This window comes from Anser cygnoides, chromosome 3, assembly GCF_040182565.1.
Source record: "Anser cygnoides isolate HZ-2024a breed goose chromosome 3, Taihu_goose_T2T_genome, whole genome shotgun sequence".
NCBI classification, from domain to species: Eukaryota; Metazoa; Chordata; class Aves; order Anseriformes; family Anatidae; genus Anser; species Anser cygnoides.
In genome coordinates this window covers 34,137,137-34,209,032 of record NC_089875.1, presented here as the reverse complement: position 1 = coordinate 34,209,032, position 71,896 = coordinate 34,137,137, and the positions used below count along the sequence as shown (strand labels likewise).

The 71,896-nt window shown below is 45.8% G+C and overlaps 2 long non-coding RNA genes across 2 annotated transcripts; one reads left to right on the top strand and one right to left on the bottom strand.

The window, feature by feature from the left end:
- Positions 1-15,888: 15,888 nt before the first annotated feature.
- LOC125184894 (uncharacterized) lies at positions 15,889-24,351 on the bottom strand. The gene is made up of 2 exons (XR_007169513.2): positions 20,369-24,351; positions 15,889-17,736 (listed from the first exon to the last, which is right to left on the bottom strand). It is a non-coding gene; the product is annotated as an uncharacterized lncRNA (long non-coding RNA).
- A 5,613-nt stretch (positions 24,352-29,964) lies between these two features.
- LOC106029742 (uncharacterized) lies at positions 29,965-60,578 on the top strand. The gene is made up of 5 exons (XR_010830209.1): positions 29,965-30,221; positions 31,056-31,360; positions 40,729-40,793; positions 49,601-57,155; positions 58,894-60,578. It is a non-coding gene; the product is annotated as an uncharacterized lncRNA (long non-coding RNA).
- The last annotated feature ends 11,318 nt before the right edge of the window (positions 60,579-71,896 follow it).

Genomic DNA, 71,896 nt, shown 5'->3' with positions numbered 1-71,896 from the left:
CAGGTCTCCCTTTTCTGTTCCCGAGAGATTTTGTCCTGCAGACAAAACATTAATTAGAGGCTGTGTTGATCCTATCACACTCACTTTGTGTCCTTGCAGAGGCTGTTAGTGAAACAGCCTCCCTGGCTGAGCAGTCCCCAGAGGGCTGCCGAGCCCCTCTTCACATTCCACCTGGCGCAGGAAAACACCGGGGCACTAAAAAGATACCCATCACCTTTGTATGTGTGTCTATGTTGCTCATGGTTCTGCCTCTGCAGTGGGTTTTTCTGCTGATTCTGGTGAGCAGAGGCTGAAGTTGTCATGAAATCTTCCTCCTCACTCCAGGTTCAATGACAAACAAGGGAAGGTACCAGGACTAGCGAGCACTCGGCACTGAGGTTTGCTTGACCTTCTGGTTCTTCACGGGCTGCAAATAGGAATTAGGATCTCTTCCCCTGGGGACCCACCATACTGACATGTTGGATGAGGGGAGCAGTTCCCTGGGTTCTTCTTGCTGCACGCATCGGCTTTTCTGGTCACTGCTGCCAGGTATAATCCCCACTTGGGATTCTCTGAAGGATGCTTCAAAGCAACTGAGCTTGTTTTGAAGCACCAAGGAGGCATTTTAGCTTGCAGTTCTCGCATGAAGAGATGCTGGAGACATGAGTTTCAAAGCCTTTTGGGCATGTTGAAAATTTCAGTCCCTGACATTTAGATTGAAGACACAATGAAAAGGTAACAAATGGGTTGTTCAGGGAAGTCAGCACTTCCTTCCAGGTAGCAGTTTCCCACAGACAGGACGTGTCTGCCACACAGAAAAAGGACAAACGGTAAAATCTGCCCATGCCCATTGGCCAGGGCTGTGTTTTGGAAGAGGCAGGAAAAACTGTCATGCTGATGCAGCTGCCCGATGAGAGCAGGTGATCAGAGCACAATAGGCAGCCCTGCAAAACCACCGGGCTGATGCCAGCATACTGCAGTCGCTGTGGACCATGTCTGAGTCCTGTGCAGGGTCCAGGGACTTCCCTTGTGGTGCAGAAAATGAGCAAGGCTTTCCTTTAAGTGCTCCATTCTTCCTGGTACAAATTGCTATTGTGACCTCCAGGTGCAGGCACATCAATTATGAAACCACACAAATTAATGCCTGACCCTTCTTACAAAGTACCAGCAGAGGGAACACACAGGAAACATCCTGAGCTGTGAAAGAAGCTCAAAGTCACTCAACCAAGCAAAACCCAGGCAGAGCAGGTAGACCTAGCAGCTGCATTGGAGATGCAAACTGCACTGTACCATGCCCCCAAGTGAGCACGTCTAAAAGCGTGGACAATTTCTAAAGCATCTGCTGGGCTTGTACCTACTCTCTTTGAACACTATGCATGTCCCTTTCTGTAGCTACTCCATGTTATGTCTTCACTTGATCTCAAGTGGTTGCTAAAAGGTTTTGGGCATACTCTGTTCCTGAAAAGGGCCAGTGGGACATCCCAGCTACGCCATGTGTTGCTAGGGCCAGAGACAAAGGGATGGAGCTCACAGCCAGAATCCAGAAGCAAACGTGGCACTGAGTACACCGACAGACCAGCCACTTTGCAGTAGTGGTGAAATATCACCACTCAGGTGCAAATGCCAGACTTTGCTTTTCTCTCTGCTGACGTGAAAAAAATACCTATTCCAGAGCCTTGTGGGAGTCCTTCCTGGTCTTGCCTAAAGAGAAATTAGAATTTGTTCTGAAAGTTGTATCTAGTCAGGGTGAGATGTGCTCAGGACTCCTCTCTGGAGATTTTTATCCCACCCTTAACAACATAACTTTTGAGACCTTTCCAACAGGGCATTGGGCAATGTGGTTGCCTGAAGGCTGCAGGACAAAGGCTTCTCTAAGTCCATCTGGCTGTGTATGGGCAACCGCTCCCCTTGTGCGTAAATTCACGCACCGAGCACAGAACATACCAATAAGTATGTTCTCAAAAACTGTGTACTTCCCAAATCCTACCCAGAGGTTTGGCTTTTCCTGAGAAGCATTTGACATGAGCTTATGTGAGTCTTACACCTTTCAGGCTCTGAGGGTAAAGCCGGGCTGAGCTGCCTTCTTGCAGAGTGCAGATGCGAGGAGCAGAGATGCCCATGATGGATCTTCACTTTAGGGACGTGGGAGACCTGGGTGCGTTCCTCAGAGGCTGTGCACACCACTCTCCTGGCTGCTGACCTACACAGTGTGCAACCAGCTGCAGCTTGCTGATAGAGGGCACCCACATCACCCGAGCGCTGACTCAGGCTGATAAGCGAGGAGGATGGTCCGTCCTTCCATCCTGGAGTGATTCTTGCTGGCAGTCAGTCTGGCAGAGGGCTGGCTGACAGCTGCAGAGCTGTACTTCCCAGGTGTGGCTTCCTGCACCACCTCCACCAGAGCAGGCTTCCCACACAAAGTCCATAGGCCTGGGTGTGGGGCTCCTCGCACCTTTTCCGTGGTGCCACGGACACGCTGGCAAGAAGGGGGGCATGCCGCTCTGCTTATCTGCCCTCCAGTGTTGGTGGTGCTAGTGGGGCGAGGAGCCTAACTGCTGTGGATGCTTTGTCACCCTCCTGAATGAGACTGACTGACTAACGCTCGGGGATATTCCTCATGATGAAGTCATGGTGCCACATGTGATCTTGACAAACATAAGATCCGGGGCCAGGCTGTGCTAGCTGTTAGTGCATCAGGCATTTCATCTTGGGAAATCTGTCATCGCTTGACAAGTGAGAGGTATTTGAGTTTCTAGTGACCTTATGTTTGTGTAGGAGAATAAAAAAGATGTATTGAATTGCATGTGGCACGTAAGAAAACATATCAGTGGCCTCGCCGGCTCAGACCAAACGTTCACCGAGGTGTTCTTGCTCCAAAATGGCCAAGAGAAGGAAGTCTTGCATGACCAGGGCAAGGCGTGGGGACTCAGGGCTGAAACAGTTGGGCAGGCTGGTGTGGAGGGCATGAGATGCAGAAGGGGCAAGGCTGGGAAGGGATCAGAGCATGGAGTCACCAGGGGATTTATGCCCTGGCCATCGAGTGCAAGGATGCCTGAAGATGCCTGGTGTGGGTGGAGCGTGGATGAGGAGTCCACATGTGGCCATGTGCCTTCTTCACAGGCTGCAGCCTCCATGAACACGCACACATCTCAGAGCACTGCCCAGCCACAGGCACAGGCAGGAAAGGGTGATCTGTCAGGAGGCCAGGAACCTGGGGTAACTCAGAAGCACGCACGTTTCGTTATTACTGGGATGGCTTGGCACAAGGAAGAAATTTATAACTGACAGCAGGTTTGCCAGGGCAGTTAAGCAGAGCAGTGTAACAATAGGAAAAGGCATTTCAAATATTTGATTTTGCCTTGTAATTCCTTGCAGGCTGCTCCCAATTAACAAGGGGAATTTTGTCAAGCCTACAGTGACTTCGATATGGTAGATAATTTCTGAGCTCTAGAGGTTTAATGTTCTCCCCCCACCTCCCTCATAAAAAAAAAGAAAAGACTTTTTTTTTAATTTTTATTTTTTTTAAAGTGGTACCTGTGGGCAGTAGAGAGCTTGAGCAAGACAATGGTTCTTATCTCTTCTGCAAGTAGCACATAAGGGTAGGTCATGAAAGATTAACAAGGATAAAAGTTCCTCATGCTTTTCAAGGTACGATTTTATATAAACAATTCGTCAATGGTAAAGTCAGTCCCAACATGATGCTTCTGATATTTTATAGAGACAGTTACCAGGAGCAGTGCTGATCCCACAAATCCACGTTGGTTGCTGGAGCTGACTGCAGTCTGGTATGCCCTGCCACCGGGTCATGGCTGCCATCTAGGTGGCGTGCAGAGTTCCCACTCCAGTAGGGTGTTTTGATAGACTGCAGCTGTCAGCCTGATTTACAAAGGTGCTTTTGAGCACATTCATGAGACATGGTTGTCTGTCATAACAGAGTACTGGATGCAAAAGGGTCTTTCCACTGCTCTGCTCTGATCTCCAATGTCCAGACTTCCAGGTGAGATTGCTGTGGCTGATTTGAGCATCCCAGCTCATCTGGGCTTGTTGTGTCTTGTAATACAGCCTTCTGGGAAACTCCTTGTCTCCACATGGATATATACCTTAAAGAAATACCCGGGACCTTTCTCTGTAGAGGTCAGTAGTCCCTAAACCCTAGCTACAAAGAAAACAACAATGGCAACATCTTCCACAGGTGCAGAGCCCACAAGGGAAATCAAACACACTTTCAGAAGATCAGCCCTATTCTCTTCTGGCAGAAGAACCCATGCGGATGTCAATCAGAAGGACATAAAGACAAAGGTTGCTTCTCAAGGCAGCCAGGACTTCTCCTCAGGGCCCTGCAACTAGCAGCTAGGATCTCCTTTTGGAGACAAGCTGTGTGGGGAGGAGTTGGTTGGGTAAGGAGCTGGGAGGACAACACCTTTGCATCGCCTTTCATGTCAGAGCCAAAGGTAGAGGGAGTCCTGGAGGTGGCAGAGGCCTGATGAATCTGCTGGTGCTTGTCCCTGAGAAGCTGCAGGTTGCAGCGGTGCCGGGTCCCTCACCACTGCCCACCAGAATGGCTCCACTGGCTGGCTGGCTCCTAACCTTCCACCCTGCTTGAGGTTTGTGTCAAGGGTAGAATTAGCAGGATAATCTATCATGACCGTAGCTGAGATGGTGAAAGGCAAAAGGCTGTTCTCCTTGCCATTGTTGTCAATTACAGCCTGACTGCTCTCACTGTTGTCATTTATACAGCACTGCATGTCTCCTAACTTCAGTGACACCCTGGGTCAGAACAGCCTACTTGTCAGCACAGAACAGCCGTTTAGCTTGTGAACGTACCAGGGGGAGCGTGTTGTGGTTTTACCAGCAAAACAGTCAGGGATGGTGTCCCCATGTCATGGATGTTCTCCAGACACTGCGTGATCACGACAGCCTCTTTGCTGAGTGGAAGGACATCCTCACCCTTGCTTTATTTTCCATTTTCTGCAGGATTTTCCTAGTTCATCTTCCACTATCAGGATTCTGCCCTTGCTTTTACTGAGTTGCGTGAAAGGGCAACAGATCTCCCACAGAGGAGAAGCAAGGAGGGAGTGGAACAGAGAAGTCTTCACTGATGTTTGAAATTCCCAGGATGCCAGCTCAGTCTCCTGAGGCTGCAACAGAGCAAACACAAGTGCACTGCCTGAAGCATGAGATGTCACCGTCCACCTTGCAACCAGCTCATCCTCCGGACAAAGAGATGGGAAACAGAAAGGTGTGCTCAGCTCTCAGCAGCACTGTTGACAGGCTGGAATAAGCCCTGAGGAATGATTCTGGATCTCTACCAGGGACCTGAGATTTGGGACCCATATAGCAGAAGGGGCAAAGAGAGAGATGGGTTGCTGGTGTAATGGCTTCAATATGTGGTAGGGGCAACAGAGCACAGGTCATCACATCAAGACCTGCCTCAGATCTGTCAGGGAAGATTTCTGAAGAAAAGACTCACAGGGAGGCAGGAGGTCTGGGAAACTCTCCCCATAGCAATGTGCTGTCTGGGTGTCCACCTGAGCCTGTTGTAGGGGAGCCCTACAGCACTAACGTGGGGCAGCACACTAACAGCTGTCAGACAACAAGGTAAGGCATGGGAAGGACGGGGGTCATAGCTGGGTGATTCAGAGTGACGGGCTAGTCGCAGGCTCCAGTGGATAGTGTCACTTTTACAGGCTTTCTAGGTTTAGGATTTGCTTTTATGAGGGATGCATGCAACTGAAGATGCATGGCATGACAGGCATATGAACCTTTCCCTGCCAGTTATTCGCTTGATACCAGCTTGTGCTATATACTGCTGTTATCCTTGACTCTTCTGCCTGTGCTATGTGTTTCCATGGCAGGATTTCAAAGCTTGACAGAGTAGAGGCTACCCTGGTTAATTTTCCATCAAAACCTTGTTAGGAAACACCTCTCAGGAGTATGATGATCATGTCTGTTTTTATCAACAGCAACAGCACTGAGGACCAGGACCACTAATTTGAGGGTCCCTGCAAATTCACCATTTCATTCACAAGTCCAAAACCATCTTTGCTTAACTCAAGCCCTATGCTGCTTTCCAGCCCTGCTGGGTTTCATTCTGCAGCTTCTAATACTGCCTTCCTGCTGGAGGTCAAGGCAGCTGAAGGAGTTAAAACAACCAGCTGTCCAGGAGAATTCAGACATGCAAGAGCTGCCTAAACACACGTAGAGAGGCGGCTGGCTGGCACATGACCCGCTGAACAGATCAAACAATGCTGCTAGGAGCCAAGAACAATTTCCAGTACCTGCTGCAGTGTCCACCCCCCTCCTTCCTTTTATAGCTAAGTCAGGGTAATATCCTCCAGTGCTACTGAAGTGACACGCACCTGGTTCTGAGCACATGTGCCTCACAAGGTGGCACTTGTTCGCGATCAGGCAACGTTTATGCCATTTATGCCCATGACAGCATTTGAGTCAACACATCACTCGGTGTATGTGCATCTGCTGAAACTAAAGTGCCGGAGCCACAGGGTTGTGTATCAGTGCTTCATCCGGCACTAGTTATAGATCCTGCTTCTCTTCTCCTCTCCTCTCCTCTCCTCTCCTCTCCTCTCCTCTCCTCTCCTCTCCTCTCCTCTCCTCTCCTCTCCTCTCCTCTCCTCTCCTCTCCTCTCCTCTCCTCTCCTCTCCTCTCCTCTCCTCTCCTCTCCTCTCCTCTCCTCTCCTCTCCTCTCCTCTCCTCTCCTCTCCTCTCCTCTCCTCTCCTCTCCTCTCCTCTCCTCTCCTCTCCTCTCCTCTCCCTCTCCTCTCCCTCTCCTCTCCCTCTCCTCTCCCTCTTCCTCTCCTCTTCCTCTCCTCTTCCTTCTCCATTGAAGATGTGACTCACACTAAACACTGACAAAGTAGAAAATGCTTAGTGTAGCTGCTTTGCAGAGTCAGCAAAATGGCCATAAACTACTGCCTGTCTTGCTAATGCCACAGCACATAACCCCAAGATGTTACTGGTGCTGAGGTTAAAGCAGGGGTGCTGGGGTGTGCAGTTATTGAGAAGAATTGGGGAGCATGTTTTCTCCTCACTCCAGATGCAGAAATATCATCAAGGTGGACTCCTCCCACCTATTTGACCCAGCAGCGTGTCCTAGGGAACCAAAATTCAGTTTTTCCTACCATAATGAGAATTGCTGAGCTGGTTCTGTGCAGAAATCCTTACAACCCTTTCGTCACCCATTTTCTGAACACCTGAGCAGCATGAGGAACGTGTATGTTTGCTGTCAGAATGAGGGTGGAATGCTTTGCTATGCTGAAGTTTTGACATTCATTTTTCCTTTCACTTTTGGTTTTTATCTCTGAAGGATAAAAGAAGGATTTGACGAAATGCCCTCACACTTGGCATAGAAAGGCATGTCGTGTCTTCTTGCAGAAGATCACTCCATCAGTGAGCCTGGGTCTGTTCCAGCCATCTGGAAGAAGGTTCATCTTGCAGCTGAGATTTCCCGAATGCTGGAGAAGTCGAGCTGTCAGTCACGATGTTCATCTCAAGTGCTAGCTGGTCCTTCGGTTACCTGGGCCTTTGCAGTGGGACACCTTGAAGTTACGACTGTGACCTTGAGCTTAACTCGGGATAGAGTGGGAAGCCAGGGAAGAAAGGCAGAAAACTCAGTTGTCCCCGGGACAGCCAGTCCTGTGGTGGCTCTGCATTGCAAGGAGTTCTTTCTGCTTTGCAGGTTTTAAGCCCTGCCACATTGCATAGCTATGATCACTGTGTAATCAAATCACAGTGAGAAATAAGACAGAGCAAGCTCTCAGAGTCCACCCTGTTGTGAGAGCTGGCTCTGCTGGCTGCAGTGCTTCTGCCACTTTGCATCAGTTTGATGTCAGTGCACGCTTTGCTCTCTGAAAGCAGTGGAAATCTTTCCAGTTATTTTGGATAAAGCTCCCAGCGAGCTGAAGCTGGTTAGCCACCCTTTGTAGTAATTAGGAGTCATTCTTTTTCCCTAGGCAGAAACAAGGTGCAGTGACATTGAGAAGGAAATCCTGCTGGGCCTGAAGGCCTTTCTGAAGGGTGATGGGCTGCAGGTGTTAAATTCTGCTCTTAGCTGCTCGCTTTGTCACCATACATAGAAAAGGGTGAAAACACAAATTGGCCATTTATGCAGTTTTTCCCTGCTTGCCCCTTTGGGCCTGGTTCTGGCAGTGTGATGGGTGAAACTGGAGAAGCAGCATCAGGTTGCAGGAGTGATTTTGGCAGGTTGAAGGGCCAGAGCTGGTGCTGGGAGACACAGGGCAGCTTCATTTGTCTTGGCATTACTGAAGTCAATGGGATTTTGGCCATAGTCTTCAACAGGGCTAGGATTTCACTGTGCATAGCTAAGAAAGCACTGTATCATACAGTTGTGTTGTCTGCCATGACATTTACTGCTAGTGGAACAAGTATGTCCCCTGTGTCCCTTGTCTCCTTGTCTCTATCTTCACAGGTCTTCACCCGTGTTTTTATTTTTCTCACCTACAGTCTTGTCTGTTTCTATCTATCTATCTATTCATCCATCCATCTACCTATGTATTTTTTTTTTATTCTATTTCACTGCTTGCTGCCCTCCCTTGCTGTCTCCTCAGCTCTCCCTCTCACGTACTCTCCAAGGAATGTGCCTACAAGAGGTATTTTTATTTGGCAGCCTGAGTAAGCTTTCTGTTTTGGCTGCAGGTACTGAGATAAGCAGCCAATGGAGCTGAGATCGCCTGTGTCACGTTTTAGCTCTTTCCATCTGATAGAGATGACCTCACTGGCTGTGTTGGGGAGGTCTGGTTGCAAGGGCAAAGAAATTAGAGTTAACCTTGAAAGAAGAAGAAGAAGCACAGTGACACACATATGTTTTTGATCTGATTTGCTGCATAATGCAGAGGTGTAACATAGGATTCAGACATTATTTCAGTACAGAAGGTGAGCAAAGACAAAGAGGAATCCAGATACTGGGGTAGTTAAAGATTTTTGCCTTGTGACTTCAGCAGTAAGACAGGCTGCCAAAGGGGTTTGGTTTGCTCCTGAAGAATATCCTCCTTGAAGCAAATTATTCTCTGACCTAAAGGTGATATAAGGTGTATATGGCCTTGGTCTCTTTGATTAAAGAAAGGGAAGCTGTTGTGCGTCAGGGGTATAGCTGATCTGCTGTTTTGTGGCACCATATCAGGCCACGGGTGCCCAGTATAAATCAGGATAACCTGCTTCCGGATTGCCATGGAGGGGCTGATCCCTCAGCACAGTACACCATTACAAGACACCAGGATGAGTCCTCCAGCACAGAAACGTAGAAAAACACTCCAGGAGCAGATGTTAAAGCTTCCTTGTGCACTGAGATTTGAAAGGGTCTGGGATGACACTGACAGTCTGTTTGGGAGAACATTTTTGGGACAGACTGTTTAATCCTGCAAAACCAGTGAAGAACTGAGGGGAAGTTGTGGTTTGAGCTGTTATGAAACTGGGATCCAGGCAGGCCTGGAGAAAGGACTGGTCTGTATTGCTTCAGTGGACGAAGTCTGTGAAAGTCTACCCTATTATCACACAGCACCAGATGGTATCAAAGCTCTTGTTCCAGAGCATTAAAGCACCTGGTTCTGTCACCCTTCCCAGATTTGCAACATCTGTTGCTGGGAAGAAACAGTCCTCTTCTGAGCAGAACTGTGATGGTCAAGTTATTTCAGTGGCATGATTGGGGGGAGTGATGTGTATGTGGCTTGGGTCACAAGGGTCCATCTCACTTTTTGTCAGGTCACCCATCACGCCTTGGACGCATGCATCTGGAGACATTAACTCACCCTTCCTCTTTGGTGTGACATGAAGGAAACCGTGACGCTTTTCCAGTAAGACGTGTGCTTGTGCATACACAAATGAGGCTAATTCTGGTCTATGCGGGTGCTAGCTCAGGCTGTGCATCCTTGCACGTAGTAGCGATGGGGCAGATGGGGGTGTGTGCTAAGGCAGCCAAACTGCTACGCTTTGACAGCTCTGTTGCACGTGTTAAAATAACATCATCCTGGCTTGTTGTCTCTCCTCTTCCACCCTCTCCCCTCACTCAACAAAGTGTAAAGGGAACAAGCTCCAGGTATTAAAATAGCTCCCGTCTAGCTTGTTAAGTCTATTTCAGGAGGTTGGTTCCATCTTGACACAGATAGAATACAGAGATGTTGTGGAAACCACAGCCACAAGAGGCCATCGGCCAAAACTAAACGATTTCCCAGCTTACGCAGAGCAGTTTGTTCTACCCCCGCCTCCCCCCATCCCCTCTCCTGGCTTAAAATAACAGCAGGAAGCTGTTTGGCTTTGTTTTGCTGGATTCTTCTGCTTGCTGTGCTCGGTCTGGTGGCGATGGGAGAGAAAACCGGAGGGACTTCTGTGGTGTCAGAGATTTGTTGCCTTCTGGATTTAGGTGAGACCTCCAGAAGCAGCAGGAAAATGAGAACCCCGTGGGTATTTCTGGAATGTGTTTTCAAGGAGTAAACAAGCAATGGGTGTAAATCACTGCTACTGCATGGATTTACCAGCTTAGACCATGGATTTGGTCTCCTGGCTTGTCTTAGATTGACCAGAAGGGCAGTGGAAATCTAGAAAGAGATTAGGGCAAATGTCACTCAGGGATAGCTAAAGTCTGATTAAGCCAGTCACAGGGAAGGAGTCGTTTTCTGGTTCCTGTGATTCTTCTGTTGGTAAGCCAGGGCTTATCCCTGCAGCTGCACTGCTTCACACCTGCTGAAGGTTTGGCCCAAAATATCCCTCAGCTGAGGATCTAGCTGATAAGACTGATCTGAAAACACCATGAATAAGACACAAATATTAACTTCCTCCCATCTTCCACCTGTCTGCTTGGAGTGTCAATGCTTTCTGTATTTTCTCACCCTCAGGTCCATAGGTCTTATTCCAGCTCCTGCTTCTACCTGGGGTTATCTGTTTCTTCTTAAAGGACAACAAGCAGCACCAGGCCTATTCCACACTTGCCTCAAAATTAGTGGGTTAGTAAAAACCTCCATCTTTCACTCTAAACTGCATCAGAACCAGGGAATGTTTCCAAGCACCTCTGCTGGATAGGTAAGTGCTCTTAACCCTTAAGATGAAAAATATCAGTAAAAATATGAACTCTCAAATCTTTACAAAAATACTACCTATGTTTTTGTCAAGAGTTGTCAAATTGTGGGTGTGCAAATTACAGTGGGAAACTGCAAACATGAACTGAGCCTTGGGACCAGATGGCTCAGCACCAGAAGGGCTTGCAGGCAGCTTGGCCTCAGGGGTGAACCTTTCTGCTTTGCAAGCAAGCTCCTAGGGCTTGCTCTAGATGATATTAAATGCCAGAATTTAATATTAAAGTGTCATGCAACAAGCCTTATGACCTGAGGGCTTGTGTGTCTCATCCCAGGTGTTTCATTCACGGTAAACAGAAAATCAGTGTTAGCAGAGTACAGTGGGTGCTTTACCTCTGTAAGCGGAAATAGTGCACAGATGCAATATCCAAGCTCAAGCAGCAAAAGTTTCCAAGGCTCACTTAAGGGTAGTCAACCCTGTGTGAATATGCAAATTATGAGATTTACATCACTTGCTCAATATTTTCTTTTATCATTATCATTATTATGATTTCCCACTCATTTTCTGTTCTATCAAAATATCTTTGTCTCAACCCATGAGTTTTTACCTTTTTTTTTTTCCTCTTTCCCATCCCACTAGGTGTGGGAGCGAATGAGCAAACAGCTGTGTGGTACTCAGCTGCCTGCTGGCTTAAATCACAATATGAGGTCTCCAGGTTAGAGAGAGATTTTTTTAAATATATATATTTTTTTATTTTTAAATAACAGCATATCAAGCCCCATAACTTGAGCTAGGAAAATACATTTTTTTTCCTTTGTGTGTGTGTATGCTATGCAGCAGGAAAACAGAACAAAATCAGAATTTCTATTTCATGAAATAGATGTTTCAACATTTGTTTTATGACGAGTGGGATGTACATTTGAAATACAGAGATTTTTGAATAAAACTTCTAAAATATTTACATGTGGAAACTGCTCTTGTTGACAAGTCTGAGGGGAATGATCTATTTAACTGTTCCAGATTGTAATGTTCTGAGCCAGTTTGTTCACTTTTCCAGAGTGCTTCTTTTAGAGTCAGTTCAGCATTACAAAGGATTTTTGTAAGGAAACACATGGCCCAGGTTGAGTGGTTGCCCCATTTCCTCATATGAACCAGAAGAGTTTTGTATTATGGGAAAGAAATGCAAATGCCTAGGAGACAGTGCATCACAGTATGCAAATGTACTTGAAAGAGGGTATTTTGAGCCAGGTCAACGACATAACATATCGTCATTCACACTGAATTATCTGATCTAAAATACATGGGTCTGATTTTCCTACTGGAAAAATTAAAAACAAATCTCTTGGGAACCAAAAACTGCTGATGTTGGTAGAAAGTCTGTTTCCCTCAGAAATAAATTATAGCAGAAATTTCCTGACTAGATCTATTTTAACATATGTAGTCTGTCTGTCTGTCTATCTATCCATCTATCTTTCTATCTTTCTATATCTTTCCATTTAATTAAGGTTTAATCATTCTGCACTTCAGGACACTTTGTACTTAGACTTTGGATCAAGTCTAGAGTCATCTGCATGTGTCAAACTATAAAGTATTTATCATACCCCTCTGTATAGGCTAATCCACAGACGTAACCCAGCAGATTATTGTCAGTAGCTGAGTAATTACCTTAATTTGAGCAAAAAGGTCAATGGGACCAAACGTTGCTGTAGCCATGTGGTTGGAGTATTACACACCCACACATGTTATTATTTGCTCAGTGTTCTTTTTCTTTTTCATTTTTTTTCCTGCCTTTTTTTTTTCCCCCCACAAACCATAAAAATAAAGACGCCGTCTCTGGCTAGAAATGTGAATGGAATAAATTGTAAGTTCCTGAAATGCTACATGTCAAATTAGCTCATGTAAAAATGCTTTCCACTTACATAGCTTCTAAACACTGCTAGGACAGCCTGCTCTCATCGAGCCAGACATGTGGATCCCTATTTCAGGAAACATGGCACAGGAGGCATAACCCAGCTGGGGCAGGGCAAAGTCAATGAGGCCACCTAGATGTGCTGTAGCGGAGGATCTGCTCCAGTGATCATTCTCACAGCACCTCTGGGCTTCCCAGGCTCTCTGTGGGGTCTCCCCTCGTGTCCCCACTCCACAGTGCACCGAGCAGCAGCAGCACTCGCTCCCCTGTGCATGCCCATGGCTTTGCAAATATTTCTCTTTGTTTGCTGTAAATGAGGGAAGGACTGCCTGGGTGCTGAGGAGGAGGAGATGCCCCGCTGAATGCATCTTTGTAATAATGTGCACTTTGGCATCTGAGTGGGTGTTTAGGCAAACCTGCAGGAGAAAAGTAGGGTGTCCTGGGGACCCTGCTGCTCATTGCTGTTGATGAAGTGGCGTTCTTCAATGAGCCTCTGAGAAAGAGGGGCTACACTGCAAAATGTTTGAGAAAGAACAAATCTTTCTGGAGACTTTTTTGATCTGGCTGGCATTGAGGCACCACCCAGCATTCCCCAGGGGAAAGAAGTGTCAGGTTGGCAGGCTGCTCGTCTGCACCATCAGAAGTGAAAAGGGGGATGGGAGTCCCACCTGCATCAGATAACACCTCTCGCTGCTGGGGTAACAACCGTGACAGGACCCCTGCACACCGCCATCAGAAGCACCAGCCCACCCATCCCTTCCCCACCATACCCATTGCTTTCCTCAGGCTGGTCCCAGGAAAATGGGACATGGCAGGCTCAGTTTTCATCGAGTTGAGGCTTCTGCAACACAGCCTGTTTTCTCAATAGACACCAGCTGCCGGAGCGTTCTGTGATGTCCCCCTCTTGAGACATCAACAGTTGGTCCCCATGCCGAAAGCACCTGGGCAAGCAGCCGAACGCTGGTGGGACCGATCCATGCGGGAGATGAGTGGAACGGAGAGCATCAGATTCTTCCTTTTCCAGAGGGGGAGTTGCGGCGTGGGCAGCTGAAATTGTTTCCGATGTGTCACAGGGGAAATGTGTGTCTCAGTGTCATGAAGGGCCTCTGCAATGGGAACTAAACACCTACCTTCCCAGTACCGGTCTGCTGATTTCTCCAGAAGGTGTTTCTCCAGCCCCTGCCCAGGCCATGACACATCTCTCTTCCTTTCCTCTCTTTGTTCCCTCAACACCTGAGGTACTGATGTGGGAGACCTTTCCAATGGCTTGGTTGGGCTGGGTTACCTTCGCGTTCTGTCTCAGAAACACACACATGCCCAGGAGGTTTCTCAGACCATACAATGATTAAAGTACTCACGCCACTCGATCCAGGCAGCTGTTTACTGGTTGCTTCTAAGGTTTGTGTGCATTCTCTTAGCACTAATGACTAGAAAGGTGAGAGCATACCATTGCTCTAATCCCTTCGTCCACTGGACCTAGAACCCCAGCCTCAGGCAGAAGGGAATTATAATAAAGCCATAGGTGATGCATTCTGATATCCTAAAGATATATTGTTGCTGTCCTGAAAAATCTAGTTGTGCTCAGTGAGGCGTGTGAATTGCTGCTGTTATCCTGGATTCTTGACAGACTTTATGACCAGAAGAGAACTATTGGATTTACAATATAAAAATAAGGTAACGATAACACCAGGAAAAAGCATTTGCAAAATAACCTGCATTCTACATCTCACAAATAAGTAAATAAATAACTCTTGGAATTATGATTGGGAATAGTAGTTCTTGAGACTTGTGGAAAGGATGGAAAGAGAAGCCAGATGAGTCAAAACTCAAGGTGGGACCATGCTGTTCTCCTCACTGAGGGAAAGCCAAAAAAATCAACTTTCAAGAACCAAATTTTTGCACTGTCCATTGGACATTCTGCAAAATGTGATATGTGCAATATTTGTGAATGATGCTTCTCCTTTTTATTTTTTATTTTTTATTTTTTTGTAAAAATATTTCTTTAAACAGTAATTTAGTGCCTCAGAGACCTCAACTCTATATAATGCAAGGAACCAAAGGAGACTTATAGTCCTGAGGGTTTCTGGAAGCCATATGAATGTATAGCATCTCAGAAATAGCTCAGCTTTCTGACAGACAACATGCTACCCTTGGATGTGTGTCTTCAGCTGTGCAAAATAAAAAAGTAGAGAGTCATCATCTACTACTACTAGGATCCTTTTCTAAAGGACTCTCTTTAGAAAGCCCGTTATGGGATATCAAAAGGGGTTCCCACATGGTTTTAGATGCTCATGACACCTGGAAGGCTCCAGCACAAGTGGGTTTAGCAGACTGTGTCTGGATGTTCTTGTTTTTTTCAGGGGCTCAAGTGACAGCAGCAATAAAGACACAACCTTTTTCATGCCCAAATTGTCTGGCCTAAAGCTGGCTGTGGGCTGCTGCTCTCAGACCTCCTGCTGCAGTATAGCTACAACCTAAGCCTACGCTCTCTTTGCCACCCCTAGGTCTGGCTGTACTGCCCCAGCTCATGTAGATGTTTACCAACTGCTGATCTCTGCTGAAGTCATTGCTCAAATACCTGGACAGATGTTGGGTTGGGGTGAGACACTCCCTGAACATATGTGGGTTATAGGTGAAAAGTGTGTCTTGCATGGCCTTGCTTGTTACCATCTTATTGTCAACAGTGAATCCTTTGTTATCTTTTAAAATAAATATTTCTCTTGGATTTAAATCTACTCTGGAAAGTCTGTGCCTTTCCCAGTCAGAGGAAGCATCTGACAGCCTCCCATGTGTTGTGAAACTAGCTCTTTTCCTATGGCTGCTTCCATGGTTTGGAGTGGCTAAATCTTCTCCGTTCCTCAGCCATGGTGGCTGTGTCTGGCACCGAACAACTATTTAGACTTATTTTGCCCAGTAAAACTGAGGTTGCAAAGCAGGATGGGAAATAGGACTCTAGTCCAGAAATAAATCAGTTTATGTCAACAGACTTAACTCTTCGTGGTCACTTCTTTGTTCATCTGAGTCTGCCTGAACTAGGATTTTAATCACAAAAAAACTTGGAATATAGAGGGGGAAATGCTGGAAGAGCTAAGGATCTCAAAAGATTCCCACTGCGTGCACCTTACCCCAGGAAAGAAAAACCCACAGTAAGGCACTTTACTCTGTTTAGCTACAACTATTTAAATGTTGGGTGCAGGACCTTTGTACAAACACTGTGCAAGCTTGCAGGAAAGTGCATAGCTTTTCTTTGCAAAGCTGACAGTCTAAATGCAAAGAGGCAGAAGCAGTGGGAAGGGATTTTCATGTAGCCAGTCTGTGCCTGAGTTCCTCTTTTCCAGACCCCCTTATGCCTAATTGCTCCCTCTTGATCATCATGGAGGGGAGAACTCTGATTAAGCTAGGGAACTGGCAAAGTCTGAGGTTAAATTGAGAAATGAGATGATGGGAACAGTGATTTTGGTTAGAGAATCATAGACCCACTTCTTGAATTATCATTGCCTATTTATGTGCCATTATTTCTAACAAACTCTTGTTTCAGCCAAATATTTTCTCTTTGTATGCTCCAGACAACACTTTCTAATCCATGTTTGTTTTATTGTGTGGCTTCAGTTTTTTGTTTTTGTTTTTGTTTTTGTTTTTTTCTTCCCTGCGCATGATTACACTTATAATCACCTGGTATAAAGATATGGTCAAGGACAAAGGGAAAGCAGAGAAACATTCCCCATGGACAGTCTCAGAAGCTGCTCAGGGGTGAGTGCTGAGGTTCTGCAAAATCACACTGTGGCAACAGCGAGCAGAGCAGTCGCTATTTTGCAATATACTGACGTGACAGTGATCACTAACTGGCATTCACTTAGGCTCTTCACGCTGCATTATTGTGTGAGATGTCGTTATCTGGCAGTGACATTCATCTGACTACACACACCCTACATGTTCACAAGCTGGCTCCAAAGGAGGGAGGGTTGGTTTATTTTAATATGTCATGGTGAATATTTCAGCTGTCACTCTAGGGAAACTGTGTGCTCACACTTAAGGATGGCCTCACATGTCCCCTGCGCTCTGGCAGATCATGCAGATCACACAAGTAACATCAGGGACAATGTTTGATGTGGCAGCGGTTGATGCCCACAGAATTTATGAGACCGAGGTCTCTGTTTCACAGTACAAGGCACAGGTGCACTGTTCCAGATGATGCTGGTGGAGAAGTCATCCCAAGCACGGGACTCCTTCTGTGGTGATACTGACGTACAGACCTGCTGCATCATCTGCATTCAGCAGCCTAGGCAGGAATGTGGCAGGATTGGGCTCTGGGAGAGGAGCTGGTGTAAGGATAACCCATCGTGCCTATTGCAGGCCTTTTGTGTGAGCCAGCTGTGCTGGAGGAATAAGAGATGCCGCAATGTGTGACCTTGCCACTCTAGGTTGCAGAGCATGCTTTTTGTTATAGAGGGGTTTTAGACCTCTCATTCCTAGGCTCACTGAGCCCCTACGGTCGTAGGAGAACACCTTTACTTCCACATGCCCTATTGCTCCATCTTTCCTGGGAGATGGGAACAGAAACCCCCTCAGCCTGCAGATAGCGTTGACACCAGGTCTCATGTGCTCTGATCAACACTGGGCGGAGGCAGCACCTTCATGAGCAGCCATATGTGGGAAGAAAAGCGGTGAGCTGGCTGTGAAACAGCCAGTGTAAACATCTCCTCCCAGGACAGATGCTGTGCTCTGGGCTCCCTGTGCAGCTCGCAGCATCTCTGGTGTTCCAGTGCTACACAGCCTCCAGTGCTGTCCATCAGGGTGTCATGTCCTGCAAGCAGAGTGGGAACAATGTTGTTACTGGGGAGCCTTGCTAGAAAAAATACACTTTTTGCTCTCTGTCCCCAGGGTTAGATTTGGGGCTCCTAGTCCCAGTGAGGAGCTGCAGTCCTTGAGTAGCCCATCCAAGCCACGGGTGCATTTCTGGAGGGAAGTGCTGCTCACCAGGATTTAGGGAGACAGATGTTAATATACCCTGATTAAACGGCTTCATGGCCATATTTAGGCTGTGAGCTGGCCTAGAGGTAGGACGTGGCTGGGCTGTGGACTGGGAGCTGGTCATTGCTGTTGTGGGCTGAATTTCCTGTGCAGCCTGAATGGCCTGAATCCATGCTGCAGTGAGCCTCAGCTCTCTGTGAGGGGAGACAGACACCTCCAGAAGGTTTTTCATTCAGCTCCAGGTTCCTCGTGGTGGCATCTGTCCCACTTGACACCTGGGTAATCAACCTGTTAAGTACCTCTGTTATGTGCCTACAATCTGATGCAACATCTCTCTGAGCTGTGATGAGGCTTGGGCTCCCGTGTCACGTGCACACTCCTGAAAATATTTTCATTATTTATAAGGGGTAGCACCCAGAGATCAGGAGTGAGTATGCTAAACTGACAAGGTGTCATGTGCAGGAGCGAGTGGTGTGTCATCATTTAACCCTACTCCACAGCACTCGATCAAAGTGATGTTGGTTTCCTTCTTTGTGCCTTACAAGTGTGAAATCTATCTGGGGAAGGCGACACTCACACTGCCTATTTCTATGTCTGTTCTTCTGCTGGGAGTCTGCAGCAGAAGGAGTCTTGAAGAAAGCAAAAATAAACTGTGCAGCCTGGTGAGAAGGTTCTTGGAACGTGCTGTTTGCTGGATGTTGAGTCGTGAACCTCCCTCCCTGCGTCACCTAGGTGTGTGCTGCTGTGGGACTAGCGAAGGGGATGGGAACCTCGCTACGGTTTGGCAACACATGGCTGAACTTGTGGGCTACATAATATAGGCCTGTGCAGTCAGGTTCTGGGTTCAGTCAGCATTATTTGTCTTGTCTTCTGTGATGGCCCATGAAAAGCCCTCCTCCTCATCCTCGCCTCATGGCCCGTTCTTTCCCATGGCACACGTCTCTGAGTCTTTCTTGTGGGAATAGCCCCACGCTCTGGGTTTTGCTGCACAAGTGTGAGTGTAATTTAGCTGGCTTGTCTTTTGGATGTGAAAATGAGTGAAGAAATGAATAAAAGACAGTTCTGCATGAGCAGGAAACAAATGTTCTGTCTGGTAGAAACCGGTCGACATAGGATTTCCTTAGTCACCAGCATCTTGGGAGAGGCAGTGAATCCAATGGCAATCACTGATGCCGAATGTCTGTTCCTCTTTCATCATGCCTAGCATGGATGATCTGTACGTGTCCACCCAGGAGCCTGCTGCATCTCCCTGCCGATGGGCTGGCGGGTGTGACACCAGCTTCCCCCGTCACACTGACTGAACAGTCGGGTTGCTAGACGTGATTCTGCAATGATGTATCCCCAAACTGCTGATTTTTTTTTTTTTTAATGCAAAGACTTTAATCCCCTCTCTGAGGATAAATCTATACAGGGACATAAAAACCTGGATCTGCTGGTTTGACATTTCCTTCCCAAATTTAGAGGGACAGGCTCTTTACACCCCTCCTTGTGTTACTGGCAAATTCCTCCTCAAGTGTCTTTTTATGGCAATTTTACCATCTGCCTGTAAAGGAAACGATGCTGGCAGTTCTGCAGAGAGGTCCCTCCTCTATGTTTTGTAATTCAGAGTTGTACTGAGCTGTTTGGATTTACACAAAAATCCTCTTCTTGACATGAAGGAGGTTCAATGCATGTGTGCACTGTGTGATTCATGGAGTATTACAGTGCACATTGATTATGTTCAGAGACCAACCGATTGTCAGCTGCTCTTTTTTTATTTTCCACACATGTGACTGACCCTTGGATAGATAGTCTTGTGACTAATCCATGCCAGGAACATCTTGATGGACTTCCTGATCTCATGTGCTCTGTAAACTACCTGGGCTTCCCGAATGACAAGGAAGTACAGCCCGTGTAAGACACAACACGCAGTGCCATTGCACTTTATTTGCACCATGATTTTAGCAGGCAACGTCCCAAGTCCTTACTCAATATTTTTCTTAGCCTTTACTCAAGCAAAACTCCCACTAATTGGTACCAGCATTACCACAGTGATAAATTTGACAGGAGGGGTATTGCACTTCTTTCTGAGAATCTGCATATCAAGGGCAGCGCTGGGTAAAGTTAGCCAGCACTTCGTGTTATTCAGATTTTTTTTTCCTTGTAGTTTCTTGTAACATTGCCAGTCACTGAGTATTTAGCCTAAAATTTTCCATCCTAGGTCTCTTGCTTCAGCATGATTAATTAATTAAATTGTTAAGTTTTGGCTAAAATGATTCTTTGGTTTCTGAGAATAAGTTTAGGAAAATGACAATGCTTTGCCCTGTATAATTTTTCCTTTTTTTTTTTTTTTTTTTTTTTTTTTACTGTATCGTCACTGACTATTTTAGAGGGCCTAGGAACTTCTCTGGAAAGGGGTCAATATGTAATTTGTTGCTACCCTTTAAAAAATAATAATAATAAAGACAAACAAACAAAAAACCTACCCAGAGCTAATCAGGTCTTTATCTCCAAAAAGCAGTGGTGTGCACAGTCCCAGGGAGCAGGAGAGCCTGTGCTGTCCCAGGCATCCCTCGCTGAGCAAGGCTTTATCTGCAGTTGCTCCACTGAGCTTTGGACATGTGAGAACTTGTGGTGAGCCTCTCTCCAAGTCGTGGCTAGATGTGATGTCAGACTACGTGGAGGAGGAGCGTGCTGATTGCCATGTAGAAGGATGGGAGGTAGGAAATGAGGACAGAAAGAATCTGCGGGCCGGCACGTGGAAGCTGCGGGGATGACACTAGGAAGGGGTGGTGAGAAAGCATCAGAAGATGATGAGAAGGGAGGTAGAAAGACAGCAAAGATCACAGACAGGAACTGGGGATGCCAAGAAGAAGACGGTGAAAACAAGGAGCTGGCAGAGGTGAGGAAGACACAGGAGGAAAAGGTTATGGAACAGAGCAATTGACAGTCCAAGGGCAAGGTCTGCTCCTCAGCCTTAAGCACAAGGTGGGATGCCTGAGCTCTTCTGTCCCAGTTAGTTAGCTGGGAAAGCCAGTGTCAAAGTAGGTGTCTTGCTGGAGTCATGGAGGGTCTCTCCTCTTTGCCAGGTCCATCCCCTTGTCCCAAGACAGAGTCATTGCTGCCCAAAATAGATGTGACGAACATGTCTTTCACAACCTTCTGAGGCATCCCCATGCACTGTAGACTTCAGCTTCCTAAGACAACATCTTCTTACTGTCCAGCCCCAGCTCTCCCTCACAACAGCCTCATCCTGGTTCTCCTGTCCAAGCAGACAGTATGAACAATTTATTCCTTTTTTTCTCTGTGGCAGATTTTTGCATGGCCAGGGAGCACAATTTTGTCTTCCATCAGTTCTGTTTCCTGGAGTCCGAACAACCCATCTCTGTTGCATGTGTATCTTCTAATCTCTTCCTTTCCCCTTTTGCTTCCTCCCTTCTCCATTGACCAGACACTGGATCAGGCTGCCCAGGAGCTGGGGTGAGAAGAGAGGTCACTTCATGCATCTCCCCTGGACTCATCGTGTTTCTCCACCACACTCTGTACAAATCTTTCACTTTCAGGGAATAGAAGGACATTGTCAGCTCACAATTAGACGTGCAATAGCATCACCACAGCTATCAGGTGATCAGGTAGCATCTGAGTCACATTAACTGTGTGCGGTAATATGAGCTGGTTAAAGTCCCTGACTCACTAGTGGGAAGGTATTACCTTAGCAGAGCTCCTGCCCCTGCTCGTTGTGCTGCTCTCCCACCCCCACTGCAGGGACAGCTCTTGTGCCCTGCTGGTGAAGTACTGCAGGGCCAGCCTGTGCCACTTCATTCCTGTGCACGTGGAAGGTGAAGGTGTTACCTGAGCTGTTGAGCAATGCCTGCTCAGAAAGAGAAACCACTGAGGGGTGGCAGGAAACCACCAATGGATGGCAAAGAACAGTCATATCCCAAAATAGACTGTTCCTGCTCAAGAGGGAGAGTCTTTACCTGCAAGTCAGCAAGGCAGCTGGAGGCAAACTATAGAGGTGTCATCAGGCAGTCAGTTTGGCATCACAGGGACGCCAGGTGAGATAGGGGGGGATCCAGATTCAGCAGCAGCCCAAACTGGAGGAAGGAGCAAAAACTGGAGCCTTAATTTCACTGTGTTAGCCTTAATCTCATTAAAGTTGTGAAGTGAGCAGTTACAATGAGGAAAGCACCAACAGGAGGAAATGAATAATTGTGCGTTCAGTGTGTTCAGGACAGAGACTGGGTAGAGAGTGGTAAATAAACATGGCGAGAACAGGAGGAAGTTCTGAACCTATGCAGATTATAAATTACAGTTTGTTCTGTGTGGACAGGAACAAACTGTGGTTTAAAAGTAGACTACCTTAGGTTTATAAAGGTGGTATCTTAGTGTTTGCATCTAGGATGGAGAATTATATTGAGAAGGTTAGTCTATGCTCCTCCTAACTTGGTGGTCCTTGACTTTGCAAAGTTTACTTGGCTCTGAGCAGTGCTTTTTGTGCACAAAAAGTTGGCTGAGGGAGTGCTCTGCTGTAGAGAACTAGGGCTTCCTTGCAAGTAAGGTGTTAGAGTAGGTAGCAGCATCCTTGGGCAAGGATGGGGTCTGCTTAGAGGTGAGAGCATGTGGGGAAGCAGGAGGCACAGCAGGAGGCCATCTGTAACACTGCCTTGGGGTGTGCTTGTGGTCCCATCCCAAGCCCTGATGGTTTGATCTCATATGGTGAAAGTCACCCTAGTGCAGTGGGACCAGAAGAGGCCTGTGTCCTGTTGATGTCTAAAACCGATGCAGCCAGGATGGTGGGTCCTTTTCCATCTTACCCCCTTGGACATTTCCCCGGGATGAGGGTGGTGTGTGGGAAGGGGCCAGCAGGCAGTTTCACAGCAGTGCTCGTTAATAGAATCACTGCAGTGTTACCCTTTATGGAATATACTACTTTGAGGGGTGAGTCTTCAGGGGATACGTTAGATGAAGATGCATGTATCAGCCCAGTCAGACAACTTAAGGGTCAACAGGTTCCCAGGCTACATGTCCCCAGGTGCCCAAGTCTTTACGGGGAGCCAGTATATCTGGGTTCTCTCTGTAAGCAAATTGGGTGGAGGCCAAGGGAATTAGTGCAGTGAAAGGCTTACCAGGAAGCCAAAGATAAATATTCATGTCTGGATTCGTTTCCCATCGACTTTTTTAATTACATAAGGAAGAGATGATGTCTGTGAAAGAATTCCCCTTCTCCTCCCACAGGATATAAAGTGCTTTGATACACATCCTTTTCAGCAACAAGAATCATCCTGAAGTGAGTTCCTAGAAAGTCCCCCAGGAAGAGATCTTCATATTTTCTATGGCTAATCCGTCAGCTCTGAAGAATGGGATAGCTGAAATTCCCCCTATACAGCAGTGGAGCTGAAGGCCTGTTCATTGTCTGCGTGACACCTAACCCTTTGCTCTGAACTGGAGCAGGCAAGCAGAGGGTCCAGCTCTGTCATGAGGTGGCATTTGCCTTTATATGACTGTGTACACAACTATCCTCATGTTTCTTGTACAATTTGCCAAAAAAAAAAACCCTCTCTTGGGCCCTGTCTGTGCAATAATTTTTTGGGGGGGAGGTTAACATAAGTATTTTATGTGACAAGACTGCCCTGCTCTCTCACATGCAAGTGTTTTCCTCCTCTCCCTACCTGCTCATCTCACTCCTATTTAATTTTATATTTCATCTCTCTCTTATTTACCGGTCTGCTTAGGAGGGGATTAAGTCTCATTTGGCATCATGTCCTTGAGATCACAGCCCTGTTTTGTGATGAGCTCAGGTTTGTACACTGACAGTTATGGCTTCCTTGTGCTTTGATGGGAAATCCATGATATTTTGGGATTTTGGAGACAGAAATGCATGCAGGTATAACATAAGAGTAGCTGCTGGATTGCTAAGGCCTGAAGGGTCTGTCAGGTAAAATTAAAAGGAGGAACTCAAGATATCCAGTGATGTCCTGTGGAGAGCTAGGCTGGAAGTTTGCCAGTTGGACAGCCACATTCTGGGCATCACAGCCAGCAGAGCAGCGATCAGAGCAAGAGGGGACTCTTTAGTACATTTAGTTTTCTCTGACTTGTCACATGCAAAGAGAAATGCGGAAGAGCTCCTCAAATCCACCCAGAGACAACCCGTCTGTGCAGGGAGTGATCCTCTTCCTGGAAGGATGATGTGCCATGATGGACCACCGCTGCCAGCCTGGGTGGTGGGGAACCTCAGTTTCTGTGACGTGCTGATGCTCCCCTTACTCTCCTGCCTGCTCCATAGAAAAGCTGCATCACCAAAGCATTGTATTTTTTAGGCATCAAATCAATCTGGCAGAACCTTCACCAGGGAAAGGGGGATACTGGTTGCCTGTTTGATCAATGCCCTCATTTTCAGCTTGTCCTTAGCTCCTGAAAGGTAAAATGACCAAATCAACTTGACAGAGATATCTGCAGTTTTGGCAAAGCATTCCTACTTATTTTAATTGCTTTTAATGAGAACGCTGACTGCCAAAATATTTTTCAGTGCAGTTTGTGTTTGTGTGCAGGCAAATACAAGAGAGTTTTTTGGTATACATATTTGTGTTTGTTTTTATCATGTGCAATATAATCCTGCTGGGACCATCAAACAGGCAATAGATTGTTTCAATCTTTCACTTCATACTATTTTAAGAAGAAGGAAGGCCCATTGCCTTTTTGAACAAACTCTTCTCTGCCTTCTAAGGCAGAGTACTTCTGCTGAGTACTCAGATAGTTAATAAACTGGTTCCTCCTGCCCTTCCTAACTTATCTTCTTTCCCAGCCAGCTGAAAAATGGACCAGTATCTTCCACAAGAGAGGAAGAAAATGTGTTAAAACTCTTTCTGTTTTAAGCTCACACCTGTCTAGCAAGAGCAGATGGAAGAAAAAGAGCTATTTTCCTACAGCTTGCATGAAGGCTGGTAGTGCGATATTAATGGCCTGAGCTGTGTCTCAGTTGTCGTATTTCTTGATGTACCATGTCTGTATAAATGAGAGTATTATTCTTGTATGAGCATTTGACACGTGCCCGCTACAGGAGAAGGAAGGTAGGGAGCACTCAGCTGCATCTGAGCAGCGTCAGAAAGGCAATGGAGGAGGTCTGGGAACAACCTAAGCTGTTGTCAAAGAATTCATGAACAAAGCAATGGCCAGGCAGAGCTGTGTAAGAGATGAGGTGGAGATTGGCTTTCTGTTAAAGAGTATTTGAAGTTTCTGCTGACCTCTAGGAGCACGGGTGTAGCCTTCTTCTCCCGGGTTAAATCGTTCACAACTTCTACCCACCCTGCACCTCAGGAGAAGGACATGAGCTCTGGACATGAGGACACAGCTGCAGTGACCAGGCTCTACTTTCACCCCATTTCACCTCAAGACACGGACACTTGCCGTGGCCTTCCCACTACCTCACGCTGATGACCTCAGATGAAGCCAAAACTCACAGGAATCCTCCCGAATGTCTGGAGCAAGGGTCAGTGGTGGTGGTGCTCACCGCCCTCCCCAGAGCAGAAGTGGCACCGCTGGAGACAGAAGGCTCGAGCATCCTGGCACCATGGGCTTTTCAGAGTCTCCCCCGTTGACACTGAGGAAGCTGAGTGGTGATCAGCCAGACTTCACAGAGCCACTTCTGTGTCTGGGTCAACACTGAGGCCTGAGATGAAGAGCAAAGAAAAGGCAAATGAGCCCGATGGATGGTCACAATTCAAGTCAGGAACCTCAGTCATGTAAATATATCAATAACTGCCTTGTTTACGTTGGCTGAAGTACTTCCCTCTGAATTGTTGCATTCACTCAGTACTGTGCTTGTCTCAAAATAAACACCCTGCTTTCTGGGCAGATATCCCATGGTACAATGTTTTGCCGCCATGCTCCGAGCATGCTGGCAATGGTGTACAGTTGCTATGTCAACAGGAGACAAAATGGAGCCCTTTCCTCGGCCCTGAGGTGCTGTTCCCATCTGCTTGCCCTAGCGGGAGGTGTGCGCAGCGTGGGGCGAGGCCCTGTCCTGGCCTGCATGGGATTGCTGCCTGCCTACACGTTGATGCTGTGGGGCCACATCCTGTCATCCACCAGCTTGAAGAAACACCGTAAATCCTCCTAGTGCCCATGCAGTCTTGCCTACAACCCATTTTAGTAGTTACCTACGTAAATAGTGGCAGTGGCTGTATTCGCCGCTCCAACCAGCTTTTGGAGGCCTAAAGGGAACTCCCCATGGGTTTCTAGGAGAGGGGCCTTTGTTCTGCTGAGACCCTACTTACAGTACTACCAGACACACATTGTACTGTGCCCCACCATCCCCAGCACAGTGCAGAAGCAGTGGTCCGTCAGAGAAATCCATTCCTGGAAAGCCCACTCTCTGACTTGAGTAGCTCCCCTTTCCCACCACCTCAGTGCCACCATGGCTGACAGTCAGAGCCACTGATGAGAACAGTTACTTTGCATGAGGGAATGTGTTTTTTGAGGGCTGCAAGGATCATCAGCACTGTCCTACTGATGAGCACATACTTTGGGAACAGCTGAGACCTACGGCTTGGAAAGCTAAAAGAAACTTGATCAATCCAAAAGGAAATCCTCGGCAGACAAGCCACTAAATTCATCTGGAGGCAGTAGCTGGTTATTCAGACCATAGTACCTGTGGGCATGAAGCAGCGAGAGCTGAACTTGGAGAGGGACAGTGCCTCTGCTCCACTCCTTATTTTGTGTCCAGGCTCTGGCATCCGTGCTGCTGAGAAACAGTGTTTACACTACAGTAGCCTTCCCGCTTGCCACCTGACCTTTCCAGTGTCCAGTGTCGTCCTCACTCCTTTCTGGTTGACTTTTGACTGTCCTCAGTTAATCTCTTGCCATGCCCTTTCCTTTCCCCTTTTTAGCATATTTGCTATTCAGCAGGTTCACACAGCGATAAATGTTTAACCAGCAGATCTGTCACTCAGTCCCTTACTGGAACTCTGCAAAGTTCTCCACTAACTTTGTACATAGGATGGAATAGAGAGGCAGGGCTTCTGTCAAAGCATCGAACAAGCCTTGGCCTGCGTCTTAAGTGCAAGTAATGGCAATAGGGAAACATTAAACAAAAATCACATCCACTCAAGTAGGGAACCAGCCAACCCCAGGCACACTGCAGTATGGTGTGTGTGCCACCCTCAAATGGATAGCAGAGGCATGCTGGGCAAACGTCAGAGCACCACCACCAAGACTAGCATCTACAAGGAGGGCTGGCAGGAGGCAACCATACCTCCACACCAGCTCCACAAGAATCAACCATGTAGAAGGTCTTGGCTATGCTCACTCATTAATTGGGGCTTGGGCTGGCACAGCAGCAGGCTGAGAGCCACTGATGTGGGTAGATGAAGCGTGGGTGTCGTGCAGGTGGAGAAAGAGCTGGCAATGCAGAGAACAGACCCTCTGCAAGGTGACCTCCTCTCCCTTCAGGGGAGGGGGAGCTGGCAGGAAGCGGAAGGCACTGAGCTGCTGGTGCCATTGCACCCCAGCAGGAGAGGAAAAAAAGAGAACTTCTCCTTGCAGGGTGCTTTCCTCCCTCTAACAAGGTAAGCAGGCAAATGGCTCAATTATATGCTGAAGAACAATGAAATAAATGTTTACAAGGTGCCTTTTAAATGCCAAGAGTTATAAACCAGTGAGTGGAAGAAAGCAAGACTCAAGATTCCCTGGTGCCCAATTCAGGCAATGCTTAACTACTAGACTGTGAGGTGTTGGAAGGGCTCCAGTTCCTCATCTGGCAGCTCTCCCCCCAAATCACAAGCACAATTTTTCTTTTTCATTCAAAGAAATAAATAAATACCATCCTTAATTGTGTTCTCTGGAAGTGCCTTGAATGGAGAAGAGAGAGGAAAGGAGGAATCGCAGTTTTGCATCTCATGCCTATCTTTCCAAGCTCTTCCAGGCGCTGACATGTGCATAGGCCCTTCCCTGGTTACAGGAGTATATATAATTAGCACAGAACATTATGCATTGCCTTCCTATTTGCTGGTGCATTCACCTCTGTGCAGGCAACACAATGTCTGAGTGCCACTTACATGCTACTGCCAGCTTCAGCTGTCCCATGTCCCCAAGTCAGACTCCAGGAGGCATGCCTTAAAGTGAACAAGCACTGAGAGTAAAGGAAATTGGGCCAGGAGGATTTATTTTCCTTTAGGGTTTCAAGTCATTATCTTTCATGTTGTCAACTTTTTCTCATCAGCCTGGATGTCTGGAAATTGCTTTATGTAAAAGATAAAAGTGCAACTTTATAGCACAACTTCTGGAGCTGGCAGGAGACCCATCTTCCTTTCACTAGGACTAGCAAGGTTCCTCCTCAGCTGCTCCATGACACATCTATCTGGGTCTGCTGAGGATGGACAGAAGCAGAAAGAGATGCCCTGGAGAGCAGTGGACAAAGCTAGACAGCTGCATGAGCTTTTTGCCCACCTGAGTATACAACTCCTGACCAGGGCAGGGTGAACTGGGGGGGTCTGTCCCCCTTGCCCCCAGTGCCCTGATCTCTCCAACCAGGAGAACATCTGTTTCACCTGGAGCAGTGTGTCAGGTGTCCTACCTGGTGCTCCTGGTGAGCATTTGGGGTCCATGCAGAAAAAGATCAGAAGATTGACATATTTTCCAAGGAGGTTTCATGGGCCAGATAACTATCAAGGACAGGCAATAGGAGAGATTTAAAAATCAGTGCACAAGTGCCTGAAGCCCCAATAATGGGGAATGAAAGCACAACTCAAGGAACAAAGAGGGAAGGGAGGGGGAGATGAACATGTGATTAGTCTCTTTGAATGGCCTAGAAACCCCAACAGCTCCTTCTGGGACATGGACTATCCTGCTCAAGTCATCTGACAGCACCTTGGTAGTATGCTATTTGGGGGTTACTATGGCTAAACAAACTGTGGAAGATGCAGTGTGGAGTAGGGCATTTGATGCTCTTCTGTTCTGCTCCCTCTAATTGCTGGCTACAAAGCAGCAGGGTAGTTTGAGAAGGTTTTATTACAGACACAGAGTTTTGGAGTATGCAGGTCATTCCTTCCCCTGCCACCACAACTCTTTGATTAGTGCAAAGGGTTGTACCTGCACTGCCAGGGTAGCACAGGCTGAGGGCTGGCATCAGGTTTGAAACTATCCAGAGATTCAGGATAGCAGAGAATCATGAGCCTTGAAGATGGAAGGGAAGGCGCTGGAGCTTCTGGACATGTCTGCTGTTTACACTGCTACTGTACTTGCAGGCCCTGGATGTCATAACTTAGTCTTTGCTCACTTGCTGACTTTGGTCTAATAACTTAGGAATGATACGCAAAGAATATGGCACGAAGGCTGCTGCAGCTGCCCGGCAGGATTGCACTGCCAGCTTAACTCTGCGGAGGAATGGGAGCAGGGTATGAATGTGGAGGCAGGAGTGGGACTTCTGCAGCTTTAAAACAGGGGCATTAGTGTGTTTAAACACTTGATAGGTTTAAATCTTTGAGGAAAGAGGTCATGTTTTCAAAAACTGATGGGCCTTAGGAAACCCTCTTGCTGAAAAGCCCTTACCCTAAGCCACTTCTAAAATGAATGTTTAGGCTCCTGCAGTCGCTTTGTCACCCCTGGAAATGGCTTCTCTGTCATGGTTGCTTGCATTCTCTGGGGAAAAGACTGAAAGAACATGCTCAGATGCCCCACGAGCAGACCAAAGCTTTTTGTTCAGTCTGTCTTTCTCCTGAGTTTCCACCCAGTGTAGGGATTCTACTGAGCCCCATGCCAAATAAAATGTTTTTCCTCATTTCTGTGTCTCAGAATTAGGTGTGTCTCCTAATGTACAGATTGCATTTGTAGGTTGTAATTTTTATTTATTCTGCTGCTGTTCCTTTGTTTGAAGAACAGACAAGAGCACCAGCCACGCGGTGGCAGATAGTTTAAAGATTTTGGAACAGGTTTGCTGGCACAGCCATTCCCTTGTGCTGCTCCCATCGCAAACTGCAGCTCTCCTCTGCCTCCCCTTCCTACACTTGGGTGATCTGGCTTTGCTTTGCACGTGATCAGGCACCAAGCAAAAATAACTGCATACCTTTGCATGGCAGAGGTTCCTTCTATCAGCGTGACTCAGCAGGACAGCCATGCATTCCTATGCAATACCCTGGAACAGACAGCCTCTTCTTTAGGCTGCATTGAAATTGGGGTGGGACTTGGGCCTCCGGAACAGGGTTGGTGCCAGAGAACAGCTTATCCTTAATTACATTTCCACGATGGGATTCAGCCGCAGGGGAATGAACACCAGTGAATTCAAGGCGATAGAGCTGATTTCCAGGCGAGGTAAAGCAGAGATCTGGGAACCTGAAACTGAGAGTAAGTTCTGCAGAGATAGAGATTTCATCATCTCCGAAATAGCCCTGGCAAAGCCCCAGTAGACAATGTAGCTAAGTTATTCTGTGGCTTTTATGTTCTTTCATGTGGCTCCTGGATTGCTGAAGCCTAACCACAATTATAGTCATTTTATTTTAAGGAATCACACAATGGCATGGCCATCTACTCAGACATTTTGGGTGGCCCCTAAGAGGGACATATCGGTGGCATTTTCGGTCATTGGCATCATGGTATGGCAAGTTTCCTGCAGAGCTATTGACTGCAAAGCCAGTACTTTTTTTAAACACTTATAGTCAAACCTCTGGTTTCCTTTTTTTTAAAAAAAAAAAAAAAACACACAACTTTTTATATTCACTTTTTATATCCTGTTGCGGATGCTGGGGCAATGCTTTGAGGTCCTGGTGACTAGACAGCATTTGGGATGCAGGAGCGTTTGTTAAAATGCTCGTATCTGGAGGGTGTTTGGGCGCCTGGCAGAAAGCGGGAAGTACCCGGGAGTTCGTTTTTCGGAATTGCTCTCCAATGGCGCCAGTCTGCCTGTTTGCAACATTTCACCCAGTTTTGCAAATGTGACAGCCCTCTGGCCAGCGTTACGTGTTCTGCCACAAAGTTTTGCGAAACATCCTCTGTCTCTTATCGAAATAACAACAGGCTAGAGTTCTGCTAGTGGTAAAAGTTCACAACGCTGAACCAGTCCAAAAATAATGTTGGGACAGATTGTCACCTTACTTTTTAGTGAAGCTGCACTCTTTTGCACCACCTTATCATGCCTTGGCAGTACTGCTATATATATATATATATATATATATTCTGCAGACTTCCCTGATCACTAACTTCAGTGCTGACTCCCAGGGGATGGGCCCCCCCTTCTCCACACCGTGATGAACTGAATAGCTGATCTCCCATCTGTCTTGCTGTGGCCATCAGTGCACTGCTGCATTCCTAATGACTATCCAGCTCTCAATGTCTCAGCCTGAGCTCTTCTGCTTACAGAACTCCTTGTGTTGATTTTTAACCATCTCTCAGCGTGCCAGACTGATTTCTTCAACATGTGTTTGCACACATTGGCAGATGTCCTCCTAGCTGTTGGTCGCTTGTACATCGACATGGATGAGAACGTGGTAAGCCATAAACCCCCATCTCCTGTCTTCCCTTTCCCCTTGATCGTGTTTAATCTAAGCTTTTCTTCCAGTAGATGTCATGGTGAGAGGTGAAGAAAGGAGAAAACAGCAGAGGTGGAGCTTTTCTGTTATTCAAATGGGCAGCTCATGCATGAGCACCATCAGAGACAAACTGATGGTCCAAAGTTGTACTTCAGACACATGTGCTGACTCATTTATCATCCAGCCACACTGATTTTCCTGATTCTCCCCCTCCCACCCTCAGTCCCCATGCTGTGATCTATTCCCATGCTACATTTTGTCTATTTAGTCTTTGGGACAGGTTGGTACAGCTGATGCAGTTCAGTACAGCCAGGGACTAATCTTCACCTGATGATTGTGAAGTGCTCCCCCAGGATAATAACAAGCATGTTAATAAATTTCATAGCACTCAGGAGAATGTAGAGCTAGATTTGGTCCTGGCAGCTTACAAACCTGTCCTAGAGAGGGTGTGGTGGTTATGGAAGTCGTGCTTGAAAGCAGCAGTCCCAGCTGCTTCCTCGATGGTGGAGCTGCCAGTCTGACTTTGCCTTTGCATGGACCTCTTCAGAGAGGTTTTTGGGGAGGGCCACATCAGAGGCAAGTCTCCCACAGAGGTGGTCTAAGAGTCCCTTGGTCGTATCCTGGGGCTTTAAGATGGACCTGTGTTCTGTATTAAACTTATGAAGAGAAGACATAGGATTTAAATAGCATTTATTCAATTTCTTTGTGTGATTTTTTTTTTATTTGGTGAAATAAAGCCCTTTTCTCTTTTGTTTTATTGAAAACACACCCACAGCAGGGTCTCTGAAACCAGGCAGGGCTGTGCTTGGCAGGTGCCCATGGGGTAGCAGGATGCACTCCAGCAGGGTTGCTCCTTGGGTGCATTCTGTGGTTCTCCATCCCCACTTTGTCCGGTCCATCATCTCACATTCACCAAGTGCCAAATAATATTTTGGAGTCCTGGGCTAACCCTTGCCCCTCTCTGTCAGGCAGCTGCTGTGAGACGGGTATAGGTCTAATTCTGTCCTCCAACCGCATCCTAACAGGCCACTCCAGATCACCGTTCCTGCAGGCTTCTTTGAACACATTAAATTTCCACCAAGCAGGATACACTGAAATGGTTTCCCCCTCTGCAGGGCCACAGGAGGTAGTGCCAAGTTACTGCAAAACTGTGCCTGAGAGTGCTCATAACCACATTGCGCCTAGAGGGTCCTGATCTGAGACAGATCAGTCCCCCCCATGCTGGGCTTTAGCTATATAAAATATATTTATTAACAAGACTGTCCCTGCCATCTGTGTGAACAAATGATGGGAAAATATTGTGACTACTAAATATTAAAGAAAGGTGTTTCAGTTCATTCATTGCTGAGCTTTCAGTGCCCAAGTACAGCCATAAAGGAGTAGCTCCTGTTGAAAGTCAACTCTCTGCTTTCATTTGGAGCTCGTAGTGATCCCAGCTTCTGTGGTGGGAATATCCTACATGGGAATCAATGTGTGGCACACCAAAGGCTTCTCTGATAGAATATTGGACTCCACTCCAGCACTCCACAACGCCTATAAGGACCCCACTGCTACTTGTTGCAACCTCAGTTTTTTTGGACAAGTTGCATTTCAGCAAGGTCAATACCAGGGCATCATGCACCAGGATATAGGAATAGCTTCTTGCTTGTTTCAGTCATCTGAGTTAAAGGGCTGTGACCTGTTAGTACAGCTCAAAAATATCTCTGCCTTTGGTTCTCCAAAGTGGATTGAAAATGGATGTGCACGTAACATATTTTTCCTTACCTTTTCCTTCAGGGTCAGGATAGCATATTTCTGTAACATCTGGTTATACATTATACGGAAAGGCAGAGAACTGCTGCACTGTCTAGTCATGTCCCATCCTTCCCCCTATCCATGGAGAAACTTTGGATGTTCATTGCCTTTCATTCCTGTACCTCAGTCTTTGCAAACATCCTGGTGACTAAAAGCTGTCTGTGGGAGAGGGAAGCAGCTCTGCTAGGACATCACACATTTGCCTGCAGTAAGGGAACCACATCCTTCCTGCTGCATAAGGATCTGAAAGCACGTGCATAACTAGCACAACACAAGCATCCCCTGAACATTCAGTTTGTGTCCAGTATCAAACCTCAGAGCAAGTCAGCATGGGCAAGGCCCCTGAATGATGATAGATGGCATTCTTTTGCCATGAAAACAGCAAGAAAGCAGCAGTCAGAAGCCATCAAATCTCTGCTGAATCACTATTGAATGCCATTCAGGCTTAACACAGCACCTGGAGCAAGACTTGTTGGCTGTTCAGAGCTGGTATGGGAACTGGCTCTGTGTGTCAGTAAGCGGATGGCCCACTAGCCCCATACCTCTAGTTCAGGTGATGAATGCAATTGGGCAAGTTTCTGCAGGAGATCTTTGCTCTTCTGCATCAACAAGGGGAAGGATGCAATAGTTGTGTTTGTTCTTAAGGGTGGTCCGTGCTCAGTGGAGGTTGGGGAATGCCAATGGGGAGCTGTGCAGCAGTTTAATTCTGTGGAGATGGGTTGGAAAGGTAGGCTGCCATGCTCTGATGGTTGTTTGGGACAAATCACAGCTGGAGCAGACTATGGGACCCTGGAGATTCAGTGCTTTCGGGTAGTGAGTAAGATAGAGCTGCGTGGCTCCTGCTGTGATGAATTAGCACCACGTAGCTACCCACTGTTCTGGGAAATTATTCGTATGCATCAAGGTGTAAACAATCCCTTCCTGTAGGAGGAGCCCAAGAAGGAAGCTAGGTGTCGTCTTGTTCTTCTCTCAGAACTGGGACTGGTCCATACAGGGGTCTGAAAGCAAACTGAGGGTGGCTCAGTTGAGATAAGGCATTTGTGAGGCTTACTAGAGAGAGGAGCATTCAGAGGACAGAGCAAGCCTTGTCTGTTGTGGATGCCTGTCTGGCTCCTGCATAAACAGGTGTATTTATTTAGATATGTTAATATCCTTTGCTGCAGGGAAAGCAACCAAATCTGAATGCTCAGCCATTACCTGCTGCAGGGAAAGGGTGCATGCAAGAGGAATGCGAAGGGAGTTCTTGCTGCCAAGGAAAGATGAAAGGATTTTACAAATAGAGGTTGAAAAAAACAAGTAATACTGGAGACTTTATCCCCACATAAAGGAGACAGAGCCTGAAGTGACAGAGAGTCCCCATTGCTTTCTTAAAAACACAAGGGCAAAACGAGTGGCTGAGCAGGAAGTAAGGCAGAAAACAAGATCCTGTAAAAACTGCCAGCAGTTAGGGAGGGAAGAAAAAAATCTCGAAGTACGCAAATCAACTTTGATTTGATGCTAACCCCAATGTCACACTATAGAGGGATAGGCTTGCAATAAATAAATAAAAAAAGGGCACCCAAAAAAATGAGCCTGCTCCGGTGCTCCCACCTCTCTGGGTCCATGCCAGACTGTGAAGTTCACTTTCAAAGGCAAAGCTGACGCGGAGACATTTGACAGGACTCATGCTTCTAAATCACATGGGTGCTTTTGTAAACATTACTTCTGGGTGTACTTAATATCTCCACTATTAATCGGGTTGCGGGGAGTTAAAAGCCCATTAATGGCATTAACGAATGCTACTTAACTGTGCTGAATTGCAAGAGCAAGTTTAGGCAGAGAACAAATACAATGTGACTTTGGAGGAGCAGAGAGCCAGGCAAAAAAATAACATTTTCATCTAGGGGATAAAAACCAAACAAACAGAAAGCAAACACCTGTTAATCAACCCAAAACACACAGCCTATGAGAAGGCAGGAAACCTTTGGCAGGTGATAGTGAGAGAACTTGTGAGTGTGTTGGTGAAAGCCAGATGTGGGGCTCAAGAAATGGAAGGCAGGAGGTGGGCCGATACGTGGAACAGATGTGATAAGATCTTGGCATGCAGTATGGCTACAAGGACGGTCAGTGGAGTTTGGTCTCGCTGGCACAAAGCGCGCGCAAAACACAACCAGGAAGTTACAATCTTGATCCGAAATCTGTAGCATACCAGGCCAGGGAGGCAGTGATAACCTGGATGGTGTTCCAGCAAAGTGACAGCAGGGACTGAGGGCCTGGAGGGATCAGCCATGTCCAGGTTTTTGAAGACTGCAATGGGACAATGCCCCAAACCTGCTTGGTTTGGCTCTGTATTGGCTGACTGTGTTTATGGGTGCATGTTAATACCTGCTTGCACTTACTGGTTTCTGAGCAGCCAGGACAAAGAATCTTTAACATGGTGCTTGCCTGTTTGTAAAGGTTTAAGGGGGGGAGGAGGAATGGGGTTAAGGGAAAATTTAACCTGAATATCGTGGGGAAAAGGTTAAACAAATAAGTGCACAAGAATATGAACATTTCCTCCAGATCTTTGCCTGAAGCTTTCAGAGGAGGTAACGTGGCATGTATCTCATAAAGTTCAATTCTGTATTGTCACAGAGGACAGGTGGATAACCAAGTTCTGCCTTTCTAAATATGTTAACTGCAGAGTATTTCAGATAGATAGACACTCGTTTCTGTATTCTCAGTGTCCTTATTACCTCTTAAAAATGACATTAAAAAAACACTGTGGCTGGAAACATGAAATGCTCAGAAATGGGAAGTGCTAAAATCATGATTGTTCATGCAAAATCATGATTCTTCATGCAATTCAGCCTTCTATATGAATCTGCATTGTGTTACAGTCACAGAATGGTCACTGTATGGGGTAGATCATCACTGAACTCACTGGGTAACTATTCAGAATTTTTTCTTACCCTCATCACTTGACCTCAGACCTTGTTTACTAAACACCACTTAAGCTTTGCATAGAGTGCAAACGGATTACATTTCCTCATGGGTTTTTCTGTGACACTTTCACTCCAAATCTGAGCAGTTCACAAACATGAAGACATTTCCCCTTACTGCAGACCTTGCGAAAAGAGGAAGGAGCTAGCACCACTTCCATCTTACTAAAGTGGAATGAAGACAGAGAGTTTAGAGATGGGACCACTAACTCTGTCTGGCTGTTTGATTTACAGCTACATGAGTTTGCTTTTTTTTTTTTTTTTTTTCAGTGTTGTATATGTTTAGACATTGGCATGTTATTTAAATCTGCAGAGAATTTACCCTCCAAGCAACTATTGTGAAAGACAAAACTGCAGATATATAACAAAACCAATTGTGTTCTGTGAATATGAGAGCTGAGCACTTACTGAGAGAAAAGGACAAGGAAAAAAAAGAAAATTATTGAGGGGATCAGAGGGAGAGTGGGGAGGGAGAATGGTGTGTGGACGAGAAAGTCTAATATTGTAAAAGGCTCATGAACAAATGAAATGAGCACTGGAGAACATCTTTGGGCAGGACATGGCGCTAGGAGGATAGAAGAAAGATGATCTAAGCAGGACCTAGGATACCCTTGTTAGAAAGTTTTGATACTAAAGCCACCTGAAATGGAGAGGGAATCACAGGCAAATGTGTGATGGCCTGATACGAACTATCTTGGGAGGCAAAACACATCCCTGACTGAAGAGAGGGGGAGTGTGGGGGAGAGAATTTCTGCCAGGATTTTTGCCAGGAGTGGCCAGGATTTCTTGAACCTCTAGTGCCAGGGACTCCCATAATTTGGTGTTGAAGGCACAGCTCCCAGCAACCTCGCTTGCAATGGAGATCGCTCAGCACTTTTGCCAGTCTGGCCCCAGGTGTCCATAGCTTGGCAAACAGAGCGGGAGGTAGCAGCCAACTGTGAAAATGCTTATTTAAGTGACTTGCCAGTAACACACAGGGACTCAGTGAAAGGAGCAGGCCTAGCTGAATTAATGACCAGATCATGTCCGCCTCCAATCCCTTTCCTAACTTCCTACACACCCCTCAGCTTGGCAGTAAAGGATGCAGGGGTCCTCTGGGAAAAATCCAACAAAACTGTACGTGATCACGCCATTAAGGACTGTACTATAAAGCAGAGGCACAAAGGGGAGAAATTAATGTTGTATGGCAAATCTCCGGACCTGTATTTCCTCACTGCACTGTGCAGTCGTAGTGCAGTTTTAGCATAGTTTTCCATGTGTAAGCCTTGGCTTACTGGGGGAATCACTACAAAGTTTCAGTGCTTTCTTTCTTACCCGTCAGAGAGTGCACAGTGTGGAGACGTGCTGACCTTGGCATTGGTCACCACGGGAAGGGGACCTGGAGATCCACTGCCCTCTGCCACCAGAGATGACGGGAGAGCAGTAGAGACAGGAGCACACTGGGCTTGTTCTCAGAGCCTGGGCAGCCAACGGGCATTGAGACTCCCCAAAGGAGAATTTTCTATGGCTTGAATGCACCTTCTCTATCACTTAGATCCTGAGCGATATTCCCCTGTACACCACGGTGCTCCCTTCCTCGTCTTACCCCTTCTCTCACTCACACCACCCCATCACTCATCTCTGGCTAGTGCCTCATGCTTTTTTCCACTCATAGCCCCCAGCTCCTTCCAGTTTGCATCTCTGCTTACCTCTCTTTCCTGGAAGGCAGAGTAGGTCCAGGCTTCTCACAGCCGGAGGACTCAGTAGCAGGGGTGGATGAAGCAATTCCCCTCAGTCCTCATGTCCCTGTGCAGGGGCACATGGGTGCAACTGCATCTCCTGCGTGGTGGCACAGAGCTGGGCAAGATGAGACACAGACCCAGAAGAGATATCCAGGAAACCTTCAGGGAAAACCAGTGCTTGTCTTGCTTCTTCTGCTCACAAAATGCAAACATTGGCTTTTCTGAGGCTCATAAGGTGGCCATGCAGGGGTAGGTTTAAGGAGGCTGCCTGAAGCACATCCTTGAGATGAGGGCAGCCCAGTATTCATGTGCCTGCTCTGAATCATGGGAGTCACAAATCATTAAGACTGTTTCACCATGAAGGAAACAATGCATTTTTCTTCTTGTTCTCAGAAACAACCACACCACTTAGGCAGAAATGCAAAAACAAATGAACAAAACAAATTCAGCTTGAGGCAGACACCCAGCATGGAGAATTGTCAGGCAGATGGTTAATGTGACAAAGTTATAAGTAACTGAAAACTGCCTTTAATAAGAAATGTTAAGCAATTTCAGTGTTAGGTGGGACCATCTCTAGTGAAACAATGTCTCCCTCTTTCTCTTTTTAAAGAGGGCTTTTCTAAATTCAGCATACCAGCAAATTTGCTGAAGAAGCACAATGACGGAGCGAGAAAAGCCCCGTGGTGTAGCTGCTGCTGTTACATCACGAATGTGTCAGAGGACAGCGGGCGCCTTTCCACCAGTCATCCTGCTGCCGGGTCCCACTCCCTTCTCCTCCTCTTGGCCCCGTCTCCTGGGCACGCTGCCTTCTCACCCACCCGCGGCTGCTCAGCCTCCCGAGCCACGTCCTCCTTGCCTGTCCCACTGCTGGCTCGGGCAGCATCAGCCTGGAGCCTGTGCTAATAAGCCCAGCAAAGATCCTTACATTGGCTCCCTGCCTCTCTTTTCCCTCCCTTCTGCTGTCAGCGTGCCTCACTGGTCTTTTGGAGAAACCTCTGTCTTCCTAATCTACTGCAAGACAGAAGGCGCCGAATTCTCAGCTCCTGATGGCTGCTGATGCTCTGTTGACTTTCTATGAAACCGAGGCTGGGTTAGTGGACTAGTGACTTCAGTGGGATGACCCCGCTCCACACCATCCAACGATGCGACCTGCTTTTGTCAATGGACCGGTGCCAACTTGTACCAGCAGAAAACCTGGCTTCTTGGCCCTGATTTCAGTGTGGCTGGGCTGGTCATCGTCAGAGGGCTCCAAATAAATGCAGAAATAGCTAGATACAACTATGTGTACCTTCATCTGCTTTCTGCTTCTTTCATCCCAGAAGCATGTAAACACAGAGCGAATAAATGTGTACATGAGTTTTCAGTTGTGTGCGCTGATGCTTGCCCTGTTTCATTCCTAGAAGATTTCCCTTGTCTCAGGAGATGCAGTACATGATGCCTTTACTGTGTTTACATGAGCTGTTCCTGCTTGTTCCCCACCATCAGGTAGTGCATTTGCTCTCGACAGCATGCCTGCCATGACCAAATCATACAACCAGAGGATCACAGTGTGCTCTTCTAGAATCAGAGGGAACTGCTGTCTGCCTTACATTGTTTATAACCCTTGTGATACTTGGGCAAATCAGGAAAACTGTGCAAGACCTAGCATTGCTTTCTTAAGCTGTGCAAGCACTTACTTTCTTACCTCTATTGTTCTCTGCATGCAATTCAGGCCTCTGCTCAGTCATGCAGCACGTTGGGCAAAGTTGGACACATGAAATTGGAGACTTGTGGTTTCATGAGTCTCCAGTTGAAGCATCCATGAAGAATTTGGTTGCTTTTAATAGGTTAAAAAAAAAAAAAGTAATCTGGATTAATATCAATACATACTACAAATGGTTATTTTTATTTATTTTTATCATGTTGTCAGACTGCCTTTGTTTTGTTTGGGAAGCCATTTCACACAGGTTGTGAAAATCTTGTCATAAACTTATGAACACAACATGTCTGAGAATCCAAACTTTCAGTTCATCATTTTAGGGTCAGTATCTATAGTAATTAAGAGATTCCTTTCTCTCTCTTGCTTCTTTCTACCTATTTATTTGTTTATTTATTAACTGAAAACATTTTATTTAGCTGAAACCTTTTCCCACTTGCAATTTTCAGTAAGCGCTAATAATTCATGATACTCAGTGACAGGTCTGTCCCAGACAATTAAATCCTCGGCAGACACTTTAATTTTTACATGGTTTTTAGCATCTGTGCAGGGAAATGTTTTGGAACCTGCCCAATGAATATATCAAAGGTGTTCAGCCCTGGGCTTTCCATGCCAAAGGAGATCTGAAAAACTTTATCATTGCATCTAATCTGCTGAAGAATTTGGCTTCCACCAACTGAGTCAATATTTCAGTCCAAGTGGAAATTTTCTCTTTGCATGTTCCTGTTTCAGAGGCCATTTAAGGTTGAATCAACTATGCTCTCCTCCATAATTAGAAAGGAGCAAGCATCCCCTTCTGTTTTGCAAATACTGCCACTTACTGTCATGCAGTATCTCCACGGCCTTCCACTGCAAGGCTGGTGGAATGTTTTGGATCATCCAGATCCAAGTTTCCATGACATCGTCTTCGCTTGGATTCCAGAAGTGTTTTGCCATGACTGAGGTTTCACTCTCCTAGACGCTGTCCAAAAGCGTAATGAGAGACTAACTCGACTCCCATTACATTACAGATCAACGGAGGGATAGGAACTATTCCTATTTATGTTTCAGTGGAAGGAGAAAGGGTTGGCTTACTGTCTCCTGTGTTGTCCTGTAACCATTAAGTCATCTTTCTACCCTGTTTTATTTATTAGAAAACTGTTCTTTCTTTCTTAGAGCATCAACGTTTCTCGACTCAGGATTGGCCCGAAGGTCATTGTCCATGGACATAAATTTAAAAGGTAAAGCATGACTGCAGACAACATCACACCCACTCCACTGGAAGAACTACTGTCTTCCACTTGCAGCTCAACGTACAGCTTGCAGTCATTACAAAATGGAGGGGTATACTCTGGGTGATTATTAGAGGGAATTATACTATGGCAGCCTGCTAAAGCTATGATATTATTTTCCTTTCTTTTTGCTATAGAAATTTTTATTCTATTGCAGGACATTTCCTTCATTCTTTACAGCATTGCTTGTGTCTCTACCCTACAGAGTTCCCAGTCTAAGTTCATCTCTTGTAGTCTTTGAAACTCCTGGTGGAAGCTAATAGAGTTACTGCAGTCTGACACTGCTGTCGCATAAACAATATGTGAGTGAAAGCCTTGTCTTGTGTAATATCCACATCTCAAAGTGACCTCCTAGGAGGGTTTTTTTCTCCGTCTTTTGTTTCTCGAGTATATACGATGGGATTCACAACCAAAACCAATGGGTATCAATCAGTTTATACCATCCAACAATCTGATATAAGGTCACTAAGGGAGGAATCTGTCACATATTGAATATAAAACACTGCATTCTGAAATGTGCTAAATTCTCTTTTTTTTTCTGTTTTATGTATTTTCTTTTTATTTTCCGTTATGTTTCCATGTTTCCTCTCCTCTCCTCTCCTCTCCTCTCCTCTCCTCTCCTCTCCTCTCCTCTCCTCTCCTCTCCTCTCCTCTCCTCTCCTCTCCTCTCCTCTCCTCTCCTCTCCTCTCCTCTCCTCTCCTCTCCTCTCCTCTCCTCTCCTCTCCTCTCCTCTCCTCTCCTCTCCTCTCCTCTCCTCTCCTCTCCTCTCCTCTCCTCTCCTCTCCTCTCCTCTCCTCTCCTCTCCTCTCCTCTCCTCTCCTCTCCTCTCTCTTCCTCTTCTCTTCCTCTCCTCCTCCTCTCCTCGCCTCCATATTTTAAGTAAGGAGAGAAAAAGAAAAAATCAACGGCTGAAAAAGTGCTACCCCTTCTTTTTACACAGACAGTGCAATTTGCCTACTTAATCATTTCCTAAATCTTCGTGTCACTCCTAAGTTTCAGAGCCACTGCTGGAGCTTCTTGCTGTGATTATGCCAGTCTGATGACAGCTGTTTAAATTGTGTGGCTTCCTGCTCCGTAGCATCGGACAGGCTCATCAAACCCTGAAAAACAATTTTTCCGTCTGTGACACTGTGCAGAGTATTTTCAAGAGAAAGCTGATTTGGAGGTGACTCATTTGGGAGAACAGAAGTAAACAGCATCTTCCTTCAGTTATTCTGGCCGCTCGTCCCCTTCCCCAGCCCAGGAAGACCCCCGGCTCCCTGGCTATGTGCCGGTGGGTGCGGATACAACCTGAAGGACTGTGGGCTCTCCTGGAGAAGCTGATCAGCCTTGTCAGGACTGCAACAAAGCGGCCCACTGGCTGAGTTTGGACTTGGTATGACTGCTGGCAGGTGGCTGAGGCATGAATACATTTCCTTACCTTCTCCCCCAGCATGCGACACATCTGTCTGTTCCCATCAGAACAGCCGCATGGGCAGGGCACAGATGCTCTGCGTAGAAGGGAAGGCAGAGAGGGACACCTCGTAGGTAGAAGTGCCTCTGGGATGTCCCAGAACACTTATGAGACACTGATTTGTTTTACTCTCACCTCATACAGAGGAGCAGTACAAAGACAGAGACGACCAAAATGTTATGTGCACCCTCAGCATGTAAATGAATCGCAGCCCTCGTGTTGAGCTCTCCTACCACCTCCTGCATACAGCAGGCTGAGGAAGTAGAAAGATAGGCTGGGATAAAGGCAGCACAGAGAAGCTCATATTGCCTCCTACCACCATCTATTTACCATTCCCTGAATCAACATCCCCCTTCCGTGGCTCCAAAATTAAGCCACAACTTTAAACTGGGAATGTTTAAAGAAAGGAGGGGGAAAATAAGTGTCTGGGCCATTCTTCAAAAGCCCCGTGTAAACACTGGGTGACCCATTCCTTGTTCTTTTCCTAACCTGGCTGAACTCTGGAAGCAAGCAATAAACAGCAAAGGTTAATTAAATCCATTTCTAAGTTTAACACCCCTGGCTCCCCACCCTGTCCTAACCAGACTTTGGGGGCTGTGTGCTATGGGCAAATATAACCTGGTTTGAATTCTAAAACATGATTTCAGGCTTCCTTTAGAGACAAAGAAAACTGATTTCTGTATGTTGAAATGAGTCATTCAAGACAGGGAACCTAATTAGGGTTGCAGCAGCAGCTAATTTCCCCACCAAAAAGAAATTTTGTGCACTAAAGAATGAAGTGCTAGTTCCGGGCAGCAGCACCAGGCACTCAGTATAATTATAATTTATATGGCCCTCACTGCTGTAGTAGTTAAGTGCTTGACAAGAACCAAGGGATTTGCTCTGAGGTAGGGAAAAGTTTTCTTCTCTTTTACAACCGGGGAACCACAACGCAAAGATGAAACGACCTGCCCCAGACTATTCAGTGGATCTAGCCAAGCTGGATTCAGGTTGTGCTAGTCCATCACTAACACTTTCAGAAGGAGCTTCAGACCTTGATTTTGCCCTTGCCTCTGCCCTGCTCACAGTCCTTAGAAATCCTGATCCTCCTCTCGAGCAAAGCAATGAAGGGAAGGAGAAACCTTCCCCTCAGCAGCAGCACCAGGTTTCCCCAGCTCCAACCCCAGATTATTCGAGTGACTGAAATCACAACATGAAATAGAGAAATATTGCCTGGATTTCAGAAGGTGAAGGGCTCAGACTCCAGTCCTCCAAGGATGTGATGATGCTTTAACTGTATCCCAACCCTTTTCTGAGAAACTCATACCTGATCTAGACCTGCCACCATTCTGATGCCTCACCGGGATGCCAGGTACAAAAGTAGGGTTAGATGTGAGTAACCCTAACATCTCCCTGGCTTGCAAAATTACACCATGGGCTGCCCTGTCTCCTATTTTGTCACTCTAATAATTGTGTAATTCAAAGCTTTTCTGTGAATCCAAGGGGAACATTAGTTCTTGCAAAAGAAGCAGCATAGATCTGGGGTATCTTCGGGAGGGGGGAGGAAATGCTGATTTACTTCAATGAAAATCTTTTCTGTAGGAAAACAAAAGCCAGGCTGCAAATATACAGTGGAAAGTCTCTTCTTTCTCAATCCAAGGCATGCTGGGGTTTGTGCTGGGGAGCTAATACCAGCCAGAATCTGTCGGAGGCCAGCAGAGGTTGCAGCCTTTGCCACTGCCTCTGAGCTATGTTTTGAGCCAAATGGGAAAAGGCCAAATCCGTTTAGGAATGGGGCTGAAATAGTGCCTGCAAATGCTAGGCTCCAGCTGCAGTTGTCTGCACTGGTACAGGAAGGCTGGGAGGCTTGCGGCAGGGCCAGGTGCCTGCTTCCATCAGTGTTGGTGCAGCTCAGAGACGTGCAGCCTCCGGGCGGTTTGGCGTAGCACAGAGGTTTCCTCCAGCCAAGGAGCTTAGCGCTGCCTGAGGCTTTCCTCTGGGCCCCAAATCCGCTTTCTGTCTTGGGGGCTTTTTTCAGTTTTGGAGGTCAGCCTAGAGCAGGCTGAGCAGCTGGATAGGGTTTCACTTTCGCCATAAGAGGATATCTTTGCTGTAGGAAGCCCTTACAGTAACTCTGTAAACATGAATGAACATGTTTCCCTGATAATGTCAAGTGAAAAATCCCATATTTTTCTCTTTCTTAATGAGCAAGTCTTGCCCTTCGGTGTCTCTGACCTGGAGCACATGCTATTGCTGTTGGGTGACAGTGCTGTAATCCCATTCTTGTACTTGATTTATGGAGGCAAGGCCTGGGGCTGCGTCGGGTCAAGGCCCCGTTATGCTAGATACTGTACGAGCTCCTAATGAGGGAGAGAGTCTGTACCACATGGACATGGGATGACAGTGAAAAAGAAGACCCAGAGGCTGAACCTGGAGCAGGGCTGATGTTTCCTGAATCCTGGAGTTATATCCCAGCTGCTGACTTTGTTGCCCTTATAAATATTCCTGACTTTCTGTGGTTCTAGCTCTGGCGCCAGAATAGCCTTGTATTTGCAGTCGTTTCACCTAATGGGTCAAGCAGCAGTTATTTGATGCACAGACACAACAGTGGGTTTAAACAACACATATGAACTTGATTATGGTTTCCTAGGGGGAGAGAACCACATCTTCTGCTGTGCTTCGGGCGTGATTCAGGGGATGCTTTTTTCCAGCTCCTCAGGTTGAGAGTGCCCGTGTGAATATAACCACAGTGACGCACAGGGCTAAAGGAAGGATGGGTCCAGCAATTAAATAGAAAAATCTGCTTAATTAGATAGAAAAAGAAATATGCCTTATTAATGACCTCAGGCAAGATGCTGATGAGCTCTGCGTGGTGCCCCAAAGGTTAGCACGGGCTGCCTCTTATGGCCATCACGTGAACAGGAAACCGGGGCAGACGGCAGAGCACGGCTTTCACATTTAATGGGATCTCCCTCCTCTCCAAGAGGAACAACACGAAGCAAATGGACCATCCAGCGCTGTCTGCAGCTCGTGTGTGGTCTGTGAGCATAACTACGTGTGCATCCCGTAAGGATGCTTACTCGAGGGGCGGCTTTTTGGCTGATGGGAGAGCAGCCATGCTGAAGGTCGGTGGAAAGTGGCACCTCAGCAGCCTCTCCTGCCATGTCAGGACAGCACTGGTCTGCAAATATTTCATGCTGAACTGTGGGTACTGCAGTGAAGAAAAGGAGAGAGCGTTCCCCAGACCCAAACATCCCCATACAACCTTGGTCTTTCCTTTTCCTTACCAGCCTGCCTCACACCTCTGTTATGTAGGTTTAGCCTACAGCAGCTCCCTGGGCTGGGCAAACCCCCCTCCAACAGCCTCTTGCTGTGACAGAGGCCCCCAGTGCTGTGCTTTTTTCCCACATCCATCACCACCAGCAGAATGTGGGAGAACCTTGGGGAAACCACACAGAAACCTGTCTCCGCTCCGCTCTGAAAGCAGACTAAATTTTGGGAAGGGGAGAGGGCAGAGGGAGGAAGGAAGAACAAATCCTCTTTCACCCTGTGATGTGCACACGTTTTCCGCTCGCCTCCTTATTGTAAGCTCTCTCACCTCACTCCTTTCCCTGTTCCCTAATAATTCCAATAAATGTCAGATCCAATCTCACTTAATGAAATGTACACCTATTAAATGAACGAAGTGGAAAAATGGCCCACCCTGACTCCCTGTCTCGAGACCCAGCTGCAATGCCTGCTTTTTACCACACAATCAGATGATTTTTACCAGGTCCCCAGGAAATTTCTAGTACTATAAACAAATTTTAAAAATCCCGTGGGACTTTCAGCTTTCTTCGTGAAGGAACCCTGAGATGTTATTCAATACTTGGAGCCTTTTGGTTCATGTGTGATCCCAAAACACTAACCGAAGGCAACATAATGTGATAGGTATTTACAACATAACCATTATCTTATCAGGGCTTCAGGTACAGCTGTAAATAGCCTGTTCCAGCTGGGCAATCTGCTGAGTTAAATGGGTTCTACTTTTAGAAGCAGGAACTAGAGAACATGTGCCATTTAAACAGAGATTCGCTTGCACCTGGGGGATGGATACTCAAAGAGCAGACCCCAGCCACGGAGGAGGTCCATACTCCATGAAACGTGGCTCCCTTCCTCTGACGCAGCAGGCTTGGCTCACGCAGAGCACACTGCTAGTACGGGTGCTTTGTTGACAGAGTCCTGTTAGCAGCTCACCGAGCGTAGAGAATTGCTGTGCTGTTCCCTGGATGAGAGGTAATTTTTCTGTGGTCAGCCAACAAAAAAAGACAGGCAAGGTTGAAGGTGGAAAGAAAAGTGACCACATTGGAAGCAGTAAGAAGAAAGGAAGGGGACAGAGAGGGATGGAGGAAGGAGGAGACCATGAAAAACAAGGCCAGAGAAAGAGTAATTGTTATGGGAAAAAGCTTTGCTACTGCTTCCCTGGCTATGACCTGCCTGAATGGGACGAGATGTTTACTCTCTGCGCGCTGCGATACATCTTGTGCCAGGCAAAAAAGGCTGGTCCTCCACACCCTGGCAGCAGCATCGCTCTTACACAGTGTCAGCAGGAAACAAATCTGCTAAAGTTAAGACTCAGTCCTTGGGCTTAAAAGGAGCCTGATGAAGAATCAGAATAGGATTGCATCGAGTTTAAGATTGTCTAGAAACATTTCAGAGAAACGGCAGAAGGTTTTATCTCTGAGAAGAGAGAAATGCACTGCCCATTCCAGCCTGATGGAGATTAGTCTCCAGTCCTTCAGAAACATCCCAGAGGCAACTGTACAAGAGTTTTCCTGGCCGAAGATGTTATCGACCATTTTGATGGGCTTTCTGGATAAAAGTAAACCTTGCTCATTCATGGCTATTTGGCAGCTGATCTATTGGAGAGTGGGGGATTTGCCGTGACAGACCACAAAGGAAGGTTGCTGCTAGAAGAGGACTTGAGCTGACAAGTAACACCAGGGGTTTGGGAGTGCAGTGAAACCAGTACTTGGAAGCATTAACATGCAGTGAGCCAGGGGTAGTGAATCTACTTACTTATGCATACCAGGGCACAAAAACTGTGCCAGGGTAAACAGAAGGCAGAGAGCAGATTAGTTTGCAATAAACATGGAAGCAATTGCAACAGAAAACAATGAGCTCGACAAAAGCAGTTTAGTTACAAATTTTCAATAAAAGCATCCCATATAACAAAACTATGCTGCTTTTGGCAGACTGTAAAGACACACAAACCCAAAGTGCATTTATGAACATGTGGCTGGGGGGACAAAAACTTGGAATCAATAGGTTTGATGATGAGAAAGAAAGTGAAGTTCTTCAGGTTTCCATTTACATGTACACAGCAAAGGTTGAGAGGAAGCCACTTTGTGATGTTAGGGTGAGATGGACACCATCAAATTCTGAAATATTGTCCATACCAGCAGAGACTTTCTACTTTTATAATCAAGATAAAATGGCAATGTTGTCATATGCGGTCACACAGGATGGAAAGAGTCCATGTTGCCAAGCTACTCGGGATGTTTACAGAAGGGCAGATACTAATCAGGACATAGAAAGCAGAGGAAGCTCAAGTCACATGCATATCTGGGTTGAATCAAAGTTTACAAATGCAGATCTATATAACTTGTTCACCAAACAGATGCAGCATCTCTTTTTTAAAGAGCTGGCAGGTGGCCTTTACTGCTTCGAGAGGGATTAAAAACAACATAAATATTCTCACTGATGGGAAAACCCAAGCAACTATCAAACTATATGCAATAATTGAGTCCTACAAAGACAGAGAAAGATGATAAAATTTACCTTAATTTTGGACATTTGCTGAGTGAATAGACACCAGCTGGGCAAAAAAACATACCAAACATCTCTTCCCCAGTCTGAGATGGTCTGGGTAGTGTCAGAACTTGATGAGGAGATAAGCTAGGTTGAAAATGGTCCATAGCTGGAAGCAGGAGTAAGCCTGTTGTGCAACAGGAGGAAGCAGAGATCTTTCTGGGAGGGGAAATGGGTCATCTCTGAAATGCACACATGTGGGAGGAAGGAAATTTAGGAGCACAGGTACCACAGTAAGCAACATTCTGCTGTTCATTTTACTTCTTATACAAGGCAAAATGGCATAGCTGAAGGGACAAGTGGCTGTTGTGCCTTGTGGCAATGTCACTTAAGTAGCCAATGCCCACTACCCACAGCAGACGCGTGGGATTTGAGCTCACAGTAGCTAGTGAATGGGCTGCACTGAGGACTCTGTTTTTTCCAGGACTCTCTATAACAGGACGTACAAAGCTGGATCCCTCCCGATATAGATATCCTGAGCAAGGGGTTTTCCTTTGGCAATGGTTTCTGTCTGCAGCTTGTCTCTCAATGGCCAGCCTGGCTGGGCAATCAGATATGGAAAAATAGGAGAGCAAGCTGTCATAATTCAGCTACCTTACCCCCTTGCTGGGGGGTGTCAGGGTCACCACCCATCCTCAACTCGACAGCCTGGGGCTAATCTTCAGTTTGTCCCTTGCACGAGGGTCTGAGGGGGCTCCTTAGAGGCTGCACGGCTTGGACAGGATGGTGAGGGACATGGGGTGGGATGAAGTGAGTATACAGGTGTGCCTGAGCAAGAGTATTTAGGGGGTGATGTCACAGCCTCAATCTAGAGGCTGTCTGATGTAGGAGAACCTCTTGCTCCTGCCAGAGATGGAAGAAGGTCTGTGCACAGAGGGCATGGCAGGGAGAAGCACGAAGGTAATTCGCAAAGGGTGGCTCAAGCATGAAAAGGGAGCTGTGTGGCGAAGCCAGAATGACGTGTGCCTAAATAGCGGACGTCAGCATGCAACACAGTGAGGTCCTTCACGAGGTAACACAGGGAGCTCTTTTAAACACACACATACACGCACGCACAAAAAGAACAATTTATGGTTGTGTCAGACTCACGTCTGGGCTTCTCATTAAAATTAATGAGGTAACGTCTCAGAGGCATTCTGAAACGGATGCTGCCCAGAGAGCAAGGGAAAGACCTCTATCACTTTGAAATACCTACTTAGCAAAATCAATTGCAATTTTTACTTGCCACGACCATGCATCAGACTCATGCCAAGAGCATAGGACACTGTTTAAACTCATAAGCAACTGACCTTTCTTCAGTCATTTTTGTTACAATGACCAAGATTCAATGGCCAGACTTGTGCAGAAAACACACATAATGTGATCTGTCTGGGAGAGGTACCAGGCTGGTCCTATTTCATATAGTTTTTGTGCTTATATGGAGGTGAGGACTAGATTTCTGTTAATACTTTTTATATTTTCTTTTGTCTACAGAGGCAAAGAAATGAGGGAAGATGTAGAGGCAGAATGGTGTGCAACTGCTGGTCTCAATGACTGCCAGCACCCTAGAGCTGAACCCACAAGACCTTGGTGTTCCTTTCTGTCTGCTGTCTCAAATAGATGTGAAACTCCCAGCCAAAGTGTGTATCTTACCCCCTCCCTTCCTTTCCTTCAACCAGTGGCTGGTCTATGAAGAAAAAAACAGCTTGCATAACCCAGCTAATCTGCAGTGCAGATCTTTATTACTTGTCTGAAACTAATAACTCTTCCGTGGCAGACAAAGTGGGCGATCAATACAAATCCACGCAACAAAATGTTTTGTCCAATTTTTATTTAAAAGACGGTTTTGCTTTTGTTGCAGTGCCTCATGTTGAAGTTGCAGAGTTGGTCACTCGGTTAGGAGATGCCGAGCATGAGGAATGCCTCTGCCTTGTGCTCGAGAGGCATTCTGTTGCTCTCTGGTTGCATGAGCACACACTGTATTTTGGTATGACCTCTGCCTCCTTCGGCACACAGAGCGGGCTGATCTGGGAAAGAGTCAGGCTGTGGAGGAGGAAGCTGCTCTAGATTACCTGCCCTGAGTAGCACTGATGCCTTCTGCATGGGTTTCATGGCAGGAGCAGCAGGAAGTGTCCCATAGGTGAGGCAGAGGGATGCTGTGCTGGAGAAACAGATGCTCTCCTGCCTCTCTGGGCAGCTGCAGAGTCCATTCAGACCAGACTTTGTCTGTCACTCGCTGCAGGCTGTGTTTTTCGTGCAGACAATGTTTGTGGCACTGCCAAGCGTGCACACCTGGAAGGGAAATCAGTGGGAGCTGTATGCTGAATGCATAAAATGCTGTAAGATTGCCAACAGTTTTGGGAAATATAAGCCCTGAGTGCCTTCATTTTGGAAGCAATAATTAGTGAGAAACTTCTGGCAACTTTGACCTCTCTCTTTTATTGTGGGGTTGCACCATCCCCTCTCCCATGCATGCCACGGAGAAATAAGCATCAATATGTTGAAGCTCTCTGATCTGATGGTAAGGTCAACAAGGGAATTCAGTAAAGCTGTCTACCTGGCAAAACAGAACAAACAAAAAAACAAAACCCCAAACAAACAACCAACAACAAAACCAGGAAAAATCAGTGCAAAACAGGCCTGCGGGTAATGCACTGGGTAAGGAGGGCAAATAGCTACGCTGAGTAATTATGCCTACAGTTAGAACAGTGGAAGCCCTGTGGAAAAAGAGTATGGGATTGTGAAATTAAATGCTCTACAGATACATATGCTCAAGGTTGAGCATGCAGATTGCAGAGGCAATGTGATGTCTGTAGGAAACATCTTTTGTCTGGCAGGTTTCACTGGATGCATGTTTGCTCCGTGTAGGGGTTCGCGTGCTAAACAATAAGTGGACATGGAAAAACACCCCCTTTCCCACCAGCTGAACATCTTTCTCATGTCTCCTCCTTGTCTTACACGCTACATGATTTAGGAAATTCCCTAATCAAGATACCCTGTTCTGTGTTTAATAACTGGTCTAACCCTCATTGTACCTGTGGGTTGGCTTCTTGGCTGCTTGCTATTTTATCCCTGCTGTATCAACCTCTCTGTTTTACTGTGTAAAAGAAAGAGATTCCGAAGTTCATACTGACTTTTCCAGTCCACATATATCAGGAAATCAGAGATGCTGGTCTTTCTCTTTCTGCATATTCTCAAAGACAGCGCACAGCCTCTTCAACATGATATATCAGTAATTTCATTTAAGCCGGAGAATTATCTTTCAATATATATCATCAGTATATTTGAGTTTCTTTTTATATCAATTTGATAAAATTAAACTGGACCTGCTTTCTGCAAGTGTCCTGGATATTTTCTGTTCCTGTTATAATTGTAACATCTATTTATTGTACATTAAAAAAAGAGGCCAGGGAGAAGTCTATGCTACCCCCTGTAGTCTGACTGTCATTGAACCTTGTCTCACTTCTCCAACCTTATGCAGAGTTTAACAGTATCAGACACGCGGGAGCCTAGAGTCATTTCATTAATAACTCACAAAAATGCAATAATGCTTGAAAAAGAGAAACATTTCCTGACTTCCTAGCTCAAGCCAGTACAAATAAAATTGTTGGATAATAGGAAATGATGAAGAGATGAAAGTGGTCCATCATCCCGTCCTTGGTCAGCCGGTTCTTATCCTGTCCCTGGTTCTCATTTCATGTTTGGGTCCCTTTCTGTTGCCATTACTTCTCTTCTTATGTGAGCAGCTGGTCAAGCCTTCTGCCCTCTGGAAAACCTATTTTTCCTTCTCCAATGGCTGCTGTTTTCCTCAGTCTCTTCTTCATGTGTCCTTCACTCTCCTCATCCAAAGGTTTTTCCGTCAAGTGATCTTGAATGTATACATCCGTAAATCTTGTGTTGTTCTGTAGAGCACCTTCCTTCCCTTCCTCGTGAGACCAGTGTATTGGCAGTATGAATTTCTGGCTGACAGCATCCTCTTCCCTGAGCTATGAAAGGTGGTATTTCTTGGCAGCACCCAATGCTGTTCTGTCAGGCTTGAGGATAATTTTATGTCCATGGTAGTTCGTGGTGTCATCCTAATTGTTACTGACCCTCTTTGAATCTTCTCACTGCTGCCATCTTCGTTTCTTCCTCGCTATCCTCCAGGTAGACACAGCCACTGCTCCCATTCCTTTTCAGCCCTTCCTCTGGGCTCAGCGATTCTCTGCCTGTCAGCTGTGACCAAGGGCAGGAAGTGTCCATCTGTGGCTCATACTTCAGCCCTGCTGCCTGCTTTGGGACTGAGCTTGCTTTTCAGCTCCTTTCTAACATCCTAAGAGTTACCCTCTAGCCCAGGCTGCCTAGTCGCCCTGGACTATTCAGTCTTATGAAAGAATCAGCAATCTTGTTGTCAGAGGGAAAGAGAAAGAAAGATGAGTGGGCCAACACTCGAGGGTTTTGTTCCCGCACAGGTGAGTTTAAGGGAAGCCTTGAGGTTTTATCTGCAAAGTGGCAAACCAGCGTCTCGGCAGCAGCCCAGGACCCACGCCTGATTATTTCCTCTTTGAGTAAGTGCTCTGGCATAAGGGTGTGGATGTTGGCAAGATGTCTGGGAAAGGATTTTGGATACATCACCAGCCCAAATTCCCAGGGAGAAGAAGCGTGTGGACTGCTGTGTGGCAAAGCTGCAGGCTACAAAGCACACTTGTGGCATTGAGTCCAAGGCAAACAGGCCCTAAGAAGCATTCTGGCTGGTGTGCCCATATTGCTGGGCCAGCCCTTCTGGCAGAGAAGCCAAAGAGGAGAAATCATGTCTCCGTTGTATTGTCACTGCTTGCCATGGTACCCAGGCACCTCCTGTGTTCGGCAGCGGAGGACTGCAGGCAGCTTGGGGATGAAATGCTGCTTGCCTGGTAGGAGAGAAAACATCCTCCAGCAGCGGGTAAGAAAACAAAAATTCTTTTTTCTCTCAGTCCAGCTGGTCAGTATCATAGTTTTGAGCATTTTACATTTTAACCGTTCTTCCTCTTTTGAAATGTGACTTCTATTTGGTGACCCTCCTGCACTGAATTTTGGTGTTACCCAGGACTAGAGAGAATGCAGACTGCTCCCCATAGTGACTGATGTGTTCCCCAGGTACAATTTGTCTGCTGCTGTGCTGCAGTGGCCCTGCATCCCCAAGAAGTCCTCTCCTCAAACACTGCAGATGCTAAGTCAAACCCTGTTAGACTGCCCACAGCTCCTCTGCTCCCTCCGGGGAGAAGGTGTTAGTGGGAGTGATGAGTACATGCTCTGGCTGGAAAGACTTGTCCAGCTCTGGAAGAGATCTGACTCCTGCTGGTGGGTGTTGGGGACCAGGGCATGCCACCCAGACGTATCCATCTGCTCAGCGGCTGCTGGGATGACCTGTGTAAGTGCACGCACAGTGGTCAGTGGAAATCACGAGACACCCTCTGGACTGAGACACCCCGCCAGAACAATGAAGCATACGAAGGTTAGTGACTTTCTCAAGCCAGTGGCTGGGAGATATCCAAGGAATGCAATGGGAATATGACTCTGCTGGGATGCTGCCAGCGACTCAGGATCACATGCTTACGTGATGCTTAATATGCCATGCAGTGCCTTTGGGCATCCGATGCCAAGCGAGACCTTCATCCCTGGGGCTGGACTCTGCACCGTGCAGAATTCGGAGCAGGACTCATCCTGCCCTTTGTGCCTCACCTGGGGGTTTAAGCAGCCAAAGGAGGGACAGGGTGCCAGGCGGTTCTCTTCAGTTCTTGGTGCAGGTGTGGAGGGAAGGATGCGTCCTCTCCTCTGCTCTCCTCCTCCTCCCCTCTCCAAGGATTTTTTGTTGTGCATTGCTTGGGGGTCTTCTGTGCACCCTAGCAAAGGTCCTCCGTGAAGATGTGAAGTCAGCTCTGGCGTATGAACACCAGCCAGGACCACTAGTGGCCATGTTCACATCCATTGCCTGTCTGGTGACCACCATTTCCTTTGCATCAGAGTATTTTGAATGAGATGCAGGTCTTTCAAGGAGGCAACACGACCATGGAGCTAGAGCTAAGTCACTGCGGGCAGGTATTGCAAGAAATCTTTCTGCCTTGCTAACTTCTTTGAGGCTGAACAAACTTGATCAGCTTCCTTTCCCCCAACCTTCAAGAGAGATTTTTTTCTACAGGGTGTCTGGGCTCTTATCAGCTTTGTTAAAGGCATCTTACCCGAGGCTGACAGCACCCTCTTCCGTCTCTCCAGCAGCTCCTTTCATATCATCAAAAGGCAATGGGTGTGTTATCAGGCAACGGTTTTGCTAAATCATGAGATTACCTCAACTCACATTTTAAAATGCGTGTCTCTAACCCTTGAAGGTCCAGAAGAAAGTTTAATACTTTGAAACACCTAGATTTCAGCATCAGCATGAAAAAAAAATCTTCATTTTCAAACATATTTTGAAAATCCTACAGTTTCTTACCAGACTTACATTTCTGGGTACCTGAACTCTGTTTTTTGGGGGGCAGGACTACACCAAGGAACAGAGTTTCCTAGCAAAAAAGTTTCAACAGACAGCAGATAACCTTATCCATGGTGAGATCGTCCTGGAAAAGCACTTGCAAACACAGAAAATCTTTTAATGTAGGGGTAGGAGGAGCAGTTGCTTCCTTTTGTGAGTCTGTGAATGACAGGTTGTTCTTCTCACAGCCCTGAGACACTCAGGAGCATGAAATTGTGCTGTCGAGTAAGCACAGAGACAGGAGATACCCAGAGAAATGCCTCTAGTGGAAGCTTTTGGTCTGGTCTCCGTAAATTATTTCTGTAAGCAATGTGAAGGCATTAAAACATAACATGAGCCAAAAAAAGATTTGTTAGATCTCTGGGATCAAGCACCGTTGTTGTTCCAGGCTGTTTTTATGCAGCTCTCAGCACCGTGGGGTCCAAACTCCTAAGGTTCCTTTCGGAGCAATAATACAGATAAGAAGCTAATGGGACTGGGAGCATAACATCCAGGAAATCTGGTGGCCACAGGAAAGACATTGGTGACAAAAATACAGCTTCAGCAAAGGATTAGGGCAGCAAATTTTATAAGAACATAGGTGTGCAGTAGATATCTTTCTAGATCTGTGGTAAGGAAAGTCTGCAAAGGAGAGATTAATTACACAGAAAGAGTTAAATAAGCTCTGCCAGAGGCAACAGAGAAGGAGAAAACCATGACAAAGTGTTGTTGTTAGCTTCGACAGTCAACATGTCATAAAAAGATCAGGGTGAAGTATTCGTAAAATTTTGAATGACAGAAGTCCACAAGGTGTGTCATTTTAAAATAGACACGGGAGCGCAAACAGAGCCCTGCACAAAGTTAACAGAGTTCACGGAAAGTAAATGGAATAAAATCCCATTGCACAATAGAATGGTGCTTCTGTCAGCCCGCCAATGATGTGAGATTTGGGTACATTACAGACAAAGAAGCCATGCCTGTAGACATTTGTACTGTGGATGCTGCAGCTGTGCGGGTAGTCAGCCCTAAAACAAAGTAATTATTGGGGACAATTAAAGGAACAAAGGAAAATGTGCTTGACAAAACCCTTACTGTAAGAGACCACAGGCAAGTTTTCTGAGGTCCGGTGGGTATTATTGCATGCAGTTGCAAAAGAACATCCATGCATCAATACCTGGAAAAGCTCTGCTGCTGGTCCTGGCAGGACCATGGGGTGAAGCACAGCTTAGACAAGAGGGAGCAGTCCAAAAATCTCCAGAGTCTTCAGAAAAGATGCAAAGGCAGTTTTGTTTTTTCAAAGGACCTAAAGAGTCTTTGACTAAACCTGAGACAACTGAATGCAAAAACATTGTGGATGCAGCTCCTGTGAGGCCAGCCCAGCCGGCAGCTCCTCGGGCCTGGTGCTGTTGTGTTTGCTTCAGTGATGCGAGCGCTTCTCTGCATGGGGTCACAATGCAGCTCTGGGAGGGACACGCCAGCTCACAGATCCCATCTGTCCAAAGCCGGGTACCTCCTATTGCTAAAATTATAATCTGGCTGTTAGTGAATGAGCCCTGTGAATAGAATAAGCCAGTATTTGGTTATCTCCTTCGGGCTGTTCGCTCCTTGCGTTTGGCAGGACGCTGTGCGAGTTAGTGTCATTGTGTTGGATGCACACTTTCTCCCTTTTGGCAAGTTTTGCTGTGAACTCAAGAGGGAAGCAGGCAAACCATTCTCAAATTCTGCTTAGAAGAATTTTTAAAGGCCAGTACAAGCTGCTAGAGGGGAAATCTGTCAGAACGTGGATTTTAAGAAAATCAGTTGATGCCAAAATTCAATGCAAGAGGACAGATGCTTTGATGTTGGTAAACCGATTCTTGGTGCTTGGATGGATGGAGCTATGGGAGTACAAAGCATTATTATTAAACCAAACACTGAGTTATTCAGAGGCATAAAACATTGAATTACAAAGGAGAAGGCCTCAAAACTTCCTTGCAAGAACACACCAGTGCATCACTCGTGAATGTGCAGGGAAGGCTGCTGACTTTCCCAGCCAGGGAAAGGCTGTTGTCGTTCACGTGAGCGTTCCTGAGATCTCAGGCTATTTATCCGAAATGCTGAATTTACAAGCCACTTACCCATGCAAGGAATAGGACCTGTGTGAGGCTCCTTAGCTGAGAAAACAAACAAGCAACAAAGAGGAAAGAAAAAGAGGAATGAGTCCAGCCCTCTGGCTTCTTTATCACTTTTTGCCTCGGGACATGAGCCATGGCCTTTAGAAGGATGCAGCAAGCCTCTGTGCATCTCTGGGGTGAGGTAGCACTCCTGTATGCCTGCTGGGACTCCAGCAAAGGTCAAATAATCCCAGGAGCCCCCTCCGTCTCCCCAATGGCTCTCTTTTGAATGCAGCAATCACAGGGACACTGCACACAGATCCTCAGCGCACATCCAGGGAAATCCATGTGCTGGCGTCACCACCTTTTGAATAAGTGGGTCCCATTTATTTCACTGACACCTCACAGCCCCCTGGGAGCCTTGCCAGGAGGATCCTGACATGCCCCAGAGGACCTGTCACCAGAAAGCGCTTCCCAGCCTACTCCGAAGGTAAATGGCTTTTTTCCCTTGCTTGCACTGTGGAATTCACAGTCCAATTTACAAGCCCCTCTGAGCTATTAGTAGTACAGCTGATAAGCCAGGAAACATTACAGAAGCTGCCCCCTGCATCTGTGATTTATATTCCTTGCTAAATATAAAACTCTCAAGGCTCGGCACATCAATATTTTGGAACGGAGCACATGGAAATATTTGATGGATTGGGGAGAACAGATCTCTTTGGCCATTCGCTCACACTTGCCCTTTTGTGAGCAATCTGTCTTTCCCTGCAGCAGACAGCGGAATTTGGGCACAACAGCTGGAGTTCCAGTATCTCTGTGCTTTATTTGTGAGGGAGCCTGGATCTGAGCCATCCAGGCACTGGCCATCTGCAGATGCAACTGTGGCACCAAGGGTTGCAAGAGCCCGTCTGCGCTTTGAGGGGCTGCCTGTCCTTGCAGCCTTGGTGGCACCTCTGCAGAGCACACTGGGAAGCAAGTTGTGCTACAGGGACTCCATGTCTTCTCCTCACTGTGCATTGGGATGGTGCCTGCTTAGCTGAGAGGCTGGTGTTCCCACTGTGGGCAATTTGGGCTGCGTCTCTAAGAGCAGTATCACAGCCGGGATACAGTCACCATTCAAGCCCAATGGTTCTCAGTCTTCCTCTAATGGTGTAAATTTGGGAACCTGATAGGTGAGACATATTGCTTCAAAGAAAGGAGGAATGGTCAGTGAATAACTGTCAGCAAGTGAGACTCCTTCGTTTGCCTAGGACAAGCAAAGCATCCGATCCATACACACATTATGACATGCAGTGTAGGCATACATCTCCAGCTGCTGTAAATCTTTTTAGCTCTGCTGCAGTCAAGGGATTTTTTTCCAGATGAGAATCTGGCCTTGGGTGGAGCTATGCCAGGTCTGCATCTCCCTGGATATGGATCTAACAAGTAACATTTCAGTTCTGCCACAGAGGTATCCAAATTTTGGACAAATCTCTCAGCATAACACTCATTTTATCAGCCCATGGTATGTTGTTTCAGTCAGAGGAGGAATATAACAGAGGAAAGGTGTGTGGCATTTTTAATGTATCATCAGGTCTATCCATGTGGCAGATGTCCTCTGACCTGTCAGATGGTCAGGCTGAGCCAGTTTAAGAACTTCAGCAGAGTGTGCTGTGGAAATCACACAAAACCCCTCAAAACTAGGAAAAACAACAACAAAACCAACAAAAACCATCCCTTTCTGCAAACCCTTTCAGAGTTCCCTTTTGTGCATTCTTTAGTTTCTAACATTTATTTTGGAGTGGGGCAGAGAGGTGGATTGGCTGCTTGCCTGCCTTCTGGGGTAGAGAGCTTTGCATAAAAGGAAGGAGAAAGAGAACATCAAAACCAGATTGAGAGGAAAACAAAGTCACCCCTTTGTAGAGTAAGCCCACAGCTTTGTGCAGATTCGGGCTATAATGGTTGTTTTCCAGCTATTACTATTCTGAATTTGTCCCACTGAATAGCTAAGTGGAGTGGCCATGACAGAGTAAGAATTCAGATGCTCGTCCTCCTAGAAGGAGGACTGGGTTGTAACACAAAGTGGGAAGTAAAAGGTGCACGTAGCTAGTCCTGCTGTGTGTAAACCTCTGCACTGTTCGCCATAATACTGTGTGCGAATCACTGCATCCCAGCACACAGATTTGAGCTAGCAGTGCAAGCCTATTGCTCTACCTGATTGAGTTTCTCTGATGTATTTGATTCTGCAGCATACCAGAATCTCTCCAAGATAAGGCCTGGTTCAGCGACCATCCCGACAAGGGAAACCCAGATCGCAGCCTGGAATGCCAGTCCTGGGAAGGAAGGGCCTCACCAGAGTGCTGGAGCATAATAGTTTCTTTCTGGTCATCATGCCTACTTTTCCACAGTCCTGGACAGATGGACAACCATTGCTTCTCCAACAGGAACGGATATACTCTGTGTACCACCAGACATAAAACTGTATCATACAGGACACCTCCCAAAGTCCTGAAAATCATCCTTCAGAGAAAAGGACCTGTAACGGATGTGAAAAGCCACAAATGGTTCAAGAAAGCAAGACTGCTATAAACTATGGCTGGTGCTGTTTTCTCTTGCAAAAGCAAATGTCTTATGTAAAACTGCAGCAAAGCTCTAACTTTCTTCTGGAGAGGCGTACCAGATCCCTGCAGTGTGCCTTCACTGGAAGGGCTCCTGGAGCCACCTGTTTGTTGAGTAGTAGGCACGTTGCCAGACAATAAATCAGCAGAGCTCTAAACTTCCATATAAAATTCCCATCCTCCTCCTACCATGCCTACAGCCTGCGTTTCGGCCTGGGCACTTGTTGCTATACAGTTTGGTGAAGCCTCTAATTCCCCTTTCCCAGACACGATCTGTGAGCCAAAGCAGGTAGAGCTTTGTCCCAAAAATGTCAAACAGAAAAACATACTGTGGGCAATGTCAAGTTTTTGTGTTTATACAGCCACCTCTGCTTCTAGTCACTACCACTGGACAATAAAATCCCTTCTTCAGAGCCATCATGTGTTGACATAGCTTGTCAGCTCACAAGAAACAGCCAGACAGTTGCACTCTTACACCTTCAGTAAAGCTGCAGCAGAAGAAGGCCTTCCAAAGCTAAGAACTGCAGAGTGTGCAGGTATGACCTAGGGAGACCATAGTCTAACTACCTACCTAAAATTACACCTCTGTTCTGAGCTGGTTTTCTGGCCTCCCTCTAAACTTTGGAGAAGTATAAGCTTATTCAGAGGGCAATCTGTCATGCCAAACACATTTGTCACACCTCTCTAAGGATGGATGAGACTTTATTATTAACTGAGTTACATCTTCTTCTAGGTCATCAATAAAAATGTTAAATAGCAGGGGGCTCAGAGCTGATGTCTGGGGGAATTCTGCAGGAAATATGTGAGCATAATGATAACTCCTGATCTAGAATGACACTTGAAAGCCTATCTGTTGATTGTTAATCAGTTTTAAAGTTGCCTTTTATTACATATTTCCTTAATAAAAATATCGTGTGATATCAAGCCAAATGCGTCACTGAAGCTTAGGTAAATCACATCAACTCTTCCTTCCACTGACTGCGTTTGTAAATCTCCTAAATCTGAGATTACACTCTAAACTGACACAGATTCACTTCATTGCCTTTGGGTGAGAAATAGGGGGGAAGGTGCTCCTTTCTGGATGAAGATTGTTTTCTGAGGATCAGATATGCCACCTCTGCCATTTGAGTAAAGACCAACGGTGTTCAACATCTCTGTGCAAAGAATACATCTGTGTACTTGTATCTATTATATATCCTTGAAAAGGCAAGTGGTGGCTTCAGACCAATCACACACTTTTGGCTCCAGAAGACAGTATTTTAAGGAACTGGAGTGTCTTGGGCAACTGGTCCTTAGGGCTAAAGGTTGTTCAGCTATAAGACCTTCCTCTGAGAGGCTATGAAAGCCTTTTGAGACACAGGCTCCAGAAGTCCACCGAGTGCCCAACCAGGGACCACAGTCAGAAACATACATATTTATTGACTTCTCCTTTGTTCTATCCAATATACAGCATATATAGTTTCTTCTTTCCTTCTCTTATTTCTCTTGCTAGTCAGTCTGGGATTTTTATTTTATAAATTTACAGTGGCTTGGGCCTTTAATGTACTATTCCAAAATATATTTCATAGCTTGGAGTCAGTTGGGTCCTGCAGTTCACATATCACCAACTCATGATTTCCCATGTGTTAGCCTTGCCTTGAGCCTAGGCAAGATTGTGCTGCTCAGTAGAAGAAAAATATTCATACAAGCATCTGGCCTTGATTTGAAGATATCAAGAAATGGAGAATCCACCACCTGCACTGTCTGCTTAGTAGCTAAGCACCCACACTGTAATCCAATTTATCTGGCTTCAGCTTTCATTTGTAGATGCTTGATCTTTCTTTTCTTCTAGCTTACAGATGCCTCAAGTCATCAAATCTTCTCTCACTCTGGCTTTAGATAGACAAAACAAATGGAGCTCTATAAGCACAAGAAAGATACTGGCAAACTGGAGAGATTCCAGCAGAGGACCACTGAAATAGCTGGCAGCTGGGACATATAGTGTGTGAGGAGAGGTTGAGGGAACTGGGTTTGCTCAGCCTGGAGAAGCAAAGGCAAAGGGGAAGCTGCTTATATTTTTCCACTACATACTGTGAGGTTATGGAGAAGATGGAGACAGACTTTTCATGGAGGAGCACTATGGAAGTATGAGAAGCAATGGATAAAAGTTGCAGCAAAGACATTTTCTGACTGGACGTGAAGTTCTCATTGTGGAGAGTAATAAAGCATTGGAGATTGATGGAGATTTTCAAAACTTGGGTAGACAAAACCTTGAGCTACCTGATTAAACTTTGAACTCTGCCCTGTTTTGATTGGCCTGATGCAGGCCCTTTTGGCTAATTGTGGCCCTTGTGGACTAATTTTTTTCTTTTCTAAGTCTTGCTCTATAAGAAAAAATTCTCCATCCATAAAATCTTCTATGTGATTCCTTTAGAAGCAGCCTTCCTCAAAGCTCAAGTGTCTTAAAAAAAAAAAAAAAAAAAAAAAAAGCAGCATTTACTGTGGCATTCTGGCATTTTTTCAACAATACCATAGAAATATCACCTTCTCCTATGAGCCTTTTTTATATCTCAAGGAGTTGTATCAGCTCTAAGAGAGCCCTAGTCTTGGTAAGCTCAGTTGTCCTCTTCTCTCCCTTAATCCTTTTCAGAATCATCCCTTTCCAGAATGTCATCCCTATGAATGAACGGCTTGCATTCCCTATTCCTAGATGCATATATTAGCATTTGCCTCATCAAGCATGTGTTGTTTGAAGGGCCCAATTTATCAAGTGATACAGTCAGGCGGTGTGATTGCCATGCCTTCGACACTGTTTACCCATCTGCCAGTCTTTGTGTCATCAACAAATGATTATCAGCGGTAATTTCAAGCTTCCGGCTCATTGATGAAAATGTTGAGCAGTACAGAGCCTAGTACCAATCTCACCAGCAATGCATCCTCCTTCAGCAAGCGCTCTCTGTTGACAGGTGGTTTAAATCTGTCAGTCAGTTTGTTCTTCATGCCATTTCACCTGTGCTTTCCTGACATTTGATTATGCTAATTTGTAATCAGACTGTTATGTGGTGCGAAGGAAGACACTTCACCAAGGACTATCACATAGTAGTTGACTAGTGACTTCACTGGCCATTCCTGTAATCTCATCGAAAGAGTGCAACTGTATTTGCTTGATGAAACATACTTTCCACAATGTCATGTTATTGGAATTAACTGCTTTTTTGTCCTTTTATTCTTTATCAGTTGAGCCCTATGTCAGTTTTTCCATTTTGCTTGGACTGGGGTTAGGGTAAGTGATCTATAGTTACCTTGCTCATCCAGCTTGCCCTGTTTGAACTGGCATCGTGTTAGTGTTCCTTCTGTTGTCTGGAATCTCCCGTTTCACAAGGCACTTTCAAAATTAATCCCAACAGACTTCAGCTAACAATTTTTTGATTCCTGAATGCAGATTATTTGGGTCTGGTGCTTTAGAAATGCTTTGCCTCTAATAGACATTCAACTTCCCAAGATGTTTAACACCAAAGCAGGAATATTTACTAAACTACTTCTGCCTTTTCATGTTATCATTACTGCTTTTACTATCTTCACCCAGTTAATAGGCTCAGGTGATTACTGCAGTTTCTTTTGTTCTGAATATCCTTTTGAAAATGTCATTCTGGTGGCCTTGGGTTCTACTAGCTGTATTTTTTTCTCCATAGATACTCTTACCATTTTTCTCAAGTTTTACACAGACATTTTTTTCTTATCTGCTTAGTGATTTTTATTTTTATTTTTATTATTCCCAGTTATTATTCTCAACTTTGCCACAAAGCTTTTGTCTAATGCTGCACTAGTTATTTTTGTAGACTTGCAGCTATTGGCCATCAAATACAATTTTCCTGGACATCCTACTTTCATTCACATTTTTTTCTGTCTCAGTTTTTCCTTACAACCATGTTTATTCCTAATTTACTTTGGGTTTGAGAAATTAGCTCTTTTGAAGTAACAGTTAGGGACAGCCGTCTATTTGCCCATATTGAATATAATCAGGTCATCCACACTGTTCCCTTGACAACCGTCAACTCTCAGCCCAGTAATTAATTCATCTTTGTCAGAATGAAGTCCAGGAGAGTTACCACATGATGGCTCCTTGTGTTAGAAAATAGCCAATAGTTTTCCCCAAATCGGGATTTTTTCTCAGTGGCTGTCTGGAGCTCCCAGCGTATGGAAGTCCCCTGTAGCACAGTGTTTCTTTCTGTGCATTCTTACAGAGGCTGTGGAGTAATTCATATTCTATCGTATGATTTTATGGCATGATTCACACGGTCCATTTTCACCGACTCTATCTTTCCTAAACAGGTTATAACCAGTTATTTTAACATTCCGATCATGCAAATTGAAACCAGCAGCTTTCAGTAATGCTGATTATATCACATTTCTTCTCACTAATGAGAATTTCCAATTCCTCTTGCCTGCTACCCAGACGACTAATGTCTACTTAAAAGCAAATGGAAAACGTCTTCTCTTCACATTCTTTGTCACATGATTAAATCATTTTGCAACATGTCAAGCTTGTTTGTAGTTCCTTAACCCACAGTTCTTGCATTGTGTAATGCCTTGATTGCTGCTAGACTCAGGCTAGGAAGATTAGTTCTCCTGCACCAGCAATATGCCTGTCATCCTGTTTATACAGGGGATGTGACCTAGTGCCCCTCAAAACTCAGACCTTCAGTGTCATCTCCTTAACCAACCAGCAGTTAGTTCATTCTTGTGTTCTGTCACTGATGGGGCTGAAAGGATTGTTGGTGGGTTATCTGAACTCTTCTTTCCTTTCGATCCTTTCCAGGGGCCCCCAAAATCTTCTGCAATCTGTGCTGCTCCACATGATGTTGAATCATGAGCTTTTAGTCACCAATGAAACTTGCTAGAAGAATGTACACTCCAGTACCTATTGTGTAGTTATCCATGTTATTTTCTCAAAGGATATGACTTCCCACCCTATTTTCTTCATGCCAATGTCCATTTCACAATTCAATTTCCTTTCTGAGTTCAAATATCCCTCTTAGTTCATTTTGCAGAGTTACCACCAGCACGTCTCTGAACATTGCTTGAGGAACAATAATGTTCCACATTATTACTTTTTCCTGTTTGAAGTCCTTTCTTCTAAACACCTCAGCTTTATGGAAACTGTCCTAAATGTCTACATACGGTACTTAGTGCAGTCCACATGTAGTAGTGAGTTTAAATTTACTTTGTGTAAACATAGCAAGTACTGTTAACTTTTGATTACTTGGATGTAAGCAACCACTTGAAAGTCGTACAAGAAATTAACGTGCAACTCCTTCTGAATTGAGAGACTGTCACATAGTTCTGAACAGTGCATGGACAACTATATGTTAAGGCTAGCATCCTATGTCACTCTGAAGTACCCTGAAGATCATGCAGATTAGTGGGATCACTGGTTACTGTTATAAGAATCTCAGATCTCAAAAGAAAACTCAGGTAAGTTCATTTGTGAGTAAGTGACTCAAACTGCCGTTAAGGAGGTGTGATTTCCAGAGAGTGGTATAGCCAGACTGAGCTGGAAGCAGTTCTGTCTGGTCTGGCTGAACTGTTTGATTAAAATCAGGGTTGTATCCTGGACCATTTGTTGAAAGCTATATCATCATACTCTGCACCCTGCTGCTGCTTCTCCTGTCAGGCATAGCCTCTGTGCTCAGTTTAACTCAACGGTGACCCCTCCACTCTACTTAACATGGACCAAACACTGAGTCCATCCTTGGGTGAAGGGGCCGAGTACCTGCTAGATCCCTTAGCTTTCAGCCAGAGGGGTTAGTTTCTTCTCTTCATATCCTTTCCTTCTCTGAGCCAGCCTCAGATGTCCCCTTACTAAGTAGAAGGGATATCCTACCATCAGTCCCACTCCGTTCAAAGGGTAGCATATCCCTGGAGCAAAGCATGACATGGCTTGGGGTAGCTGATGCTCCTACCAAGGAGGCAGAGTGGGATGGTTCAGAACTTCCTCTGAAGTCTCAGCTGCATTTGTCTTCTATGGGACAGCTCTGCTATCCATAGTGGAGCAGGGCCAGCAAAGCATAGGTGAGCTGGGTGTGAACAGTGAGGTTGTTTTACCATCATATGACCCAAAACATATGCTGCAATGAGGAGATTACCAACTTGCTAACTGTGCTTATGGTGGACACACACATTTCTGCATGCTCTCCTGGCAGAATCTAATCCCTCCCTCTGCTGGGGATGTAGTGGATCAGATTAAGACTGGGTCACTAAAACAACTGAGGAAGATCCTGGGAGTGAATCTCAGCTCATGCATTTAAATGACTGTGATATGGAGGGCCCATTCTTGCAGCTCGAGAATCTAGTCCCTTGAATGTTGTCAGCAAGAACACAGCTTTCATTCTGGCTCTCCTTTCCAGAATGTAGAATGATGGCAACTCCATCATGTTAGGAATTCCCTCCTGGAAATATTATTTCACTGTCCTGAATTAATGGTGTTTGAGGATGCCATCTGAAGGTCTGATTTGAAAAAAAAAAAAAAAGAAAAAAAAAAAGGTGATTTGGAGATGAGTTTCCTTCAACTGGGCTTCTAGAGGCCATGTGAGTTGGTTAATGTCAGGTGTGGAGTATGCTTGTGGATTTGAAATTGTATTTCCAAGACTTGAATAGGTCTTCTAGACCATTGTCCTCCAGCTGTGACACATGTGCACAGTGACCCTAGAAGGACCTGGATCCTGGCTGTTGATAAATGGCATTATTTAATTTATTTATTTATTTTCTGCCTGTTGCAACATTGGCCAAGGAAACCTGCCCCACCAGTTTTGCCATCCCAGTTCTCCCATTCATTTCTGGCTTCCAGCCGCGCTATAAAGTCAATAGTAGTCAATGAAACAATAATGGGAGAGGAGGACTGAGATTAGAGACAGAGCCCATCTCTCACCAGTAGACATGTGACTCCAAGGCTAAGTGTTGGCTTATAATTATTATTAACAAAAGAAACCTGGAGGGTGGAAGGAAATGTGATCTTCCCTTTGTGTGGTGTGCATGGCCTACTCTTGAATATGCTTCCTTAGAAAAAGAAATAACCCTCCGCAGAGTACAGAAAGGCAGAGTCTCTCTGCTGAACCTGTGGTTTTTGTTTGTCTGATTTCTGGATGACTGCATTACGTTATGGAAAGTTTTTTGCAGTTTCTATATCCTTTTGTGAAGATCAGAAATGTAAGCTGGACGAAGAAAAATAAATCAAAGTTGTTGCCATTATCCCTTCCCCAACTTCACAGTTTGCTCTAGAGAGAATGTGATTTATGAGAAATTCCCTGGCTTTATTGTGGAAAGTATCAAATGGAAGAGTATATTCATTCCCTTCGGCATGGCTTAAGATGGTATAGCTGGAAGTTGACTGAACTGAAATCCCAGGGTATATACTGCCAGAACTCAAGTGGCCTAAAAATACACACAGTGATTTCCTGATGTCTTCCACACCCACCAGTGCAGAGCTAATGTGCTGGTCATGGCACGATATGCTGCATTCACCAGTCTCCTGGGAAAAAAAAAAAAAAGGCAAAAAAAAAAAGCATGAGAGCAATACATTTTTTATTTTTATATAAGATCTGCCTCAGTGGAGTACAAGTGTTATAAATGATCTGTGGCAGGAGGATTTTTGCCACTGGCCTGAGAAACCACCTCTTTCTCAGGTACCACTACAACATTTGACCAGATGACTCATTACTGTGCACTTGAATGTCTGGGGTGAGGCTTTTTTTTTCGGTGAAGAATCTTTTCTTCTCTCATCGAAACCCTTCAGGGCAAGGAGTAACTTTTGTTCTGCTGTGTTTGTACAGCACCATGCACAGCACTGCATGGTCCTGTGTCGCACAGTCCTCTGAAGGGCTGCTGACCCTAGTCACAGCTCGTTGCAGAGCTCAAGTCCCCTTGGATGTACCTGACAGTATTGCTGACTTCCTACTAACAATTAGTCAGATAGGGATGCCTTGGTGCCTATGCATCACATGAAAACTCTACCTCATTCTGTGTACTAGCTGCTGTCATTAAGAGGTGTAAATCAGCATGGCCACATCATTCATTGATGGGGCATAAGTGTTTTTTGGCAGCTGGGCCTGGGAGGTTTAGCCTTCCACCTTGCTCACTGATGAGGAAGCACTGATGGAGAGCAAATAAAGGGCATCTCTCATTCACAAAGACTGCTTTCTCCACCACATCCTTCATGGTGATCTTACTATGTGCCAGAACTCTCAGGAGCAGGACACCACATCAAGCAGAGAAAAATGTGATCTAATACACACGTAAATAAAAATTCAGGAGGTGCCCTTCCTAAATGATGCCTTAGGCTATGCTGTTTGTTGAGATAGTGGCCACTAGGCTTGCAAAAGTCTCTTTCAAAGTTAAATCTTCCTGAGCAAAATGCAGAGTAATTGAGAAAGTCTCCAGCACAGACATAAGCATGAAAATAAGTGTGTGTGTGTATATATACATATATATATGAAGATGGGATCTGGAGTGGTGTACAGGTGATACCAGAAAGAAAAGAAGATACCAGATGAAGAGGTTGGCAGGCTTTTAGCTGCATGCTCAGTTTAGTGGAAATGAGAAGGAAAAGTCTTCTGCTTTTCCTCTTAGCAGACCATCCCCATGGCCTATATTTGTCATCTAGGACTTGAACAGCAAGAGAAAAAATTGCATTGCAGTAAAAATAAACTAGCTTTTTTGTTATTGACTATTTTTATCAAATGTTTTAAATGAAGCATTACAAAAAAATGAAAATCATACCCATTCTTTTGCCAATTTCAATACAGATAGAGATGGGCTGAGCTATTTTTAACAAAAATAAATACCCCTCTTTGAGGTCTTCCTCTGAATTTCATACCAGGACCCTTTGTGTTCCCTGGCGTGAGTGTTTGATCCAAAAATACACAAAGAGCTGCCAAACCACTAACTACAACCAAGACAAAGTTGAGTAAAAATGCAGCCAAAAAAAGTTGTGTGTGTGGCTTTTCTTGAGAAGTTAGATCACTTTTATGTTTTTAAATTATGTAAATATGTTTTTAAACATGGCTTAATGTTGCTTATCAGGAGAAACTGTGCAGGTGAAAAGAGGGATATAGAGGAGATCAACAAAAAGGCATGAGAGTGAGATTAGAGCACCGAGAACGGGCAGGAAAGTTACACTCAGCCTTTCCATCTTTATTCTGAGAAAAAGTGATGGTTTTATAATGCTTGGTGGAATTATCCTGTAAAACCCCATGACACAATATGCGAACAAACCACAAGTTTTGGAGAATTACTAAAAGGAGCTGACAGTTCTGCTGCTAATGTGAACAGCAAGACTTGATATGGGAAAGTCTGGAAAACTGTGTATTGGAAGGGGGTATAAACCCTAATGGCATTTAACTTAGCTTTTTCCATATCAGAGATCTTGAACCCAAAGGGCTTGCAAGGGACCATTCACTTCACAGAAGTGAAGAAATTGCATAAGAAATAGCAGAAATGGGGCTGTGGGCTGGGAAGAGAGACTGGCACCAGCAACTTGTGGGAACTGGTACTCTTACTGCTGGATGTAGGAAGGTATTGCCCAGCAGCTGAGGCTGATGAATTTTGGTTTGTCCTCAGATGGTCAAAAAGGAGGCTGACCAAGTAGAACTGCAACTCTGCAGAATTATGACTGCTGCTACCAATGTGTTTAACGGATGGGAGGGCTCCCAAATGAAGAATTGCAAAAGTTTCATAGAGAATAGGCTGTGGGCAAAAATGAAAGGAAGAAAGAGATGTTCCCTTGAACGAAACCCCCTTGTGAATGATGTAGCCATGTGGATTTACACCACCTAAGGATGTAAGCCCAGTATCCAGGAAGAAACACATGTTAAATTGCATACATGTCTTTTGGTGTGCAGATATTTGACTTTCAGTGAAAGCAATTTTTCTTCTTTGTGGCAAAGCAGAAGGTCCTGAAAGATCCCAGAAAAGGTGACTAACTGCAGGATGCCATTTCCAACGTGTGGTACTTCTATTTCTTTTTTCTACATGATACTTTTTACTTAAAATGAGAAGTTATTGTCACTCTCCCTCTCAATGACCCCACTACTGCTTTGTGTCGCAGTTTGGGTCTGATGTTCTACTGATTACTTTCGCCCAAACGGCTTCAATGGTGCCTCATTCAGCCAGCAAAGAACTAGGGGAAGATGTTTTCACAGGAAAGTAACACAAAGGATGTTTTATTAGTCACTGCGCAGAGAGCTTCTAAGCATGGAAAATTTGTGTTAGGTACGTAACCTGCACAGTCTTTCACTGGGAATCAGGGCCCTGTCTTCTCTTCGTGCATGAAAATGTGTCCTGCATCAAGCATATTCCATTACAGCATTTCAAGCTGAGGAAAAGCAGAAACAAAAACAAAAACAAAAAAACAAGCTGGGGAGGCACGCTTATTTTCTGGTACAGTATGAACGCCAGCTTTATGTGGATGACACAAGCCAGAGATTAAATTTAGACCCTCAAAAGGAAGGCAAATATCAAACATTTCTGCAAGGTTTGGATTCACTTCATATGTTTGGAATCTTATCTGTTCTGTATGCAAAAAGATGTTTTTTTCTCCACAAATAGAAATGCTCCTGAACCCCAGTCCTTCTCTAGCAAACCTAGAGACCGCTGACCTTCCCCAGCCTCTCCGTTTCCTTTGCCAGGCTTTCCTATCAACCCAGAAATCTGAGCTCTCCGAAGCTTCCTGTTTTCCACAGTTGCATTCTCACTTCCATGATATTTTCTGAAGCATACCTCACCACAGCTGGTGTAGTTTCCACTTGGGAAAATATTTTTTCCCTATTCTGCTGCTGGATCTCTAGAAAAGATCTTCCAAGACACCTTAACCTGCATGGAGAATTCCTCTGTGAAGTCTATCTCTATCATCAAGTCCTCCATACGTAGTTATCAAAGCAAAAGACTCAATCTTCTGTGCCTGGTAAGTGTTTAATGTTCCAGAAGAAAGGGATTTCAAATCGCACCACAGCTCTCTTGTCCAATTGTGGGAAAAAATGTAGCACAGGGGGAAGGAAAAAGTGTTCCTTGTCTGTCCCATGCCCATGCTTGCAAGTAGGTTAATCCTGAAAGCAGATTTAACTGATCTGTTGCCATTATGGTCAGTAACATTTCTTTTTTCAGTCTAATTATTCCTCCCACCTAACAAACAAACAAACAAACAACTAATGAAAAAAAAGGCTTTTTAATCTGAATGAAAAAAATGCTTGCAGAGTAATTCTGTATTGAAAGGTGATCTTTCTGCCTGCCTGCCTGCCTGCCTTTTTTCCTTTCTTCCTTTCTTCCTTTCTTTCTTTTTCATATATGGCTCCAGGTTGTGGTTTCCACATCCAGCTGCCGAGGATGCAGTTTTTGGGCTTAGCTGTATGCATCTATCTCCTCCAACTGGTCTGTGCCTTCCTATCTGTCTCTTCCTCCCTTTGTTTACTCACCTGTGAGATAGATTGTCTAAAGGCCAGCCTGCACACTTCCTAGAGCAGACGTCTCCACTTGTGTTATGTGTTTGTGTGGTGCCCAGTACACCGATGTGCTAATCCTTGTTTGAGGCAGCTGCACACGAATGCAAGGGTAACGATAATCCTCACCACCAAGTGCAATGGCTGGCACCATGACAGCCAGCTGATCGGTGTAGTGAGTTTTTTAATAGAAAGCAAACAAAAAAACAGAGGTGAGCAAGGACGTGGAAGGTGTCTGAGCAGCAAGGACCTCAGGAGGAACGAGCTGGGGGGGAAAGATGGGCAGCCTTGTCACCCCTTTTCATTCCCTCTGCCATGCCACCACTTCCTTTTGGGTAGGCTGCTGGAGCAGGAAGACAAGGAGATGAAGGAAAAATGTCACCTCACCATGAAGAGTAGATCCCAAGTTGGCAACCAGGAAGGATGCCGGGAAGGACTTCTGTCTGCCTCCCTCTTTCCACCCATCCTCCGTTCCTTCCCAACCACCAAATAGATGTCTGAGCACTGTCTGAAGTCCCATTTCTCATGCATGTGTGGAAAGAGCAGTGATCAGTTCAAACACAGCACAGACAGGATTCTCACCTGTCCTGGTGCTTCCTTATGTGCAGGGGTGAGTAACTGGATGGGTGCTGTGATATTCCTTACTGCAGCTACGCTTGTGCAGGTGTATTTCGGGTGGAAGCTCAGGTGAGATTAAGTACAGAGAAGTCAGTGTCCACCATTTCACATTGGATGGGGTGGAGGAGGAGCGGGAGATCCCAGTAGCCAGGGATGAAGATGATATTGTGTCACTCAGGCAATAAAATGGAGCTTTCAGACATCAGTTTAGGTTGGGTTCTCACCTTGCTCTTGCAACACTGTGAATCCCTGGAGCAGAGATTGTGTCCCTGGGGAAACACAGCTTTCAGATATAACCCAGTGGCATAGGTTCTGTGACGAACATAGATATGATTGCATAAATGTGAATGAGCTGGTGAAAAGAGAAAGAAAAATTAATAATAAATGTTTCTTTTAGCGTGTGTTCCCACCTGAAAATGCAAGCATTTCATCATGAGTATTTCGAGGTAGCTGGTCAGCTTGTTGAGCTGTGGTTGGGTTATTTTGCTAGTCTGTGCCTCAGAGATACGTGGCATCCCGGTGTCTGATGGGAGCTCCTATGTGCAATC